This window comes from Papaver somniferum, chromosome 6, assembly GCF_003573695.1.
Source record: "Papaver somniferum cultivar HN1 chromosome 6, ASM357369v1, whole genome shotgun sequence".
Lineage (NCBI taxonomy): Eukaryota > Viridiplantae > Streptophyta > Magnoliopsida > Ranunculales > Papaveraceae > Papaver > Papaver somniferum.
This window is the reverse complement of record NC_039363.1, coordinates 78,736,285-78,807,947: the sequence shown is the minus strand read 5'-3', so window position 1 is coordinate 78,807,947 and position 71,663 is coordinate 78,736,285. Positions and strand designations below refer to the sequence as shown.

Genomic DNA, 71,663 nt, shown 5'->3' with positions numbered 1-71,663 from the left:
GACACTCAATCTTACTGTCAGGGTCCTTACCTAAGCATTTGCTCGTACATGACACCATTTGAGCAAATCGAGGATTCTGAGAATACCTTTGTACGACCGAGTTTAACTGCTTATCTCGTCGACCGGAAAATCACCATCTAATGCCTACTGCGGAACATGATTGTCCCTCACTAAGCAGGGGAATTAATATTGATGGTGGATCTTTGACAAATGTCAAAATCGTAAAATCATGATATTGCATGTTTCTGACCCGGCTTCAGTAACACATGTGACGATTCATATTTTGTGATCCATGAACCGTTTCACGATCTCTGATCGAGTTCCTCTCATATCCATGATGAATATGTTTCTCGAAAGGCCTCCCACTAGCTGAGATTTCGATGCTACACATTTCATCGTGACCTTCATGTAAAATTACATAATTGGGCGGTCCTATGAACATAATTGTTTGTCGAAGGGCTTAACGCCTTCAGGACGTCGGTGATACTCGTTGTTCCCTGACTACATAGAGAGACCCACCTTTACATAAAAGAATGATTGGGCGTTTCTCTGGACATAATTGTTTGTCGGAGGGCTTAACGCCTTCAGGACGTCGGCAACACTCGTTGTTCCCTGACTATGTAGAGAGAGCGTGTATAGATTCAGGCGGCTCTCCTACATAATTGTTTGTTGAGAGGGATAAAAGCCTTCAGGACGTCAACAACGCTGCACGTTGTTCCCTGACCATGCACCTTTCAAAACGAGTATGATGCTTCAACTATCTCATATCTCGATTCCACAATGGATTAATTCTACCATGACATTCGCCACTGAATTCCTAGAAAATAATCTATTATATCTCATTACTCCGTTCCATGAATCCCCGGCCGACTCCATGGGTTAGTAATAGATAACCAATTCATCTCATTACTCCGTTCCCTGAATTCCCCGGCTGGATTCATGGATTAATAATAGATGCACAATTCATGATTATTACTCCTTCATGAATAATTTTCCACTGAATTTCATGAATTAGTAATAATTATTCAACAATCGGGCATCTGGACTATCACCGAGTAAGCCCCAATAAAATGGTGCAAGTGTACTCAACAATGATGCACGAACGAGCACCCAAATGCACGAACGAGCATTCGAAAATATGGAAAAACGAGGAATCATACACAGAACAGGAGAGAGAAAATAATTAAAAAAAATAGAAAAGAGGCGCATAAGGACCGGGCCCACCACCCATGCCGCCGTGGCCGATCTCTTCTTTTATTTTTCTTATTTTATTTATTTATTTCATGAACTAATGAAAACTCCTTCATTCAAGCAACTTTCCTTGTTTGAGCAAAACTCACCGTTTCTCCATATTTTTACGGTTTCATGAAAAATAATAAAATAGGGAAAGTGTCGTGGGACCGGGAAACCTAGCTGGCCTGCCGTGGCCGGTCCCACACCTTGCAATCCCTTGTTTTCATAATTATTATTTCCCTCATCTCATGAAACTCCTCCGTTTGAGCAAAAATCATGGTTTCTTCATATTTTCTCAAATATTGCCCAAACCATGAAAAAACCAAAAAGTCAAATGGTCACATGACCGACTAGGCTACTCACGCCAAATAATAAAATATTATTATCTTAATATTTTCCAAATTTTGATCAAACGAGCAAAGTCCTACTTGCTCATTCGAGCAAAATCAGGAATTTCGGTCAAAGATCAAACTCTTATGAAAATCCAAGATATTGCTCTAACGCACACCAGAAAATACCAAAACTCTTAGGACTGAGACACGGACATTGTGGTGACATGGGAATGCTTCCTTGACCGACCAAGGCCGGCCCTAAGGCTTGCAAGGATCCGGTCCCACACATTCTTATAATTTTGACCTAATTTGCACAATTGCTCATATTGGGTCCAAACTCTTTCCAACCAACTTGGAATTTGCTCAATCGACCATCAGATGGTCCCACGCCACCAAGGTCCGTTCTATGCCATCTTGGCCGGTCCCTCACTTTTACAAAATTATGTTTCATCATCTAATGCTCGTACGAGCATTTATTCTAATAAATGATCAACACAATCATTTGATCATTCTTTCACCAACCGGTCAACTAAGGACTCTGGTGCGCGCTCACTCAAGCACTTGGGCACCACATGGTCGTCCATCATCCCATGTGGTTGGTCCCTCCCTCACTCATGACTTATTTTCAGCAATTCATCAATTGACGAACAATTGATTAAAAATTAGGGTTTCGAACAAACGCTCCACAAATCATCATTCTGAGCAAGTTCAAACGCTAATAATTTTATGTTGATCCAGTAATCGACGATCAGATTAATTACATAATATTTGGTAGGCTAAAAATATTTTAATTAATATTTTATTGGGTCACGTTACCAATAATTCGTCGAATTGAGCAATACTTGTTCAGTTGCTCGAATATTGATCCAACTATCAATATTCAGTACCCTAATTGAAAGACAAGAAATGCCGTCGAAAACACAACACCTTTTTTCATCGAATTGAGCAATACTTGCTCAGTTACTCGAATATGGATCCAACTATCAATATTCAGTAATTTATCAGTATTCAGTAATTCGTCGAATCGAGCAGTACTTTCTCACGAATATTGATCGAACTATCAGTAATTCGTCGAATTGGGCAGTACTTGCTCAGTTGCTCGAATTTACAACATTTGTTCAGACGAGCAATATCAACATAAGAACTGTACGTCTGACATGTTCAATCCATGAGTCACTGAGCATTCGTCACTCATGCTCAATTTAACAAAACTTAGACTCACTGACTTATAAGTCAACGACTGACTAATCAAATACAAGTCTGCTTTGCAGACTCCACGTTCGAGAGATTTCAATCACGTCACATGGGGGATATCAGTTAAGGTTTTGGTTCTTCAGCCTACAACACGTGTGTTCATCCACGATGAGAAATATGAGTAAGTCGTGTAAGCGGTTGAGGGAGTTAGCAAAGTAGTGGGTGGACGATTAACCAAGTCTCCACATGACACGGAACTGGTTTTACCACGATCTCCCACTTTTCCCAGTCTTTCACTCATAACATCGTCACACTTACTGGGATCAAGGTGTTCGCTATTCTGACAATATAAATAGGTTCTGAATCGATGACTAAAAACAATAATCGTCTACACACAAGTCCTCTCGATCAAACTTATTTACACATATTTGAAGAAATCCACAAGACATCCACCTTCATCATCATTGATCCCACACAATTCTCAGCTTCCCTCCTATAGATCAACCCATCTCCCTCTTTGTGACCGAATTGACTCTGGAACGGCCATTGACTTGGTTTAGGCCGGAGTCCTACAGATTTATCTCTCGAACTTAAAGCACTCCCGTGCAATGCATCTGTGTGAGGTTAAGCAGTTTGTTCGGTTGAGGAGTCTCGGCCTCACGTTCATTTCTTCAATTCCCTAAAACCCAGCAAATCGTTTTTCTCCATCTACAGACACACAAGCTTGAGATAGCAACGCTTGCGAGTTCGACCAAGCAATGTTCTAACAGATGTTATACTCATTTCATTGTGTTAAAGGCGTGTTATGCCGGCCATTCACATATTTATTTTAGTTTATATATTATGTTTTGTGGCTCTTTTATTTTTTTCTTTTCTTGTGTGCGAATTTAAAGTCGTTCACACAAACTGCTGAAGTGGATCATTTTTAAGAACTATTTAAGTCTGTTTACAGAAATGGACATATTTTTTGTAGACCCCCTTATTTGTCTTTGTGGATGAGATTGATGCTTATAGATGATAGGAATGCAAGACAAGATCCATAAAAATGGTATATTTGAGGCTCTGATTGCACCAGTTGCATTTTTCTTCAATTTCCAATTTTTTTTCTAAGTTATGCAAGAGATGGGTTTATTTGTAGAGATTCAAATCAAGTGAGTTATAATTACTGCATACGGATTATGCATAACTATATATGCTATAGATTCTTAAAACAAACCATTTATGTCCATTATGTGTTGAGAGTGAGCTCAAGAGTATGGATAAGAGTCTTACATGACCTTAATTAGAAGTGGTTCTTCGCACATACCAAATTCAACCTAAATTCAAAAGTAACAAAAGAAAATAAACAAGGAACCTTTTCATTTATGGAAATTCAAGGTAACAATAAGTTTAAGATCGAAAATAAGAGAATCCAAAGTAACAAGAACATACTGTAAAAGTACGATACCGAGAAATCCGACAAGAGAAAGAGAAGGATTACCGGTGTAAAAAAAATACAAGTATGAATAAGATCCGATTAAATCGGAAGAAAAATGTTTTTTCTCGGAATTAAATTCCAACCATTTAGTTTATTTTTCTTCTTTAGAAAGATGTGCTCCCGAAATAGGAGTAATTTGCTCAAATTTCTTGTAACTAGGGAAGAAACTTCCGTCGTCAAAATGATCACTGGTGAAGATTCTGCCACGGGATAAGTTGGTGATGAAGATGCCAATGAAGATTTTGTCGCCAGAGACAACAAAGATGAAGATTTCGTCGTTGGAGAGCATCATTATTGATCTCAAAACCCAACCAAATAACCAAGAACCGCCATAAAAACGACGATAAACCTCGTATATAAGTAAAAAACATAATAACAACTAAGCTAAAACTACTCACTAACCTCGAAAGCAAAAAATAGTGAAGAAGATGATTGTTGGTGATGGTTTTGTTGAAGAAGGAGTGTGAAAGAGAGGAGATAAAGGAGAGAGAGAAGTTAGTCCAAGCACTATGGTATGTTACTTCCCGTAGATATAACTTATTTGAAGCTAAGGGAAATGGGTTTCAAGGAAACCTCACTATGGTGTGCTTTTATCCCTTAGCTACATCACATGGAAACTAATGTAAATAGTGCCGAACGGATACTCAGTATCCATTTAAGTCAATGATTTAACTTGAACGAAACGGGTGCTCAGTATCCATTTCTGGAGTATAAACATCCAGAAAACGCACGGATTTCCCACTTCTCCTTCTTCACTGTATTTCTTTCTCTCTAAACCCTATCAAACTCTTTTTTCCCCTTTTGATTTTCATGGTGATTTCACACCTGGAACCAGTTATACTTCAAGACAATTTAAACAACGTCTGGGCATGAAGGAAGATTTATTTGAGAAATTGTTAGGAAAATTACTTGAAGTAGATCCAGAATGGCTCAATATCCGGGTGCAATGGGTGTTATGGAACATTCTCCACATATGAAATTAATTGCCATGATAAAATGTTTGTGCAAAAGTACAACAACTGATTGTGTCGATGACCACACTCGTATGGGTGCCACAACAATATATTATTATCTAAAAAGATTTTGCAACATAATTTGCATGACTTTTGGAGAGAGATATTTGCGCCAAACTACTTCTGAAGATGTTCAAAAGTTGATAGGTGAGAATGCCGAAAGAATATTCCAGGAATGCTATGTAGTATTAATTGTATGCAGTGGCAATGGAAGAATTGTCCGATAGCTTGGCAAGGAACTTATCAGGGTAAAGAGAAACACAGTTGTATGATGTTAGATGCGGTGGCATCATGTGATTTATGATTTTGGCATGCTTTTTTTTTGGAATGCCTGGGTCAAATAACGATTTGAATGTGTTGGTACACTCACCACTTTTTGGTAATATGATAAAGGGTGTAATGACGAGCGTCGTTTACTCAACAAAATAATAAGATATTTCCCACTAACTAAATAGTAATATAGTGGTAGTAAGGATCGTTCCCACGAGGAGTAATGCAATTGATATGTTATCTAAATCAGCGAAAATATAAAAGAAGGATAAAAAAGATAATAAGATAAATATGATGAAGAAATCCTTCGTTGTTACTAACCGTTAACTCAACATTGTACCCGTTTATCTCTTGTTAGAATCAATTGTCACCAACCATAGAATAGCAGGTACGCTTAGCTATCCTCAAAACTCCTTGTATCATCGGATACGGAAGCGCTCGACTACCGGATTCTATTCAAAAGAACCACCTTGAGGTTCGCTTACAAGATGTAATTCCGCGAACGCATTAAGATTTATGAATTTAGGTTTGATCCCAACAGTTAAACTCGGTACGCTCGGTCCACTTACTGGTGTTGTCTTTACTCGCAATTGCTCCACAGAATCCCTCCGCAAGGTCTTGCAATTTCTACTTATGTAGGAGGTAAGCGACAATTACAGATCGACTCAACTCTCTACTAGCATTAGAATGGTTAATAGACTAATCTAGTTGGCCACGCAAACCAATCTAAGAATCAATCATAAACCTTCGATATAGTAAAAACAATCCACAATGATTAACTTTAAAACTTGAAACAAACTTGTAAATAATTGAGCTTCACAATTAGAACTTTGAATTCATCCTTAACAATAAAAAGAACATAGAAAAGAGATAGTTCTCCCCCTTAGGGGGAGAAAAACGGTGAAAAGAAGATATCTCAAATTGTATCTAAGCTTCCCTATATATAGAGTTTTGTAACCTCTTCTTGAAAAAAACTAGGAAACCTAGCTAAGATAGGAAAGTGCACCTCCTCAAATTGTGTCCCGTGCATCACATCCCGTGCCAAAGGGTTGCCAAACTCGCCAAAATTCCAAATATCATTCACGTCCAAGCTCTGCTCGTGAGAAATGGTTGTAATTAGCTTACTGGCCCACGTAGTTGGTGAAGGTCCAGCCCACCTAAATTCGTTCAACTGTCAGTTCATGAAACTGACAGTATACCCTTCAGTCTTCCCACGGATGCACAATACTCCGTTAACCACAGCCAACAGTCCCAGCCATCGAAACCAAACATCACAGCGTTACCAGCACCACTTCATTCTCTGTCCAAACTCCATCGTCACAGATTTCTTCCATATAAGCACAACATCAGCTCCATCCATTGCCAAGCTCAGTCCATAGCTCTCATCATCCTTCGTCACCGACGTTATACAACCCGACCCATGGCTAGCCAGCAGCAAACCCTTTCCAGCCGTGAAAAGTCGGCACAAGACAAAACCACAACTCCATATCGTCCCCGACTGCTTCTCCTACTCATTAAATCTTCACCGTCTCGTTCTCTCTGTGGGTACTCGAGCTCCATTTACAGTGGCATCACAGCTCGAGCTCTACCTTCCCTGAACCATTACTACCAGCTTCAAACTCCATTCGCTGTCAATGTCCATGCACCATCATTGCCATGAATCAATAACAACATCTCCATCTTTCTCCTTAACTCGTTACCACTGCCATTCATTGACAAGACTCGACAAACCTGATGATACCAATCTGGCAGTGGTTCGGTTGAAGAAGAGATTTTGGTTCAGGCCTTTAAGCAAACAAATTGTGTGCATTTTGTTTTTGCTTCATAGATGAACTTGCTGTTGATTTCGAGATCAAATTCTGTCTCCTTCCCTGCGAGCATTCAAATTCCATACAAAACCCATTCATTCTAATCCATCACAGATCCTAAAACACACATCAATTCAGCCATACGATTACCACATAATCAGTGGCATCATTTCATCACTGTAACAACAACATCAATGGCAATAGCTCAACCCCAGCAACACAGTTGTTCGTCTCATCAAACTCATTCCCTGGCTGTTAACTCATACCACCAGAATCCATTATTTCAGCAGCCTCAGATCCCATTTCCTTCTACTGATTTCATATGCTCGAGCTCCTCTATCTCAGTCTTCAATCGACGGCAGCAAGCCATCCATACCGTCCATATTCACTTTCAGCATCACCACCAGTCACCATCGTCCCAGTAGTGCAGATATAACTCAATCAGTTTCTATGTTCGTGGAAAATAAAAGGAAGAAGTGATAGACGTTTTTGTGTCTGAATTGTCCTATTGCTAGTGCTTTATTTTGTATTTATTAGGGTGATTTTATGTTTGTGTAAGTGTTTTCAGAGAAACACAATTGTGTGGAAAAAGTTGGTCAAAAAGTGATATTTGGAGCCCGGAAGAAAAGTACTAAAGGCACCCTCATTTTGGATAAGGGGCACCATCAGGACACCCCTCGAGGAAGCTACTATTTGCACCCATGCTCTGGATAGGGGGCAACCTTTCCTCTTCGTTTGAATTCTGAAAATGGCAGGAAAATATTCACACTACTAACAGATTTTCAGTTCGTGATTTGGAGAGGTTATAGTGTGATTCAATGGCTAAAATTTCATTGGAAGACTTGATTGAGCGTAACAGGCGGGGTACGATTGGTGGTTTCGATTGAATTTGGCTAGATTTTCCAACAGACAAAATATGGCAGTTCGTACATCGGAAAGAGATTTTCACGAGATTACAACAAGTTAGACGTGTGATGTTCGTGTTTGGATGGCACTTGGTCTCTGCAGAAGTGTGGAGAAGTTAAATAAGGGAGATTCTTAAGTTGTAGACGCGTGAAGTTTTAAAACAGTGAATAAAATTTCTTTATCTTGCATGGGAGTATTTTTCATTGACTGCCGGATTATTTGGAGTTATGAGGGCTTATTCTCAGTCCAATTGAGTATTTAAGGGTTTATGGAGTCACAGAGTGGGATCACAGAGAGTTTGGGAGAGTTTAGAAGACCACAGTGCAAAGAAAAACCGAGTTGCAGAGCTACCATTTCTGCTGCTGCATAGCTGAAGAAAACAAAGAACATACCAACCAAGACAGTCGTTTATCAACAGTGTTAACGACACAGAGGTGTGGGTCTTAGAAGCTACAGTAACAGCGACAGTTTTCTTTTATCGTTCTCTGTAACAGTGTTTTGCAACAATTAAAAACGTTGCAAACACCCGATTTTCATCATTTTCTCTCCATTTCATCTTTGTAAACAATTTTTGAAGCAATGAACAAATATTTTGAGCGTGTTTACACAATGATGAGCTAAACCCATCCTCTGGGGCGAAGGAGGAAGTTATTTCACCAATGAAAAGTGGTAATCTCTAATTTATGCAATCATTATATGATTATTTGCCTAGATAAATAAATTGATAAAATGGTTTTTGTTAAACAATTGTCATTTCAATTGATGGAGCATGCTAGCCTACGGTTTTGATGTCCCATACTTTCGATCTACAATTGTTATTTCTAAAAAAATCAACTATTGCAATATTAAGAATCAATTTGAATGCATGATTATAATTAGAGAATATAAATCACTTTGATATTGGTAAATAGTGGATTTCATATCCCCAGTCTTCTCCATATTTTTCATATCACTTTTATTTAAGTTTGCTTTATTTTTAATCTTAAAATTAAATCTAGAATCTTTTGCTTTCACAAGTCTCAACGAACCTATTTCTATAACAACTCAATTGATAATCACATCAATTTTTGGCACCGCCGACGCGGACTTGTCTTTAGGCTAGAGCTTTTAGATTTTTTTTTTAGGTTTTTATTTGTTCTTCTTTACGCTTTTGTGTTTTTGTCTTTCCCTTACAGATTTTGGAATTTGGAGCGAAAGAAAAATTTGGCAAAGCTTTTGGTGAATACTTAAAGATTTGGAGTAAAAGCAAAGCGAAAGGAGCGAAAGAAAAGAATAAGAAAAATTAATTAAAAGAGAGAGAGAGAGACATTTTATTTTGTTTTTATTCTTTAGAGTTTTTTATTTTTATTTTTTCATTTTTTTTAGACTTTCCTTTTCTTTTGCACTATATTTTTGGACTTTGGACTGTGGACTTTGGGACTTTATTTTTTTTAAAAACCTTACGGAAGGGTAGTTTAAATATAAACTGTTTGCAGAGAAGGACGACGATTACGATATCTCCTCGGCCCCTCGGGTTCGTACATGACATAGGAGTCGTGGCCCGAGTCGACTTCAGCGGTTCATCCCCCGTCTGGAACGGGAGGTAAGTTTATATAAACACCCGCGAATCCCCTGTCAGCGGGTTTACTGTATTCCTTCGTTTGCATATATGCTGAGGAATTGAAAACGACTGCTTTAATTTCCTAGTAAAGGGCAAGGACTGGCCATACAAGATAAGGGTTCGGATTTCATCACCGTTCTCTTCTTGCCCGCCTTAGGAAAACGAAACCAAACGCGAACCTAAGCCTAAAATTTTGACTAGAACAAGACCTATTGGGTAACTAGCTTAATAGGAAAGTCGTTCGAAAAATATTGGTTACTCTTTTGAGCATACTTTGATGTTCATGATGGTTTCTGTGAGTTGAATACGCCGCCTTGTAATGCCGGTGAGGCCTTGGGTATCAAAGCTCCACGCATCTTCCCTCGTCTCTATTCAACTTATTTTAACTCGGATTGATTCCAGAGAGGTTTGTTCATATTTTAACGAGTTCCTTTTCGAAAGAATAGAAGCTGGTCTAGAAACAATCTAAGTAGAGCCATCATGCTTTTTGTTTGCTAGAAATCTTTAGGTTTGCTTTGGTGAAGTCAGCCTGCTTTGTGTTTGCTTAGAGCCTCCCTTCCTTTAGGATTCTTTTATTTGTTTTTCTAGTGTATGCCCGAGGTCATTAGAGAACGATCTTGGAAAAGAGATAATCTAGGTCGATTGATTAGTGAAAAACCTAGTAGTTCTTCTTGTGGAAGCGGGGAGCTCGAAGACTCTTCTTTTGAGAGCCCTGGTTTTGGAAACTTTAGTTTTGAGAATCTGTCTCTTCGTGAGGAAAATACCCCTAGTACTTCAGCTGTGCTAGCGATGGCAACTTTGAAAGATTACATGTTCCCAACTAGGTCCACCCGAGCCTCGTGCATTAAATTGCCAGTCACTACGGCTAATTTCGAGATAAAACCTAGTATTCTTCAGATGATCCCTATATTCTTAGGGAAAGATGATGAGAACCCTTATTTTCATATTAGGGACTTTGAAGAAATTTGTGGGACAATTAGAATAAAAGACCCTACTGATGAAGTCTTGAAACTTAAGATGTTTCCCTTTTTCTTGAGAGATAAAGCCAAGACCTGGCTGAACAACCTACCATCTGAATCCATTGAAACATGGCAGGAACTTATTACTGCTTTCTATATGAAATTCTACCCTAAGCATAAAACTGCAGCTGTTAGGCAGAAAATTAGTGCTAGTGTGCAACAAGAGGGGGAGTCTCTTTATAGGTTTTTAGAGAGATTCAATGATCTCCTATCTCAGTGTCCTCACCATGGATTTGATAAGATGAAACTCGTAGATATTATTTATGATGGTTTAGACTATTCAACCAAAGCCATGGTTGAGTCTATGTGCTCTGGTGAGTTCACTAGTAAAAGTGCTGATGATGCTTTTACCTTCTTAGGAGCTGTCGCTGAAAAATCTCAACAGTGGGAGTCTTGTGTTGAACCCCCCAAAAGACTCTTGGTCAATAGAAGTAGCACCAATGTGGTATATACAAGCTTCGGGTCAGATGTTAAGTTTGCTGCTTTGTCTAGAAGGTTAGAAACTTTGGAATTGAATCATCCTAAACATAGGTCTCTTGTTGAACCTGATGATAGGTTTAGAGCCTCTCAAGTGTCTAGTTGTGGAGTATAACCAATAACTCGTTTTGGGAAGATCAGGTTAGTGAAGAGCAAGCCCATGCTGTCTATAACAATTCTAGGTTTGAGAACCGTAAAAAGTTTGACCCATACTCAGAGACTTACAACCCTGGTTGGAGAAACCATCCTAATTTTTCTTGGTCTAAGGGTCGGAATCAAGGACAGTCAAGTAATTCTCAGCCTCCCCAAGGTTTTGGTTATGCTAAGAACTCTTCAAGTCAACCCCAGTTTCAGAATGAGAAAAAGATCTCCACCTTAGAAGAAACTCTTACTATGTTAGCAAAGAACCATGAGATGTTATCAAAGAACCACTATGATTTTCAAGAAGAAACCAGGCAGAATTTTAAGAATAATTCTCAGTCTCTTGCTAAATTAGAACTTCAAGTCGTCCAAATAGCTAAGTTTATTAGTGAAAGAGAAGATGTAAGGTTCCCTAGTCAAACTGATCCTAACCCTAAAGGAGAGAAATCGTACAATCATGTGAATTCTATAACAACCCTTAGGAGTGGAAAGAAAGTTGACAATAAGGTTGCCATGCCTTATAGTGAACATGATGTAGTTCACCCTTCTGAGCCAGAAAATGAGGAGACTGATATAGTCTCCAAAGAGACCAATGAGGGTCCTGCTAAGGCCAACTTTGTTCCCAGATCCCCGTTTCCCCAGCTGCTAGTTCCAACTAAGAGGGAGTCCAACTTTAATGATATATTGGAGGTTTTTAAGCAGGTTACTATCAACCTCCCATTGTTAGATGCGATTAAGAAGATTCCCGTTTATGCCAAGTTTCTTAAGAATATGTGTACGCGAAAACGAAAACTTAGTCTCTAGAAGAAAGGCTTCCTAGCTAGTCATGTGAGTTCTATTATCCAGAATACCACTACTCCTAAGTATAAAGACCCAGGGTCCCCTACTATTTCTTGCAAAATAGGTAAATACGTGTAGAGAAAGCTTTGCTTGACTTAGCAGCCAGTGTGAACTTACGCCCATACCATGTGTACCTTAATCTAGGACTTGGTGAGATGAAACCTACCCAGAGGACACTTCAGTTAGCTGATAGTTCCGTTAAAATTCCTCGTGGGGTGATCGAGGATGTTCTTAATAAGGTCGACAAGTTTATATATCCGGTGGATTTTGTTATCCTAGATACCCAACCTGTCCCTGACCCAGAGAACCAAATACCAGTGATTTTAGGTCGCCCGTTTTTAGCTACATCCAATGCGATCATTAATTATCGAAATGGTATTATGAATTTGTCTTTTGGTAATATGACTATTGAGCTAAACATTTTTAATATTAGTAAGCTACCCTCTGAACTAGATGATTCAAGCATAGAAGAGGTGAACATGATAGGAACATTAGTCGAGGAGTCATTACCAAACACTTTGTTAGAAGATCCATTAGAGAAATACCTAGCCCACTTTGGGATTGATTTTGATGATGACAGTGTGATTAATGAGGTGAATGCTTTGTTAGATTCAACCCCTTTCATAGAAACTAGTAATGGTTGGAAACCTAAGTTCGAACCTCTACCCGTTTCTAAATATAACCTAGTTCCTTCGTTAGAAAAGCCTCCTAAGTTGGACCTTAAACCATTACCAGATACCCTGAAGTATGTGTTTTTAGGCCCATCTGAAACTTTACCTGTGATTATAGCATCCGACTTGGATAGTGATCAGGAAAGTAGGCTAGTGACCGTCTTTCAGAATAACAAGGAAGCTTTAGGGTGGACCATAGCATACATTAAGGGTATAAGTCCTACTGATTGTATGCATCATATCTATTTAGAGAGTGACACCAAACCTTATAGGAAGATGCAACGTCGACTGAACCCTAATATGAAAGAAGTAGTTCGAACCGAGGTTCTTAAGCTGTTAGATGCAAGCATTATCTACTCCATTTCAGACAATAAGTGGGTCAGCCCCGTTCAGGTTGTTCCCAAGAAATCCGGTATTATTGTAGTCCAGAATGAGAATAATGAGTTAATCCCAACCCGGGTGACCACGGGTTGGCGTGTCTGTATTGACTATAGAAAATTGAACAAGGTCACTAGGAAGGACCACTTTACCCTTCCTTCATCGACCAAATGCTAGAGAGATTAGCTGGACGTAGCCATTATTGCTTTTTAGATGGATATTGCGGTTATAATCAGGCTGTCATATCCCCAGAAGACCAAGAGAAAACCACTTTTACCTGTCCCTTTGGTACCTTTGCGTACAGACGCATACCTTTAGGACTATGTAATGCCCCTGCGACCTTTCAGCGTTGTATGCTGAGCATATTTTCTGACATGGTAGAACGGTTCTTAGAGGTCTTTATGGATGATTTTTCAGTGTTTGGTTCGTCTTTCGATGAGTGCTTGCATCATTTGGCATTAGTTTTGACTAGGTGTAAGGAAAAGAATTTAGTGCTTAATTGGGAGAAATGTCACTTCATGGTTCGTTCAGAAATTGTTCTAGGGCATATCGTATCTTCGAAGGGTATAGAGTTAGATAGATCCAAAGTTGACCTTATTAAAACTTTACAGGTCCCAAAAACCGTAAGAGATATTAGGTCATTCTTAGGGCATGCAGGTTTTTATCGTCGATTCATTAAGGATTTTAGCTTGATTTCTAGACCTCTTTGCAATTTGCTTGCAAAAGATGTTAAGTTTGTCTTTGATGATACTTGTTTAGAGGCTTTTGAGAAGCTTAAGACTTTACTCACTACCGCACCCATAGTCCAGGCACCCAACTGGAACCTACCCTTTGAGATCATGTGTGATGCTTCAGATTATGCTATTGGTGTTGTGCTAGGTTAGCGAGAAAACAAATTACTTCATTTGATATACTATGCTAGCAAAACTCTGAATGATGCCCAGTTGAACTATACCACTACCGAGAAGGAACTGTTAGCCATTGTGTTTGCCTTAGACAAGTTTAGACCCTATCTCTTAGGTTCTAAGATCGTAATATATACTGATCATGCTGCTTTGAAATATCTTCTGTCTAAAAAGGATACGAAGCCTAGATTGATTAGGTGGATTCTTTTGTTGCAAGAGTTTTCTCCAGACATTAGAGACAAAAAGGGTGCCGAAAATGTAGTAGCAGACCACTTTTCTAGGCTAGTTGTTGATTCCCCTGATGATTCCCTTCCTATAAGGGATGGCTTCCCTGATGAACAATTGTTCTTTGTTACCCAATTAACTTGGTATGCAAATATAGTGAACTATCTTGTTACTGGTCGAATGTCCCAACATTGGGTAAACAAGATCGTTCTAGGTTTTTAGCCGAGGTGAAGCACTTCTTTTGGGATGATCCTTATTTGTTTAAGTATTTTCCAGACCAGATTATTAGGAGATGTATACCTGAGAGTGACCAGTCCAGTATTATTTCCTTTTGTCATGATCATGCTTGTGGGGGTCACTTTAGTGCTAAGAAGACTGCTGCTAAGATATTGCAGTGTGGATTATATTGGCCTTCGTTGTTTAAAGACTCCCATAGTCACTGTGTTACTTGTGAGCGTTGCCAGAAATTAGGAACCATTTACCGTAGGAACGTGATGCCCTTGAAACCGATTCTAATTTTTGAGGTCTTTGATGTGTGGGGTATTGATTTTATGGGTCAGTTTCCTAATTCTTTTGGTAACCTATACATCCTTGTCGTTGTAGACTATGTCTCTAAGTGGATTGAGTCGGTTGCGTGTAAAACCAATGACCATAAGGTTGTGGTTGAGTTCTTGAAAGATAATATACTTACACGTTTTGGTACACCGCATGTTATAATTAGTGATGGAGGGTCGCACTTTTGTAATGGAACTTTCAGGCTTTTGATGAAGAAATATGGTATTACACATAAGGTAGCTACCCCGTATTATCCACATACTAGTGGTCAAGTATAGGTTTCCAATAGGGAGATAAAACGTATATTAGAGAAAACAGTTAATCCTAATTGGAAAGACTGGTCGTATAGGCTTACTGATGCCTTATGGGCTTACCGTACTGTGTTTAAGACCCCCGTCGGAATGTCACCGTATCGACTTGTGTATGGAAAGGCATGTCACTTACCTGTTGAGTTAGAACATAGAGCATATTGGGTTGTTAAGCAGCTAAATTTTTCACTCGACAAGGCATGAGCCCATAGGAAACTCCAGCTCAATGAGTTGGAAGAAATTCGTAGAGATGCATACGATAGTGCTAAGGAGTATAAGAACAAAATGAAACTTGTGCATGATAAGAATATTTTAAGAAAGTCATTTTCTCCAGGTCAAAAAGTTCTTCTGTGTGATACCCGCTTGCATCTTTTCCCTGGGAAGTTACGTTCTCGGTGGACGGGTCCTTTTATTGCTCGCACTGTCAATCCTCATGGAGCTGTTGAGATCGAGACACCGGATGGTAGTAGTTCTTCGAATGTTAACGGTCAGAGATTGGAACCCCTTTTAGATCCCTTTCCTACAGATGATGTTTAGGAGGTCCCTCTGGAGGACCCTGTTTACCCTTGATTTACCATCGAGGCGATTGTATGTTGTATATTAGTTTTTGATCTCTCTTCACCCAAGTACTATCTTTCCGACTTCTCTCTTTACTGATTCCTCATGTTACTTTACTTTTTGGTATTGCTCTTTCATTAGAAACATTGAGGACAATGTTAGATTTAAGTTTGGGGGTGGGGAAGAAACTTTTTCTTAGCTTTTAGTTGAAATAAATAAACTCCAGAGCCTAGAAATTTATGCTTATTAAGGTTGGCACTAACCAATCTAAGTGTATGGGAACATCTTGGTTGTAGGAGTTGAGGAACCAATCTGATTAGATGGAAACATCTAAAGAGTCTATTCATAAAATCACAGAGCTCAGGTGTTAGAATTAAAAAAAACATGGTAGTTTCGCCATATCTCGTTGAATCCTAATCCCTTCTGTTTTTATTTCTTAAATGATTTGGTGGGCACACGATTCAAGTTGTTACTATTGCTAGGTGAAATAGAGTAATTGAGATACCAAAAATAAATAAATTTGAGACCAGACCATCAGACGGAATAAATTCAATAAAGTCGACCACTGGTACCCTTGTATATGCAGTTGTGTTGACCTAGACTTAGGATTATCGACCGCTGGTCCCCTTGTATATGCCAGTTGTGTTGATATTAGTCTGACCGGTATCTCAGTCCATTAAGATAGGTTCACCTTGGCAGAGGCCTTCAGACAGATATGGGAAACACCGTTCACCTTCAAAACCATATACATTTTTTCTTTATCCATCTTCTTAATCTTTCCATGTGATTGGTTGACTCCGGTTATGATGTCCAGAAACTATCTGAGTAGAGCTCTGTCACTTATTTATGAATTTTAGTATGTTGAGTGCAAACTCATGTATATCAATTGGAATTTCGCATCAGGGTACTTCCTCCTGTAGTCAATGAGAGTATGCCAACCAAGGAGATTCTTTAGTGCCTTCCAAGGTTCTGCGTAGATAGATAGGGTCTGGAGTAAAGGTTTTGTGGGTACACCTCTGGTAAACCCTCCCGAGACTATCTCTCGGTCACTAGGGCCACCTAGTGAGTTAGGATTTTATTTTTTAGATTAGTTTTGCTCGAGGACTAGCAAATAATAAGTTTGGGGGTGTTCGATAGACACATTTTTGTGTCTGAATTGTCCTCAGTATCTCTATTGCTAGTGCTTGATTTTGTACTTATTATGGTGTTTTTATGTTTGTGTAGACGTTTTTGGAGATACACTTGTGTGGAAAAAGTTGCTCAAAAAGTGCTATTTGGACCCCCGGGAGAAAATTACTAAAGGCACCCTCATTTTGGATAAGGGTCACCCTCAGGATACCCCTCAAGGAAGCTATTATTTGCACCCCTGCTCTGGATAGGGGGAAACATTTCCTCTTCGTTTGAATTCTGAAAAATGGCGGGAAAATATTCACACTACTAATAGATTTTCAGTTCGTGAATTGGAGGGGTTATAGTGTGATTCAATAGCTAAAATTTCATGGGAAGACTTGATTGAGCGTCACAGGCGTGGTATCATTGGTGGTTTCGATTGAATTTGCCTAGATTTTCCAACTGACAAAATATGGCAGTTCGTACACCGGAAGGAGATTTTCACGAGAATACAGCAAGTTAGACGTGTGCTACTCTTGTTTGGATGGCACTCGGTCTCTGCAGAAGCATGGAGAAGTTAAATAAGGTAGATTCTTAAGTTGTAGACGCGTGAAGTTTTAAAACAGGGAATAAAATTTCCGTATCTTGCATGGGAGTATTTTTCATTGACTGCCGGATTATTTGGAGTTATGAGGGCTTATTCTCAGTCCAATTGAGTATTTAAGGGCTTATGGAGTCACATAGTGGGATCACGGAGAGCTTGGGAGAGTTTAAAAGACCACAATGCAAAGAAAAATCGAGTTGCAGAGCTACCATTTCTGCTGCTGCATAACTGAAGAACACGAAGAACAGACCAACCAAGACAGTCGTTTATCAACAGTGTTAACGACACATAGGTGTGGGTCTTAGAAGCTACAGTAACAGTGTCAGTTTCCTTTTACCTCTAACAGTGTTTTGCAACAATTAAAAACGTTGCAAACACCCGATTTCATCATTTTCCCTCCATTTCATCTTTGTAAACAATTTTTGAAGCAATGAACAAATATTTTGAGGGTATTTACACAATGATGAGCTAAACCCATCCTCTGGGGCGAAGGAGGAAGCTATTTCACCAATGAAAAGTGGTAATCTCTAATTTATGCAATTATTATATGATTATTTGCCTAGATAAATAAATTGATAAAATGGTTTTTGTTAAACAATTGTCATTTCAATTGATGGAGCATGCTAGCCTAGGGTTTTGATGTCCCATACTTTCGATCTACAATTGTTATTTCTAAAAAAATCAACTATTGCAATATTAAGAATCAATTTGAATGCATGATTTGCGTGATTATAAATAAAGAATATAAATCACTTTGATATTGGTAAATAGTGGATTCCATAGCCCCAATCTTCTCCATATTTTTCATATCACTTTTATTTAAGTTTGCTATATTTTTAGTCTTAAAATTAAATTTAGAATCTTTTGCTTTCAAAAGTCTCAACGAACCTATTTCTATAACAACTCAATTGATAATCACATCAAGAAGGTAGCCCTGAATAAATTGCATGGGTTCCAATAATAAACCCGATTAGAATCAAATGGCAGCATTCCTTAGCTGCCTCCAGTAATTCCTCATGGACTTCAGTTAGTTGCTTCTTAATACCATAGTGGTTTCCCATGCAATGATAATTCTGCCTCTTTTGTGGTCAATTGGACGATTTCTTGTTCTTTTCGGGAATAAGCTCTAAAATTCCCATAAAATATAAAAGAGAGCTAATAATACACTTTTGCGAGAAAACTAGCTAAGAAAGCATAACCAATCGATACTTAGAAAGGTGTTTTTAAACACCTATCATGTAACACCTCCATGCAATTATGTCATCAATGGTCACCAATACAAGATGGGTTATTTCTTAGCCGATGGTATCTATCCAAAGTTAACTACAATTGTACATACTTTTAGTCAGACATTGGAGGTTCTAGAGATGGTAAGTGAAAAAGCGGGGGTATAACAACCACACCCAATATTAGATTGTCAATCTGTATGGAAAAATTCCAACATAATTCCGAGAGCACCAACTTAAAAGAGAGCTCAATCAAGAGATATATCAAAGAGATTTTATCTCAATTCTCAATCCAATCACCAAATAAAATAGATAGAAATCTGTAAGCCTGATTGAACAGAAATAACTTGGATGGTACCAAAGACTACGCACTAACTGTGATATTTCAATTATATAAACAAATATAATGCGGAAAAGAAATAACACAAACACCAGAAATTTTGTTAACGAGGAAACCGAAAATGCTGAAAAACCCGGGGACCTAGTCCAAAGTGAACACCACACTGTATTAATCCGCTACATACACTAGCCTATTACAAGTTAACTTCAGACTGGAATGTAGTTGAGCCCTAACTAATTCTCACAGCGATTAAGGTACAGTCGCGTTCCTTACGCCTCTAGAACCGCGCCGGATTCTGCACACTTGATTCCCTTAGATGATCTCACCCACAACTAAGAGTTTCTACGAACCAAAGTCGGAGACTTATAAACAAACCTGTCTCACACAGTTAAGTCTATTCTGATAGATAAATCTGTCTCCCACAGAAGCACCTATGAAGTTTGTTCCGTCTTATGGTAAATCAAGGTGAACCGGAACCAATTGATAATCCGGTCTTATACTCCCGAAGAGCAGCCTAGAAATATCAATCACCTCACAATAACTTAACTATATGGTAGTAGAGGAAGTTACTGGGGAATCACAAAGTCTGAGATGAAGAACTTTGTGAGTACTTTTTATATCTTACCTATCGGAGATAAATCTCGAGCAAATCTTAGAGAAGATAGTACTCAACACGATAAAACAAGTAAGATAAGAATACGCAACTACAGAGAAAACAGTTGGATCTGGTTTCACGAATCCCAAATGAAGTCTTCAAGTTGTTAACCTAATAGGGTTTTGGAAAAACCTAGGTTAAAGGATAATCGATTCTAGTTTGCAACTAGGACACAGGAAAGTACCGGGATTAGGTTTTCCAGTTGCTAGAGTTCCCTCTTATATAGTCTTTCAAATCATGGTTTTCTTTCAATCAGAGCTAAGATAACTTAGTGACAAAGCATTCAATATTCACCGTTAGATGAACTCCTGTTTAAGATTTAAGCTAAGTCTGCTTTAAAATAAAGAAATCAATCTCCACTGTTACATGATCTTAGCTTGTTACACACAAATGAAATATACCTTCATTTACATATGGGTAACCGTACCTAAACGTGCATATTGAGTTAGACCAATAACAGTTAACCGAAGTTAGCCATATGAACACTTTTGTCTTAAACATGTTCATCTAACACTTCTAGATAAAATATGATGATCAATCAATCATGAAAGATAATCAAATGAATCTAACCGTGTTTCAAATATAGTGGTTCAATTATTCACTATCTCATAGAAATATATATGAACCAATTGAAACAAAATTGGATTGATTCGTAATTGTACAAAGTGTTTATACAAGAATCAATTCATGAAAATTAATCCATGTTTTGCAAAGATTGCATTCCTTAATTCATAAATGTTTAGTTCATGAGTATGAGAATCATACTTAACCGATTTTAGAACTTAAACCACTGTGTTCGCAAACCAGGTATGCAAACAACAGCTCCGGACCTTGATCTTGTCCAACTGTTCGCAAACCAGGCATGCAAACAGCTGTCCGGGACCTAAATCAGGTAGAACCGTTCGCATACTAGGTACGTAAACAAGGTTCCCGGACCTTTACAGGTAAAATCGTTCGCATACTAGGTAGGCAAACAAGGTTCCCGGACCTGAATCAAAACAATACAGTTCGCATACTAGGTATGCATACCTTGTTGTATCCAGATATGGTTAATTGTTCTAAACACCCATTTCAATCATTGAAACATCCTTAGAAGATGACAATAGTTGTCTCACACAAATTATTAGCTTCAAGTAATTTTCTAGTGATCGAATGATCAATAAGAAACTTTCCAAGTCGATATCAAATGATTGTCTCATACAAATCATATAAGATGTTTCAAGTCAAATTTCACCTGATCATCTTTTGACTCAATATTTAGTTTCCAACAAACAAATTGTTTCCAACTAAACTCGTCAAGAATAATGATGAACATAGTTAAAGAAAAAAAACTTCCAACACATATTTCGAGAATTAGATAATAGAGATAAACTCAACTCGAAATATCAAATGTGTATAACGTAAAAGTCTATATAGTTGTACGACTTGCTTACTTTAGAAGAATGGAATAGAATAAACACATATTTCACAATACCGAGTCGGGCTCTTCTCCTACCCGTTATGGCTCGAATCCGTAGTCAATCCTATTTCTGATAGATAGGTTTTAATCTCCACATAACTTTTATTGATGAAGTTGAAAATGCGGGGATCTGACAACCACACCCAACAATTCGTTTGGCAATCTGAGAGGACTTACTCCAATATACTTTCTATAGAATCAACCAGACAGTCAGACTCAATCTAGATTAAAGTATATCAAAGAGTATAATATCTCTAACTCTTAATTCAATCCGCAATCACCAAATAGAAATCTGCGAGCCTGATTGAATATAAGAGGAGTTACTTGACGGTACCAAAGACCAATGTTCAAATGTCAATCAATATAAATCAACAACCAAAGGTTGGATATTCTAATTGATTGGTCTTAACGCACAACATGTGATCTTTCAATTATATAACAAAATATAATGCGGAAAAGAAATAACACAGACACTAGAATTTTGTTAACGAGGAAACCACAAATGCAGAAAAACCCCGGGACCTAGTCCAGATTGAACACCACACTATATTAAGCCGCTACAGACACTAGCATACTACCAATTAACTTCGGACTAGACTGTAGTTGAACCATAATCAATCTCACACTGATTCAAGGTATAGTTTCGCTCCTTATGTCTCTGATCCCAGCAGGATACTACGCACTTGATTCCCTTAGTTGATCTCACCCACAACTAAGAGTTGCTACGACCCAAAGTCGAAGACTTGATAGACAAATCTGTCTCACACAGAAAAGTATATAGGACTGAATAAATCTGTCTCCCACAGAAATACCCAAGAGTTTTTGTTCCGTATTTTAATAAATCAAGGTGAACAGAAACTAATTGATAAACCAGACTTATATTCCAGAAGAACAGCTCAGTATTATCAATCACCTCACAATAAACTTAATCGACTAGCGAAACAAGTTATTGTGGAATCACAAACGATGAGACGAAGTTTGTTTGTGATTACTTTTATATCTTGCCTATCGGAGATATAAAATCTCGAGACAATTATTTCAATTGCACTCAACACAATAGAAACAACAAGATCAGATCATGCAACTATAAAGATAATAGTTGGGTCTGGCTTCACAATCCCAATGAAGTCTTCAAGTCGTTAACCTACAGGGTCTCGAGAACAAACCTAAGGTTAAAGGAGAATCGACTCTAGTTATGCAACTAGTAACACACATGAGGTGTGGGGATTAGTTTTCCCAGTTGCTAGAGTTCTCCTTTATATAGTTTTCAAATCAGGGTTTGCAATCCAAGTTACCTTGGTAGCATAGCATTCAATAATCACTGTTAGATGAAAAACCTGATTCAACCAAGCTAATATCTTTCAACCGTTAGATCGAACTTAGCTTGTTACACACAAATGAAATGTACCCTCATTTAGGTTTATGTAACCGTACCTAACCGTTTACACCATGTTGGTTCACAAATAGTTAACCGAGGTTAGCCATATGACTACTCTCATATCAACCTTATTCATCTTAACCATAACTAGTTCAAATGACTCAAATGAAACTAGTTAAGAGTTGTTCAATCATTTAGAAAACACAATTGAAATCAAATCGGTTTGATTCACTTGAATCAATCATGAACATTATATCCACGGTTTGCAAAGATTTCATTCCTTATGATTTAAATGTTTAAGTTCATGGACTTGACCGATTTGACAAAGTAACCAGCTTAAGTATGCTTAGGGGTATGCGTACTTAAGCTTCAGCAGAAATTTTCGGTTCAAAAACTTTCGCCAGTATGCGTACGGATACGCATACTTAAGGTAACTAGTTAAGAGTTTTTCCAAAACCAAACTCAACAGAAATTCTCGGTTCGAGAACTTCCGCCAGTATGCGTACGGGTACGCATACTTAACTTGTCTCCTTCACCAATTTTGTATACACACATATGCATACTCTTGGCTTCCGGTTTACGGACTTATACACCAATGTGCGAACAAACTATATATGCTTATATCCAAAGATGGTTACATCATCAACTTTTTATTTCAATCATTGAAACATTCTTCTATAATGTCAATAGCCGTTTTCACATACTATTAGCATCGAAGCAATTTTCAAGATATTGAAATAATCATTATTGAAACCTTCCTAGTCGTACACCAAATGATTGTATCACACAAACCATGTAAGATGTTACTCGGCAATTTTCTCATGATATGAGATGAACTTGGCCGAAACGAAAGCTTACCAACACCTATTTCGAGAAATATGTAAGCGAGATATACTCAGCTCGAAATCTAAAATGTGTATAGAGAAAACTATATCGTAACACGACTTATGTCTCAATATAAGAGATAGTAGAAATAGACTTTCCAAGTGATAGATAAGTTCAAGTCTCCATATACCTTTTGTCGAATAAGTTCCACAAGCTCCCCTTAGTAGTTCTTCGATCAAGAGATGAACGTCGAGAGATTTAAGCTCAACTACACTATCTATGTCCTAGTCCGAGACATCTACAAATAGGCTAGAAATCAAGACTTATAGTTTTGATCACTAACATTGACAAACATGCTTGAGATAGAAACGCATGCGAGTTTGACCGAGCAATGCTCTAACAGAAGTTCCTCCAAGCTCTCCTCAGTAGATCTTCGTATTCAATCGATGAACGCCGTGAATTATAAAGATCAACTACACATTTTATCCTAATCCGAGACATGGCTATAAGTAGATCAAAACTGTAGTTTTGATCAACTAAACTTGATAAACAGGCTTGAGATAGCAATGCTTGCGAGTTCAACCGAGAAGTGCTCTAATAGTAAGATTCAACAAGTATCAGATGGCTAAAATAAAGAATGTCGAGCGTGTCTTTGGAGTGCTTCAAGGTAAATTTAGAAAATAGGAGCATCCTGTAAGTATTGACAACAATATGACTTGAACCTAATAATGAAATGTTTTTTAATTTTACACAACATGATTATTGAGCATGAACGTTGAAAAGCGGGGGTCAAACAACCATACCAAATATTCCGTTCAGCAATCTGTATGGACAACTCCAATACAATTCCAAGAGAATCAACTAGACTGTCAGACTCAATCAAGAAAAAGTATCCAAGAGTTATATCTCAATTTCTCAATGTAATCAGCAAATCAAACAGATAGAATCCACGAGCCTGATTATTATGAGAAACAACTTGAATGGTACCAAAGACCAATATTCAAGTATCAATCAATTTCAATCAACAACCAAGGGTTGGATTTACCAATTGCTTGAACTATGCACAACCTGTGATATTTCAATTATATAAACAAATATAATGCAGAAAAGAAATAACACAGACACCAAAATTTTTGTTAACGAGGAAATCAAAAATGCATAAAAACCTCGGGACCTAGTCCAGATTGAACACTACGCTGTATTAATCCGCTACATACAATAGCCTACTACAAGATTAACTTCGGACAGGAATGTATTTAATCCCTAACCAATCTCAGACTGATCGAGGTACAGTCGCGTTCCTTATGCCTCTGAATCCCAGCAGGACTCTACGCACTTGATTCCCTTAGCTGATCTCACCCACAACTAAGAGTTGCTACAACCCAAAGTCGAAGACTTATAAACAAGTCTGTCTCCCACAGAAATGTCTATTCTGATAGATATATCTGTCTCCCACAAAAATACCTATGAAGTTTTGTTCCGTCTTATGATAAATCAAGGTGCACAGAAACCAATTGATAATCCGGTATTATATTCCCGAAGAACATCCTAGAAATATCAATCACCTCATAATAAATTAACTATATGGTAGTAGAACAAGTTATTGTGGAATCACAAAGAATGAGACAAAGAGCTTTGTGATTACTTTTTATATCTTACCTATTAGAGATAAATCTCTAGTCAATCTTAGAGAAGATAGTACTAAATACGATAGAACAAGTAAGATCAGAACATGCAACTACAGAGAAAATATATGGATCTGGCTTCAGAATCCCAATGAAGTCTGTAAGTCATTAACCTAAATGGTTTTAGGAAAAACTAGGTTAATGAACCGATTATAGTACGCAACTAGTATCACAAATGAGGTGTGGGGATTAGGTTTCCCAGTTTCTAGAGTTCTCCTTTATATATCTTTCAAATCAGGGTTTGCTTAGTTAGTTAGAAATAAATCATTCGTTATTCACCGTTAGATGAAATCCTGGTTTAAAATGCAAGCTAAGTTTTGCTTGAAACCAAAGCAATATCTCTCCATCGTTAGATGAACTTAGATTGTCACACACAAATGAAATATACTTCATTTAGATATGGGTGACCGTACCTAAACGTGTATTCTTAGTTGGTTCAATAGTAGTCAACCAAGGTTAGCTATATGAACACTTTTGTTTAATACACATTCATCTAACACATCTAGATAAACTATGATCAAATATAATCAAAGGATCTAATGGTGTTATTCATAGAGTTGTTCAATTTTTCATTATCTTATAGTAAAATACATGAACGAATCGAACCAAAATCGGATTCATTCGGAAGAATCAATTCATGAACATTTAAGCCACGGTTGCAAAGATTGCATTCCTTATTATATAGATGTATTTGTTCATTGGTATGAAATCATACTTTACCGATTTAATATCTTGAACCACTAAAGTTTGCAAACGGGTATGCAAACTTAAGTTCTTTGGACATTGGTCACAAGCTAACAGTTTACAAACGGGTACGCAAACTTTAGCTCTTGACCGAACTCAGTTAAAACCATTTGCGAACGGGTACGCAAACTTGGTTCCCGGACTTCAACAGTTAAATCAGTTTGTGAACGGGTATGCAAACTCAAGTACCCTGACTTAAATAGTTGGATAAGTTTGCGAACGGGTATGCAAACTTCCGGTCCTGAATTCCGTCAAAACAGTTTGTACACTAAGTACACAAACCGTAATGTATCCAGACTTGGGTTTTAGCTCTTCACTCCCATTTATATCATTGAAATATTCTTCGAAGACGACAATGGATGTTTCACACACACCATTAGTTAATAAGCAATTTTCAAGTGATCGAATGATAAATACGAAACTTTCCATGTCGACATCAAATGATTGTCTCACATAAATCATGTAAGATGTTTCAAGGCAATTTCCACATGATCATATTTTGACATAAAGTCAAGAATAATGATGAATATAGCTAAGACAGAAAGCCATCAACATGTATTTCGAGAAATAGATAAGCGAGTTATACTCAACTCGAAATATCAAGTGTGTATGATACGAAAGACTATGTCGTATACGACTTTTGTCTTAATAGGAGATAAGTAAGAATAGAATATACTTCTGAGGATAGATAAGTTTTAGTCTCCACATACCTTTTGTTGATGAAGTTCCTTCGAGTTCTTCAGTAGATCGTCTTCAGTCGTAAGCGTTGTGAAGTCTAAAGCTCAACTATACACTCTATCCTAGTATGGAACTCATATAGGTAGACTATAAATCCGGACTATAGTTTTTATCAACTAAACATGACAAACAAGCTTTAGATAGCAACGCTTGCGAGTTCGACCGAGAAATGATCTAACAAACGTCGGGATAGGGATTGAGGTAGAGTTGTTCCTATTCTGATTCCATAGCCTACAGATAATACTCTTGTTTTTATGTCAAGTCTAAAAAACCTTGAAATGCACCTTAAACTAAGAACTGATCTTATGACGCAAATTGTTGTGCGTCCTCATAGAGGAGACCAAGCATAACCGGGATCCCATGCAGTAGACTCATCTAGTTTAGAGGGTTCAGATGTAGAATACGTGGTACTTCCATCATCAGGTGGAGAATATGAAGATAAAGACTTAGACGAAGAAGTTTAGCCTGGTCAAAACGAGGATGGTGCATTTGATTATTATAGAGAATACAATGACCAAATTCCAAATGACTTAGAGCATGCAGGTGAACATGCTTTGACGACGGATATGAACATGATGGAGATGATGATGAGGATGATGATGGTAATGGGGATGACAAAGATGATGAGTACGAGGACGAAGATGAGGATGATGAATGATATTTTTCATTTATGGTTGTTGCACTTTAAGACCTAAAAGTTTGAATCCTACAGGTAGAAGTTTGAATGAACGTTAATTTTTTTTCGCTTTCAATTATGTTGTGCAATATATGTGTTTTAATTTGATGGGCATGTGGTTTATAATTATGACATGTTAGTTGCTTATTTCAGTCTAGTTATACAGTAGTTGCAGTCGCATGGTCAATTCACTTAGTCTACTTATACAGTAGTTGCAGTCCTATGGTCACTTCTCTCAGTCTACTTATACAGTACTTGCATTTGTATGGTCACCTCACTCAGTCTAGTGATACAGCAGTTGCAGTCGTACGGTCACTTCTCCCAATCTCTAGTTACAATATACGCATTTGTGTTACAATCGAAACAGTAAAGTATTTATCCTGTAAAAATAGATCACACATAGTTCGACCATGAACACATCAGTTCGACCAACTTTCTTCTCTATCTACGATTATAAACACTCCCCTTGTCCTAATTGTTATTTACAAAACAACACCTTCCTTTTAAAATTATGGTGGATAATACTCTGGAAGAAGATGACGTGATTATTAGTTTATGGGTCGATGTTTTTCTAGAGAATGATGATGGGAGTTTAAGTAAGAAATACCACAAACATTTGGGACCAGATGCTATAAAAGTTTATTAGAACTACCGGGAACCCAAACCAACGAACGATTAGTTATCTTCAGGAAAGATTGTGCATAATCATTTCAGATGTGAGAGATTATGTATCGCTGCGAAAAGTATTATACCTCTTCAGGCCACCTTGCACTCCCATAATCGTAAGTAAGTGAATTATTAAATAGTTGATTTGTAAGTTGATATTGTTTTCTTTTGTTGTAGGAGGAGGAGACTAAAAGAACTTATAAAAAAAATGTTTGGGGAGAAAATTACAGTTTTATAACTGCTACTTTTATCACTGCTACTTTTATAGCTGCTACTTATTGTTGAAAAACAACTTCTTTGAGTATAATCTGGAACCCACACAAGATGTTGATTCTGAAGGTTCGGATGAAGAGTAAATAAGTAAGATAATAATAGGTTTTGTGGGTATATCTCTCTGTAAAAACTCACGAGACAGAACTCGTCCATTAGGGTTGCCTAATGGTTTAAAAAGGCTTGTCGTACATGCTCAATGTAATCGTTATTTTTACGAAAGTGAATTAACAAGTATACATTATTAATAAAGCACATTACATCAGTTTAATCAAATTCAAACTCTTAAAATGAAAACAACAATACCTATTAATTATTGAAATAACATATTACATCAGTTCATATTCAAACTCACCCATCAAACTTAAACATAACAACACTTAATCAGTTCATTCCACCAAATTACATCCAGGACATTTCCAAAATCGCTTTCCATATGTTTTCTTTGCTACAGACCGATGCCTCTTTTGGTAATCTAGGTGCAGCTGTCTTTGGTGTTGTAATTAGAGATCATTAAATCAGGTACTTGGTTCAATCATTGGAGGGTTGGGGACTTCCACTAACTATATTGCTGAGGTATATGCAGTAGTTAATGCAACTGAATTGGCAGGTGCTTGGAATTTGCAGAAGATTATCATAAATTCTGACTCTAAAACAGTGTTGAACAAATTTGCTAGAAATCAGATACCCTAGTTCATAAGAACAAGATGCATGAATGCAATTAAAAATCTCACTATAATCATATTTTCACATTGTTTTAGAGAAGCCAATTTCTCTGCAAACTGTGCTGCCAAAAATGGAACTAAACTATAAGGAGGAGAAAGGCATATATACATTGGAAGACCTACTTGGTTGAAAAGAATTGAAATGCCTGGATTGACCTATTACAAAGTTAGTTAAGTTGTCTCTTTTTCTGTTAAGTTTAGGTGTGTCAATTTATGCTAGTATAGCCAGATCTTAATTTTGTTTGATTTTCCCTTCCTTATTGTAATTCTCATTTTAAATCAATAAAATTATATGATTCAGCAAAAAAAAAAAAAAAATCAGACCGATGCATTTCCATAAAAAAGTTGCAACCAGGGGTTTTTCATTCAATCCCTTGTTTGTATTCAAACTCCAAATTCTCTTTAAGCTTGAAGCTTTTGCAGAGTTTATCAACTTCTTTTTGTTTCATTGCATCCTCCAATAATTGTGCATCTTAAGGACAGTTAGGATATTCACATTCCAAGTACCTAATTTTCTCTGGTAATGACTCAATTACCTTCTCGATGCCGGTGCAACCTCGTTGTAGGCATTTTGAATACATCAAGGGGCATTCCATCAGACTATGGTTATCCATGAAACATAATGGACAAACCTCTTTTGCTTCTGCACAAACTATTTGTTTTCCTTTGCTGGACGAACTGTTTGATTACATGGTTTAGAGGGTCGGTTGAGAGTGATTTTATTTTTTTATGTTTAGAAAAAATGATTTACGTTAGTATAGTTTTATAACAAAATATCCAGTCGTTGGGCGCGAGCTCCAATAAATGTAGCCGTTGGGCCTAAGTTCCAAAAATAGATCAGTGAGCCACAAACGTAGAGTATATACCCACACGACCCATTTGGAAGACACACTCACGAAAAATATTATATCCTAAAGAACACTTCGATTTTTCTAAAAGATGGATCAATCGTATGTGAATCCTGCAGAGTTTACAATAGAGGAATATTTATCTCTATATCGAAACTTGGTTTTATTCTTTCCGGTTAGGGGGCACGAATGCAGGAAAAATGGTATTCCCAGTCTGGAAATGCGGGGGTCTAACAACCACACCCAACAATTCGTTTGGCAATCTGAGAGGACTTAATCAAATATACTTTCTAGAGAATCAACTAGACAGTCAGACTCAATCTAAGGTAAAGTATATCAAAGAGATTAATATCTCTAACTCTTAATTCAATCCGTAATCAACAAATAGAAATCTGCAAGCCTGATTGAATATAAGAAGAGTTAACCTGTGATATTTCAATTATATAACAAAGTATAATGCGGAAAATAAATAACACAGACACCAGAATTTTGTTAACGAGGAAACTGCAAATGCATAAAAACCCCGGGACCTAGTCCAGATTGAACACCACACTATATTAAGCCACTAAAGACTCTAGCCTACTACCAATTAACTTCGTACTGGACTGTAGTTGAACACTAATCAATCTCAATCTGATTCAAGGTACAGTTGCTTTCCTTATGTCTCTGATCCTAGCAGGATACTACGCACTTGATTCCCTTAGTTGATCTCACCCACAACCAAGAGTTGCTACGACCCAAAGTCGAAAACTTGATAAACAAATCCGTCTCACAAAAAAAAGTCTATAGATTGAATAAATATGTCTCCCACAGAAATACCCAAGAGTTTTGTTCCGTCTTTTGATAAATCAAGGTGAACATGAACCAATTGATAACCCGGTCTTATATTACCGAAGAACAACCTAGTATTATCAATCACCTCACAATAATATTAATCGAATAGCGAAACAAGATATCGTAGAATCACAAACGATTAGACAAAGATGTTTGTGATTACTTTTATCTTGCCTATCGGAGAAATTAATCTCGAGTCAATTATTTCAGTTGTACTTAATACGATAGAATCGGGTAAGTTCAGAACACGCAACTACAAATAAAATAGTTGGGTCTGGCTTCACAATCCCAATGAAGTCTTTGAAGTCGTTATCCTACAAGGTCTCGATAGAAACCTAAGGTTAAAGGAGAATCGACTCTAGTTTATGCAACTAGTAACACACAAGAGGTGTGAGGATTAGGTTTACTTGTTGCTAGAGTTCTCCTTTATATAGTTTTCAAATAAAGGTTTGCAATCTAAGTTACCTTGGTAACAAAGCATTCAAATAGATGAAAACCTGATTAGATTCAAGCTAATATTTTTCAACCGTTAGATCGAACTTAGCTTGTTATACACAAATGAAATGTACCTTCATTTAGGTTTAAGTAACCTTACCTAAAAGTGTACACCATGTTGGCTCAACCGTAGTTAACCGAGGTTAGCTATATGAACACTCTCATATCAATTCATCTTAACCATAACTAGTTCAAATGACTCAAATAAAACTAGTTAAAGAGTTGTTCAATTGCTATATTATCATAGAATTATACAAGAACGCAATTGAAACAAAACCGGTTTGATACACTCGAATCAATACATGAACATTATAGCCACGGTTTGCAAAGATTTCATTCCTTATTTTATAAATGTTTAAGTTCATGTACACAAAAAGTAACCACCTAAGTATACGTACGGGTATGCGTACTTAAGTAATCGGATTTGAGTTTGTTTTGGTTTTCAAACTCAGAAGAAATTCACGGACGTGAACTTTCCGTTAGTATGTTTGCGGGTATGCATACTTTGGTAACTGGTTGAGTTGGTTTTTGATTTCCAAACTCAGCAAAAATTCACGGACGTGAACTTCCTCCAGTATGCGTACGGGTACACATACTTAGCCAGTCTCCATCAACCATTTAGTAGACACATGTATACATTTGGTTCCCGTTTTTGGACTTATACACAAATGTGTGAACACACTATCTATAATACAAAACAGAATGGATTTTTGAGCTTGGACAGTCGGATAACATTTCAAGAGACAAACGTTGCATCCGACCATCCCTGTCTCATCCCAGCGAAAGACATCCAACGGTCGTCGTTTCTGTAACCCTTCTCATTATGAATCCAAATTTATTAATCTTTAATTATTGCATCACCTCTTAACTCAATATTTCAAAGAAACATTAAATGAAATCATAATATATCATATATGCATTAATTGGATTTAGTGGTGGCATGATGAACCTAATGGGAATTGAGATTTATTTATTTATTTTTATTCATAACTCATAAGTGAGATATGCATACACATTATTACTTAAATTATCGTGTTCGTTTTTGGATAATGTATATGAATAATTTTACAATGTATATAGACATTATGTTCGCTTAAAAAAAATAGAAAACTATCTTGCAAAGGAAGATGATTTAACGTCCGGACAAAAGAAAATTACACCAGTCAGATATCATATTAAAGCAGTGCCGTTACGACACGGGCTATCTCTAGATACTTATTAGAACTCCATGTTAACCCTATGTTGTGCCGTAACGGCACGGGTTATTTCTAGTATGCTTATATCCAAAGATGGTTACATGATTCTAAGCTCTTTATTTCAATCATTGAAACATTCTTAGAGGATGACAATAGTCGTTTTCACACACTATTAGCATCAAAGCAATTTTCAAGATATTGAAATAACCATTATCGAAACATTCCAAGTCTACACCAAATGATTGTATCACATAAACCATGTAAGATGTTACTCGGAAATTTTCACATGACAAAAGATGAACTTAGTCGAAGTGAAAGCTTGTCGACACATATTTCGAGAAATATGTAAGCGAGTTAAACTCAGCTCGAAATCTCAAATGTGTATACAGAAAACTATATCGTAATACGACTTATGTCTCAATATAGGAGATAGAGTAGAAATAGACTTTCCAAGTGATAGATGAGTTCAAGTCTCCACATACCTTTTGTCGATGAAGTTACACAAGCTCCCCTTAGTAGTTCTTCGTCTTCAAATGATGAAATCCGTGAAAACTAAGCTCAACTACACAATATATGTCCTAGTCCAAGACATCTATAAATAGGATAGAAATCAAGACTTATAGTTTTGATCACTAACATTGCCAAACATGCTTGATATAGCAACGCATGAGAGTTCGACCGAGAAATGATTTAACACAGTCAATCTCATTGGCATATCATTCTTGAGTATTTCTTCTCAGAAACAGGAAAACTGAACAATCATAATACAATTGGATTGTTCCTTTGATATGCAACAATAGCCGATGCAGTTGACGAATTCACTGCTTTAACATTTAATATCAATCGATATCGACTCAGGGGTGAAAACAATGAAGAGGTAATATCAACATCTCTCCGAGAATGGAGAAGATAGAAATGAACTGATTTTCGTTACGAACCTCATTTCAATATCATTAAGGTGATGCAAAGAGTCAACCCATTTGCAAATAGAAATCGTCCACGACGTTATGATGTTAGAGCAGGGCATTATACTACTTAATGAAGGTGTTGCATAAAAAAACCTCATTTGAAAATTTCATTCAAAAAAAATGTTTTGACAACACACAATAGTCGGATGAGCGGTTGTAATTTCAAGTTATTAATGAACACTTTTGTTAACATCTCTCTAATAACATTTACATCAACGGTGACCAACATAATACAACACCAGTGCTGGTGTTAGTTCAAAATAAAAGAGATGTTGGTGTTAATTCCAAAAAGAGAGTCGTTAGTGTCAATTTCTAAAAATAGAGCCTTTGTTAACTCGATATATAAACCTTTCATTAATTCAAGCAACAAAAACATTAATTTAACTAAACAACAATTTTAATTAATACCACAAATACAAGAACTAAAAACTAAAACAACACTTTTTATTAAAATTAGACTGACTCGAAATAAAAAACTAAACTCAATTAAGGGATAACTATTAGAGGTGGATAACTTCATCATCTTCTGAATCTTCAATCCTGATTGCATTCATCATCTTCAAAATATCCTTTTGCTTACGTCGATAATATTTTCGCTCGTAAGGAGCTAACTTACTTAGATCCATATCCATAATTGCATTATCTTGATCTAATTTCATTTGATAATTCTGTTGTCCGTGCATTTGATAAATCGCTTGTTGGTGCATTTGATAATTCTGTTGCTGATGCATTTCATAACTTTGTTGTTAGTTAGACGTCCAAACTGCTCGGAGATGACCTTCTTGTTCCGCTTTGATAGCTTCATTCCTCGATCGTGTTTCCTTAACGTACTATAAATATTTGCACTATGCTGATCTTGTCTTCTTCCATCTTAATCGAAGAACTTCTCCCATCGCCTTCCCCGAATATACATTGCTCGCGATCCTTCTTCAGCCTAGCTTCCCATTTGAATTTTTTAGTTCCGACAGGCCTATCCGGATACTTGTAATTCCAACGAGTCTGTTTATTAGGCATTACTTCTACCTCATCTTTGACTGGTACAAAGTTATGATGGCTATCAAGCATGGCACTATTTTTTGCGGCAATACGCTGAGTTTCAACAATCCATAACAAGCATCAAACTTGAGTGATTGGCCTCGTGTACAAAATATTATGTTAAAAAAAAAGTTAATTACCAAACATCACTAAACGGAAGAAAATTAATAAAATGGTAGAACTTATCAAATCTTCATGTGAAGCACCGCTTGTAGTTTGCCCATATATAATGTTAAGTATTCACACAAATTCTCTGCAATCTTTTTTAGTAGTTTTCATCTTTGTTTTTAAGGAACTGGGATCCCTTTCATTAGGATTGTCGTTCCGATCGACGAAAATTTCATGAATACTTTCTAGAAAAGAGATGTTTTTTATTTTGCACCAATAATCTCATCACAACTCACATAAATGTATGCAATGGTAAGATCAATTTCTTCTTTTTGAACAAAATTATCAACCACTTTGAATCAAATTAAAATATAAGAACTTGAGTATTAGAAGGTTAAGAAAATATCAAATAAGTATAGTAGAAGAGAGATAAAAAATCAAATAAACTTTATTGATTTGGACAAGTTTGAATTGAGAATTAGAGTTACCTTATATAGACATTTTTCTCAAATTTTGAAAAAAATAAATGTTGGGATCCAACGACGGAGAAAATAGAGCCGTTGAGAATGACGGATGGTTAGGATCGGGTGTGAGCTAAGTGTAAACGATACAAGGTCAAATAGATAAAATTTAGGAAAGGGGAACTTAGTTTCTGTGTAAAATGTCACGGATAGTGAGTATCCGTTTCAACTGCCAAACGAATACTCAGTTTCCGTAAAGCAAAAAATTATACGTATAAACTCATGTGATTTCCCTTCTCTACAACCCGGATCATATGTGATACACTTTTAAATGTAGCTAAGGTATATCGCTACACTTAAGCTACACGGAAGACCATAATGGTTGGATTTCGGTGCAGTTAAGCTATAGCGAAGGAAAAAGGGAAATGTATAAAATAGTCATAGAATTAGCACCTGATTTGAAAAATATTCCTAATATTACAATCCATTAACAAAAGAGTCACACTTCCGTTAAAAGGGGTGTTAACTAGATGGGACCTACCGGGTCAGAGTTAAAATCAGGCGGCCATTTACCCTAATGTCCCTAACCGGACCATATTTCATCAGATACCGTAGATCGAGTTAGTATCGATCTAGAGAATAACCTTTGCGGCCAGGATTCATTACATGTTGCACCCTACATCTAGCGATTGACGGAACTCTAGGAAATACACATGGATAGAATTAGTCAAATAAGAAAAACTTAGAGTTTTCATTTTTCGACTCCATCTTCTTCTCTGCCTTATCTCTCTCTAAACTCTCTTTGAAAAAATGGCGATGCTCTGATACTTGAGAGAAGAAGAAATATTCCGAGTGGTTTTCATCGCAAACATACCCTAATAGCCGACTGTAGTTCTTGTGTATGATTTTGATCCATATGTAGTGATATTTTCTGAAGATTTTCAAGCAGAGAAGGTGACTGGTTGTTCAATCTGGTGTTTTCTTAAAAGATATCGTCACAATGTACGCGACATCATGAGGTTGGTAATCAAAACATGTTTCAGTCAATTTCATATTAGATTTCAGAAACCCTAATTTTTTCGATTTTGGGGATTTTCTTCATAAACCCTAAAAACTGAAAATTGGGTATTTTCATTGCCTTTTTCGTAAACCCTAATTACAATCAATTGGGTATTTCATCTGTTTCTTATTTGTGTATTGAATTTTGTTATGTCTCTGTGCAGGAAATATGTGAAGAACCCAGTAAGAAGTTTTGGGGTTGAAGAAACTGATACAAATAAGGTTAGACTCTTTGATAATGTAAGTGTATATTCTGGTGGATTGACTGGTTTTAGTGATGTTGTTCATGATGCATACCAGTTACCACCTATTAAGAAGGTGAATTTGACTTGGTTCAGTGAGACAGACCCATTCTATATTGGTAATGATGATGAATTTTTTGAAATGTGGGATAAAGGAGTAGTTGAAGTTGATGGGTATATTCATCTGTACATGAATGTTACAAATATGAGGGTTCCTCTTAGTGATGAATTCCCTTCCAGATCTTGTTTGTCAGTTTCAAAGAGTCTTTATTCAACACCTGAGAAAGTGAAGAGTACATCAAGGTTACACATTGAAAGAGGTGCAACACCAGTGAATCTTGACCCAGCTACTTTTTTAACGCCTAAGAAGAGGATCTTGTATAGTGAATCTCCTGAGCTATTAAGGAGAAATCCTAGACTGTTGAAGAAGTCTATTGGTGCAGTAATAGGAATTTTGGGTAATGTCAGTGGTAAGAAGTTATTTTTTAATGTGGATGATGATGAGGTTGTGGATGCTGAAATATCAGATGAAGTAAGACAGTTAGCGTTGGAGTATGAAAACATACAACTGGAAAATAATGAACCATATGTCTGTCATCCCATTGATGATTGTAGAAGTCCAGTGGCTGATGATGCAGAGTTGGGTATTGCAGTGTATACTGATTTTGTGAACAACTACTTTGATGGAATGGACTATTTTGATTTCCTATATCCACAACTATATAGAAAAAAGGGAAATGCAGGTAATGTTTCTATCTCACTAGGTTGATTGTCTGTATCTCTTTATCTGCATTTTAACTTATCTTTATTTTGTTGTAGATGAAGCATCAAATGATAATAATTGTGGTGTTACTGAGGAGTATGACCCTAAAGGAAAAGCACCAATAGTTGATGTACCATCTGATGCTGACATTAGTGATACTTCTAGTGGCTCTGATTCTGAAGATGATGAAGGGATTTTATCAGTTCAAGTGCTTGCAGAGGATGATGGTAATGAAACGGTATGGGTCAATCAGTATGAGAAAGTTTGGGGGGAACATGTAGAAGCTGCTGAAAAGACTAACTGAATTTGATGATCACACTGATAATACTGAGCAATTTGTGGATGTTGATACCATGTTTGTGGGGATAGAGTTTATGGATAGCCAAGACTTTAAGAGGCACTTAAGGGAATATGCAATGAAGGAAAAGTTCCAGTACAGGTTGAAGCCTAATGATAAGGAAAGGATTAAAGTAAATTGTAAGTATAACAAGTCTCAGGGTTGTGAGTTTTTTATATATGCAAGTGTTAGATGTCATGAACCTACCTTCATAGTTAGAAAGTTCAACCTGGAGCATACATGTGTGACTTAAGGTTTAACAAGAAATAGGACAACAAATGTAGAATTTGTAGCTCAGTTTTTGTATGATAAGTTGAAGAATGGAGACCCAATGCCAAATCCTTTCAGTTTACAAGACCAATTGCACACTACTCATAATACCAGTGTTCCATATCATGTGGCTTGGAGATCTAGAACAAAGATACTAGAAAGAGTAAATGGCAGTTATGAAGAGTCTTACAGACTGGTTCCAACATTTTGTGATATGGTAGATAAAACCAACCCTGGGTCTATGACAAACTATACATATAGAAGGTGAGTTCCATTTTTTTGACACTTTTGTAACTGTGAAATTGAACATCAATGTATATAGTTAGGTGTTTATATGTTTCATGTTTTATTGCAGTGTTGATGGCTGCTCTGAGTCTATGAAAATTGCCTTTGCAGCACCACTGAAAGCATTTCATGCTGGTTGTAGAAATGTGGTTGGGCTTGATGCTTGTCACTTGACTGGAAAGCATGGTGGGTGTCTGATGGCTGCAACTGCTTTGGATGCAGAGAATAGGGTACTGCCATTGGCTATAATGGTTACTATAAATGAAGTTGGTGAAAACTAGCACCTGTTTTTGAAATGGTTGAATCCCCATATAATCAATCACCCTATAGGAAAGCTTACTTTCATCTCAGACATACAGAAAGGGTTGTTAGAAAGCATTTCTGAATTATTTCCAGATCATAACCAAAAATACTGTTTCAGGTAAGATTGGTTGAGTTTGTTTGTTATATGTTAACATGGTTTCAGTGGTTTTATTGTTTTTTATATGTTTGCAGACATATGTATGCAAATTTCAAGAAATACCACAAAGGTACAAAGCTACATGAACTAGTATGCAATGTTGCACTATGTTACAAGGAAAGACATTGGAAAGTAAGTCCTTCAACAACATTATGATATTTGAGATTCCTAGAATTTTTCCTTGGTTAATTCATAATGTTACTCTTATGACTAGGTCAACATGGATGAGCTTGCAAAGTTGTCTACAGCAGGAACAACATACATGATGAGGGAACTTCCAAAACAGTGGTCTGGGGCATTCTATGACCAATCCACAAGCTCTGAGCACACCAACATCAACTTCTGTGAGTCCTTCAACAACATGATTGGCCAATGAGAGACAATCTCATTTGTACTCTTGGAATGATGTATGGTCAACTACTTATGGGTATGTTTTATAAAAGAAAAGCTGAGGCTGATAAGTTGGAACTTGGACAGTTGGTGCCTAGTGTTTTGAAGTTGATCAAGAAGATGCAGAAATGCACAGGTCACTTGAGAGTTAATGGAGAAGTTTATGGCAGGTTATATGAGGTGAAGAACATTGAAACCAATATTCTATTTCAAGTTGATATTGTTGACAAAACTTGCAGTTGCATTCAGTGGCAACTTAGAGGAATTCCTTGCCTACATGGTGTATGTGTACTGATGGACATGAGAATTAATTGGGATGAGTGAGTTTTCTTCCCTACTTTGTTTATGTTTTTTCATATATAATGGCTCTGTTTCATATTGAATGGATCTGTTTCATATTGAATGGGTCCTTTATTATTGATTCAGGCAACATTAATGATTTTGTGTGTTTTTTGGTGGCAGTTATTGCAACAGCTGCCATCTGGTTGATGCCATGAGAGCTACTTATGCTCCTGAGATGGGTTTATTGCTAGGCAGAGAAGAATGGGATGAGGTAATTAACAACTTTACCCTTACTGCACATGTCCTTATATGTAATTTACCTTTTTGTTTTTGGAATCTTTCACTTTATGGAAAATATTTCTTTATTAATCAGGGTTTCCTTCTCTTCCCTTTCTCTTATCTCTTTCTCTTCTTTTCTCTTATTTCTTTCTCTTTCTCTCTTGTTTCATTGTGCAGCCAGAAGACAGTTTCAAAATGAGACCTCCTATTGACATCAGAAAACCAGGAAGACCATGTAAGAAGAGAAAGAGAGCTTATGATGAAGGTCACACAGAGAATAAGGTTAGAAGTTGTACAAGATGCAAGACAATTGGGCACAACAAGAGAACATGTGCTGGTGCACCTGTTAGATCTAATCCATAAGGAAAGAGGCAGAGAACCATGGTTCAAGGAGGATATCACTCCACTTCTTATCCATATCCAACTGAACATAGTACCAGTAGGAGAGGTAGTATATCTACAAGAGGAACAAGAGGAACAAGAGGGAGAGGAGCTGCTTCATCTTCATCTGCTGTTGCTGCATCATCTTCTCAACCTACACATGTTGTTGCTGCATCATCATCAAACACAACAGGTGGTATAGGATCCAGAGGAGGTAGAGGTTCAAGAGGTGGTAGATGAAGGTATGGCAGAGGACTGCAGGTGCATCAAACACTGTCACAGAGTATTGCAGGTGTTGGTGATCTGACTCAAACACTTTCTCAGACTTTCACTGTTCCAAAACCTAAAGGAAAGAAGGTTACTGTTCCTGCTACTCAATAAGTAATGTTGTATGTTCTAGAGTATGGTTTTTTGTTTTTGTTTTTAAGACTACTTTTGTTACTGCATCAGTTTGCAGCAGTTGGTTAGTTATCTTTTGGATGGTGAACTCAGTTTTGTTACGATCTTAATGTTAATATGCTATGTTATGTTATTTTGATGGTGTCAGACTCATGAAATGTTCTTTTTATTGTAATTGTATCTCATTACATTTGTAGATCTTCTATTTGCTTGAATAATTCTGCCATTTTCAGGGATGTCTGTTTTACATTGGATTTTGCTGCTTTGAAGACAGCATCAGACATCCATTGAAAATCAAGACAGTTGGAGCATTTGAGGTAAGCAATGTTATAGTTGTGTACATTCTGGCAAAAGAAAAGCATTGCAGTTCCCTTACACTTCTTCTTCTTGCAGGGTCGGTTCTTCCATGGACAATTGTGGTGCATATGGCTATTCTCACCACAAGCAAAGCAGGAATGTGGAGTTGGAAGTTGAACTTTCATGGATCTTTTTTGGTTTGTGGCATCTGCAAACCACTCAAAGTACGAGCATATTGAGCATCTCAAGAACTTCTCAGCAACATGATCTTTAGTTTGATCTTTCAACGACTTTCTTACTCCATTGCAAGGTACGTTTTTACACCTTGAATATATCCATGGACAGTCAATAGGATCATGCATTCCAATCTCACATAAACAACAAATGATGTTGATGCTGCTTGATCCATCAACCACTCTACTGCTGCTTGCATCATTTGAATTGCTGCATATTTTACTTTTTCCTCCACCCATTTTTGGTTTGAACATGTTATGTTTTGGTTGTTGGAATTGAATGATGGGTATGAATGTGTGCAGGGTATATAAAGAACTGTAAAAGATGACCGTTGGGAACGATCTGATTTTCTGCCACGTCATCGTCTGCCACGTGATCGATCTGCCAGACACGTCATCAAGTGGTTAATCCCAGTTAAATATGTTGAGTTAGGATAGAGGGCATTTTGGAAACATTTAACATCGTTTTTTTCTTGAAAAACCGTTATGTCGCCCAAACCATGACTGTTTTGTAGATGATTAGCAAAAGTACGATGAATTTGTGACTGAATTAGAAAAAGTATGACCATTTTGTAAATGGCCCAAGGAAAAACCCTGCCTTAACATTTAGTTGTCTTAAATCTGAATGAGTTCGATACTACCAATCTGAACTATCTGAATGGGTGCGTCTTACTCCCTCCGCCCCAAATTAGATGAGCTAGTTGTAGTTTGCACAATTTTTAAGGCAAGGAGGAAAGGGGAGTATGTTTAAGTATTTTTTTTACAAATATACCCTTATGGATAATAACTAGTAAAATTTAGAAATGATTTATCTCTTAAACTATACCACGGTTTTTCGTAAATTTTATACCGTTGAAAAGCATTTTAAAACACCTACTTAACGAATATAAATATGGATATCAAATTATGCATATTTCTTATATTAACAATAATCAATTAAAATAGTAGTTTTAGAAATATCCCCTTGATTAGAGAGATGACTCATCTATTTTGGGACAAAATTTAAAACCAACTATCTCATCTAATTTGGGACGAATGGAGTAATATCAATTTGGGAACTCAAAAAACACCGATTTCCAAACTCGTTTTAGTTGTCCAGAATCGGTTTGGACTGGAGCGTCACCCAGTCTCATGTTGGTCTGAGTCGTAGTTTTCCTAAGCACAAGGGATAGGTGATTATATCAGCCCGACTTAGCAATGAACGTTTCTGATAAAGAACAGAACTTTTTCATACGGTGCTGAAAGGAGCAAGTGACAATGGCTCAGATTCTTAACCTACGGTCTCCACTTCAAACCCTAAACGCTTCTTCCTTAAAAACATCATCACCATCATCCTGGTCACCATGTTCATCTCAATTAAGATTCTCAACATCTTATAGTCGAAATCAAACCAATAAATGGACATCCCTTCAACAAAAACTCAATTACAGAAGCAGATTTTCTTGTTTCTTCTCATCAAACAATCGCAAAGAGGTTACTTCCTTACCTTTTTTTTTTCTTATCATGTTTGTTAGCAACCATAATTTAGGTTTTGCTGTTTTGTTTGATTTTGTGAAAATTGGGTTGTAGTAGGGTTTCAAAGTGATGGAAAATTGAGTAAAGGTGAAAAGTTATCGATACTTGATGCAAAATTTAGTTTCAGTGTACAATAGCTAATTGGGTTATAGTTCTGAAAATCATTGAGGAATATGTTAGGTTAACTCATTTTCCAAAGACGCCATTATCAGTATTTACCTTGAGTATGGTATTGGAAAGGGATTATCATTATTTATTGAAATGCTTACAAATGACAATATTGATTAAATATTGTTGATTGTTTTCACTACAAAAGATAGAGCTATATCTTCTTAATTGATCTTAGTTTGAACTGCGATTTGTCAGTTTTATATCCAGTAAGCATGGTAGGTGCCTACTATTGTTCTCTACCTCTGATACAGGTCTCTGATGGTTTTTGCGAGTTCCAATTCTGTGTTATTAACATTAAAGCAAGATTGTTACAGAAAGATTTCCAATCCCCTACTAGTGTCTTCTTAGCAAAATTTACCTTATTGTAGCCATCAAGCCAACGTCCTATTGAAGGGTTCTATTTTTCCTACATTGTGGGCGAACAGTTGTGAAGAAATGTTACTTTCTTTAGTTCCAATCGTCTACCGTATACACTTTAGAGGAAGCCGTCAGACTTTGGCTGAATGTTTGGTATATACATATGAGGCGTAATGGTTTTCCTTTAATTTCTTACATGTATATGCCTTAAGGAGTTCATCAGTTTGTAAAGAGATTATAGTGAACTTACTGTGAGATTTATCTTACAAAGTGAGAATCTGAGCAAATATACCACATAAAACAGAATCATAAGGGTCACCTCGAACATTATATTGCTGAACATGATACAACAGACAGGAGATATGGCAGCAGTGTGAAATGTGTCTAATGCGAGCAAAAATGATTATAGAGATAGATTGCATATAGCTTGTCAGAAAATCTCGTATATCCCAAACATTTGCAGGTGTTCTAGTATGTTTTTGTACTGTTTGATATGTGCAGTATTATGTAATTGAGCAGTTGACAGACTGAAGCTCGAAGCCGCAAGCAGTTTATGAATCTATAATTCTTAATCTAAGCTACTTGTTCTGCGGTACAGAAACTGAGTTAGCCATCCTTTCAGGAATAAATGAATAAGAAGTGGCCTATATCCATGTGAATTTGCAGTTGCTATATGTTATACGTTTTTTCATAAGTTAAGGCCGACAGTTTCTCCTCTATAAATACTTTACCTTATTCAATTTTCTCCCTGCAGGACCAAGCTCGGAAAGCTTTAGAAGGTGCTCTTGGAGGAAAGAAGATGGAGTTTGAGAAATGGAACAAGGAAATACAGAAAAGGGAGGAGAGCGGCGGTGGGGATGATGGCGGTGGTGGAGGTGGTTGGTTTGGATTTGGTGGGTCAAATGACGATCATTTCTGGCAGGAGGCGCAACAAGCTAGCCTTGCAATTTTGGGTATAATTTTGATGGTAAGTTTTATCACCTCCTTGGTTGAACTATGTTAGTTTCTTCTACTGTATTGAGCTATATATCCACTTCTCTTTGTATATGCAGTATCTTGTGATAGCAAAGGGAGAAGTGATGCTTGCTGTTGTATTCAACCCATTGCTTTATGCTTTGAGGGGAACGCGAAATGGATTCACATATATAACCTCACGTGTTTTGGGAAAGATATATCGTGGCAGTTCTGTTGATACTTCTGATGATGTGCCTAAGGAGAACGTCTATACACAGTTGTCTGCTAAAGAAAGTGTGATTGGGAAATGGGGAAGTGACTGAGATCTTTTCTCTCTGCTGCAAACAACACTTCTATTCTATAAATTGATGTATTAGAATATAGTGTTAGAGTTCGATAAATATTAGAGCAGATTAATTTTGGTAATATTTTATATTTTGCACGAACTTGGTAAAAACTCTTATCATATGTTATATAAAGTTCAGTTTTCGGTGTTATGATGTACAAATTGATTTGGCTTCTATTTTTCTAGTCGAACTCAACTAACAGTCTTCATAGAAAAAAAAGAACCCAACTAACAGTGTCTGATTGCTAGTTTTCCTCCTCCGAGTCCACTGTGGCTCAAGCTTGCCTTTTGTTCTATATTGCCTATGTCATTATTGCTACTAATTACTTTGCTTATTTGCAACTCAAACATAATCATGTTGTTGGATTTTTTCAAGAACAGGAACAGGCTGATCATCATCTACTTCACCATAACCAAAATCCTGATGAGAGTTTCTTACTATTTGTTGATGGCCACAAGTCTGGCAACCTTAGGCTATATTATGTGGAATAGTCTAGAAATAATAACACTGATGAGCCTGTTTCACCAATATATAACATAAGTTTATTTTAAAGTTCATAACCGTAAACTTGTGAGGACTCTTCCTGATTTTGACAGAAGGCATTCATTTGTTGATTCATGCAATGGTTTGATTTATTACTCAAACAATGATTATGTTTGATTTATTACTCAAACAATGATTATAATTGGGGTAACACTCGTGTACATTTCTTAAGTATGATAATGTCCTGACTGGATACGGTTACGATTTGTTCAACCAGTTAATGCAAAGTCTGTAGAATCTACTACCACTAATGTTCTCCGGACAACGTTAATTCAGTGAATCCCAAAGACATGAGCAAATGCCTGAACAAAAATATGCAATTGCTATGAGAGCCTGTAGTATTACAGGGATGTGTTTGCTTGGCTCGGCACAGACTTGCACTGTGTGATACTTAAAATAAGCAAGCTAGAGGCGAGCCAAAAGAAGTGTGTTTGGTTAACGCCGGTTAGGCTCTCGCTTCAATTGATCAAAAGGCGTGGAGTGACCCATTGCATTGATCCATCATGTTTCATGATCTATTTTAGATCCAAAATCAGCTAAAGAACTGGTCAAAGGAAAATTTTAGTTTCTGTTTTTGTTGGAAAATGAGATGTAAAGGTCCTAGAATCTTGGTCTGCTGAGTGGAGGGAAGGAAAGCCACATTGCAGCACAATTGTTTTGAGTTTGCAACCTTCAACTTTTCTCTCCACACCTTTCATTTGTTCTCTCTCAAAAACTTCAGGATCACCACATGACCGTTTCCTCTCAATTCTCTCCCTATCAAATCTATCTCCGTCTTGTCTCCACCCATTAACATTTACACAAAATTTTAAAATTGTGTTAAGAAAACCGGTTTCTCTTTTCTTTCTTTTTTTCCCTTTAGTTTTCAATTCATTTTGAAGCTTGTGTTTTGTCTTGTTAGTTGGTTTCTTGATTATTGCTTTTGTTTCCTTGGGTAGAGAGGTTTGTGCTACTTTTGTGGGATTCTTTGATAAAATTGTCTCTTTAACTTTTTTCTAGACATTGTTTTATTATTTATTTGGTGATTATTTTTCGTTTTTCCTTTCTAGGATTCTGTCATTATGTTAATTTGCTGAAGGGTGTTGCCTTTAGGTTTGGCTATTAGTTGTTGATGTCTTTGTGAGTTTGGGTTCGTTGAAGGCAAATTTAAGAGATGGGATTGGATAAAGATAAAGATGGTGAAGAGGAAGTTCATAAAACAGAAGAAGAAGAAGAACTTAATAGACAAACGAGTCAGGCTTCATTGGATGTAACAACAGATCAAGAGGATGATGAAGAAGATGATGAAGAGCGAACAATCGAGTTGGGTCCTCAGCGCACCCTCAAAGAACAACTTGAAAAGGATAAGGAAGATGAGAGTCTAAGGAGGTGGAAAGAGCAGCTTCTTGGGAGTGTGGACTTGAATTCTGTTGGAGGTATTCAATTTCTTTTTCTCAATACTAAAGAAATTATTTGGGGTCATATGTCAAGGTCATTGAATGATACTCCCTATTGAGACCACATTTAGTGATCTTGATTTTTGGTTGGTGCATTGTCACTTGTTGTTGGTTACATTATTTGATGATTTTATGTATTATTTTACATTGTGTTTGTGGTTTTCTCTTGTCATAGAAACGTTGGACCCAGATGTGAAGATTTTGAGTCTTTCAATCAATTCCCCTGGTAGAGATGCGATTGTTCTTCCAATTCCTGAGGAAGGAAACCCCAAGGGATTATGGTTTACTTTGAAAGAAAATAGCCGTTACAGCCTTGAGTTCTCTTTTAAAGTCAGCAATAACATTGTATCTGGCCTGAAATATACCAACACAGTATGGAAAACTGCTGTCAAGGGTAAGCTCTGCCACTTCTCTAATTGCCTCCCTATCATACGGTAACACTCCGTAAATATTGTTATAGATTGTTCCCTGTCTTCAATATTATTAACAGATATCGTACACGAAAAGAAGGTACTCAATTCGAATTTAGACCTATTGTTTCCACACTCTAGAGAATGATTGGAAGTGCTACATTTGGGTTTTGGATTCATGTAATTCTTTTTTGCAAGTTGATAACAAAGGCAGGTCATGTAATAAAAGAATTAACTGATCAAAAGGAATCACTAAATTACAATGACAGAAGGCAAAAAAAAGAAAAGAAAAACGACATACCCGGACCAGATGGTATTTATTAGTTTTCTGAATGGTTTAGATCCATGGTCATATGTTGTGGGGAGGATGTTCTGTACTATTTCATTTGCTGTATGACATCTCAATTTCGTTCAGGTGGTTGGCATTTGTCCACCTTAAACTTGTGCATATCTGTGTAAGCTAAGATCGAGTCATTTTATTCACTCAAGTGTCTTTTCTTAATTTTCAGTGGACAGCACAAAAGAGATGCTTGGGACTTTCAGTCCGCAGGAAGAGCCTTATAAACATGAAATGCCTGAAGAAACCACACCTTCGGGTATATTTGCTAGGGGACAATATTCAGCAAAAACAAAGGTATATAATTCTCAGCCGGAACCACTTCTACTTTCAACTTAACCCATAGTTATCTAATACACTGATGCATAGGCAAATAATCAGTTCATGTAAGGTATGTTGATTTTCTTGAAGGGACCCAATATACTTAACATTTAGTCACTAAGATAAGTCGCCTTCGTACGCACATTACCCATATTCGTATACGCTGAAGAATTGTTTGCTCAGGGTTGAAATTCTCTAAGAATCATTAATCATTCTCAGAAGTTTATTGTTTTGGGATTAACAAGGATCCGGTATACTTGCTGCAGTTTTTGGATGATGATAACAAGTGCTACTTAGAGATCGACTACACTTTTGATATTCGTAAAGACTGGGCATCTAGATGAAACAAGAGCCACAAGAATTGTTTGTCCTTGCCAGTATCTCAAGGTTATGATCTCTCGTTCAATACGTCAACCCTAAATATTTCTTCTATACTACAAACCTGCTTGCACTCTAATATGTAGTAAAATAGATGCATACACATCTTTCTAATAAGAACAAGCTTAGCTTGTCTAGGTTATTCATGTGCTTCTTGTCTACCCTGCAATGCCTTCATATTCAATCAATTCCGTTTTCGTCGAAGTCTAAATCTTTTCTTTTCTGTGAAGCTTTATATTGATATATGTATGAATGAGACCCATATTATGTGTAGCAGACTTGTAAAATTTGAAAGCAGAAGCAATACAGTGGGAAATGAATGTCTTTCTGTTAGTCTTAACTTTTTTCTTCTATTCTGCTTTTTCTAACTTGATTACTCCTCATGATGAAACAACTAGTTAAAGATATCTCCTTTTCTCCTTTTCTGAGGTCTTGTTCTTTTCTTCTTGTTGGAATACAACGCGTCTCTTCCTTTTCTTTACTTTTTCTTTTACTCCCATACCTTGCACATTATTCAGATTCCAGACCACGGGATATTTTGAGATGGTAAAACCTGTTTTATCCCATACCTGCACTAGGTTATTAGTGTGCAGGCCAATCATAACTAACATCTTGTTTGTTTGCAGCTGACTCGGCGTCTGGATCTGAGTCAACCTCTGACTCGGGCCGAGTCAGTAGTCAGACCGTTTGTTTTGCATTTTGAGTCAGATCTGACTCGACCTATGACTCAGACATAACCCCTGATTCGGACCCATTTGAGTCAGGTAACAAAATACCCCTGACTCACGGGACCAAACCACTGACTCACATTTTTTTGAGTCAGATCTGACTCAAAACAAACATATCGAGTCAGATTCAGATGAGTCAGGTGATTTCACTCAGATCCAGACGACTCAAATGAGTCAGGAGTAAACAAACATAATGTAAGACTCCATTAGTTCAGAACTCTCAGTCCTACACCCACAATTGAATTTTCACTTATATATTGCTTCACAACAGGATAAAAATGTCCCGAGACATTTTGGTTATTAACTCTGTCTCTGAAAATTTGAATCAAAAGCAAATTGCAAGCCTTGAAATACACACAAGTGTTGCATTTCTTTGCAGTTTATGGCTAAAATTTACATAATTTAAGACAGACTAAGATGAGGCCGAGTCTAAGAAACTCATCTCCACCAAATTTGACTATACTAGTTGATCATCCGTGCTATGCACGGGCCAGTGTTTGGCTTATGATGTTTTAAAATTCAATAAGCTTATGATCCTGAAAATTAATAAAACATCCAATAAACTAATAAAAACACAATGTAATAAAAGAAAACAAATTAAAAAGTTATGTCTTTCCGAATGTTTCTAGTTTTGATATTTATTTAATTTCTGGAGTTTATGCTTTCCTTTTTTTGCTTTTTAATGTATTTTATTTTTGAATTTTCTGGTCCATTAAATCATTATATGCATGTACTTCATCAGCAAAAGCGTCATAGAGATCGCGATACGTGATAATATTCTCAAAAGATTCTCGTTTGCCCATTTGATTTTTATAAGCTCCCCAGTTTCGATGATGTCCTTCGATATTTTTGGTATATCGTTGAGGTTAAATAGATGTAGTAATTTTTTCAAAAACTTAATAACTTTTTCTGGTTTTCTTTCTTTGCATAAAACTAAAAATACTTTAAATAAAATTAATCACTAAATAAAGAATAATTAGAACTAAAATAACATAGAAAAATCAGAATCAAATACTCTCTCTGTCTTTTTTAATTTATCTGTCTTCTATTCTGTTTTGCTCTGTCCTTTTTATCTATTCGTTCTTTTTATAGACATATTTTCTCATTAAACTAATCATTTTTAATATAAACTTAATCCTAAATTTTAAATTGTATCTCAATATATAGATAAATAAATCTATTTAAGATGTTTCTTATCAACTTTCATTCATTTTTAAATAAAAAAATATTAACTATCAGATTCTTTATAAAGCTTTTTATCTATCTCCATTCCCTTTATAAATAAAAATATTTGCGGCTATATTTTCTAAATAAAAATATTTATGGCTATAGGACTCTTTTAAACATTCCCCAGAATAATAAAATTACCTGATACATTTCTTTTTTTCAGTAATAATATAACATTTAATATGGTTGGTCACGAGATTCTCATCGGTCTCTTTAATAACTTGACTTAGTCAAATAAGACCGTTAATAAAAGACATAAGAAATACAAAATAGAAATTACTAACATTCAAAGATCCACATAAGTTATTAATTAATTCAGAAAACATACTTACACAATGTTGTAACCCACTTGTATTTTTGATGGAGCAAATCATGTTGAACCGGAAACACTTTCATTTGTTCATGTACTTTGACTTATGTAGAAACTATAATTACTTCCCTGGCGCAAGACCGTCTTACTCTTCTAGGATGTCCTATGCGAACTTGAAATTTGGGATTTTTTATGGGTCACCAAATCATTGTAAGAGTTAAAATTTTAGATTATAGGAAAATAGATTTTGTATGTTTAACGCGATAACTTGAATTAGGTTATGGCCGTAACAAAAATTTCAGCTCTTTTGGTTAGATTTTGGGTTCTAAGCCGAAATTTTGGCATAAACTACCGCCCAAACTGGTTGTTGTTTTCAAAAGCTAAGATTTTAAGTAACTTTTGTAGCTATTAGAAACCATTTGCTAACAACTATAAGTGTTACAAATTATCTGTAATGCAACTAAGTGATACATAACACTTTACTCATTATATGTTACACATTAACTACTATTAGAAGAATCTTTTTTTATTTTGACCCCTTAAAATTTTGGGCCCTAGGTGACCGCCTTGCCCCTAAGACGGCCCTGCCCTGGCGATTTCCACTAAAATGGATTACAGAGTCTCTCCAAATCATCACCGTCTTTTCGAATAAAAATGTATCCGCGTTCACAAATCTCAGACATATAGTATACGCCAAGCAATAGTGGAGCGAGGAATTATTGTTCCTTAGTGGGGGAGAGGGAGTTGATTAACCAAACCAAGGCCAGTTTTTCAATAAGCTTGTTTTATGACTGTATCAAGTTCATGTCTTCCGTATAACGATCTCATAGGATGAAACTTATACATGCAATTTATAAAATAATATCTGATCTTTTTCAATTTTTAGTTTGGAATTTTTGTTCAGGTTTCATCATAAAGTTGGGCGCTCACATTTCCTTTAAAAACAACATTATCCGAGTATCTTAGTCACCCAAGTTATGTACACCATTGAAAAACAACATTATCCATGCATCTTATATGTTAAATGCAGTTCATTATATGGTTAATCATTTATAATCCAAACCGACGCATTTTTAGTATTTGATGTCACTGTCACAGTGGAATAATCTAAGTACAATACGTGCTTCTCTATAAGTCTTGCAGAGGGCTACTGATGAGTGCTAAAAAGTGCATATTTTTATATATTTTTCTTGGCATTTAACTCATCTTTTGTGCATTAATTCTACATTTTATCCCATATTCTGTATTTTCATTGTTTTCAAGAATAAATATTTTTCTTACTTAATCTTGCATTTTTAGGTAATAAGTGAAGTTCGGATGAGTCGCGGAGCGAAAAGAGCAGAAAAGTAGTGAAAAGCCGGGAAGAATTACGCAAGGAAGCCGCAAAGAATGGAGCACACGTCCAAAAAGCTAGGAATGGGCTCAAGAAGGAAGAATTGTTCTTAAAGAAGATATGGGCTTGGCATACCCAAGGCCCAAAACCCTTACCCAAACCCATTTTCTATATCCATAACCGCCTCCATTCTCAGCCGTTAGATGGGACTACGTCGAAATCCTACGGTCGCTCCTTCGTAGATCATCAAAATCTGAAGTCTCTGCAAAACACCACAGCGCTTAAATTCCAAGCCTTCAGATTAGATTGTAGTTGAATCCAACGATCGCTTCTTTGCCTGCGCATCAAACCTCGATACTTTCGCTTAACACTACAACACCTAACTCCATCTGGTGTCGTTAATTTTGTTGTATTGTATAATCCAACGGTCGCTTCAGGATCCAATTCATCTCACCGTCAGATTGATCTTTCATCTCCATATCCCACGGTCGAGATTCGCCAAACATCGAACTCGATGATCCCGCTACACACCATAGCGACCGAACCCTATGACCTAACCAAACATCCCCTTCTTCCCATAACAATCGACCTTCACCTTCTTCCTCTCCACCATACCCTGTGCAGAACCACCACCATCACCCTTCCACTGCCATCGCCACCACCTACTCCATAGCCACCTAAACACCACCACCAACTCCACTATAATCATTCCCCCCATCTTCTAGCCATCTATCCTACCAATTTCTTTTCTTTTCTTTCTCAGAAAACCCTAGGAAAGAAATTGGTACAATAGCTAGGGCTAGAGAAGAAATCAGAGGCATGGAGAGGAGCAGGAGACTAAGGAGAAGAATGGGTCGAAGTCAGTAGCGTGTAATCGCATCAATTTGGGTAAGAATTTACCAAACCCTAGTTCTGTCAATTTGGGGGTTTTTACATAAATCCTAATTAGGTTGAGATAGAGCATGGAGAAGATAAAGTGGGTGATATAGGGTAGGTAATTGAACCTAACTGTGATTTTCTGTCACATTAGGTAGAACCCTAATGTCTACTGTTTTGGGAATTTTTGGGTGAAAAGGGTGCAAACCCTAATTATGTAATTGGGTATAAAAAGGGGACTGTGGGTGTGATGTAAAGGCTTATGCCTGGATTAGCCAGTGTGTCACCCAAGAGCACTGGAATAGCCAGTGTCTCAAGGGTTAGTGTTTAATTTGCAACTATCTTTATGTTTATTCCATTACTCTTATTTAGTTTCAATTCAGTTCATGTTTTTGTTTTATGTCTTCTGTGTTTGTTTATGTTCAGTTCAATGCTCTGTTTAGTAATTGTTTTGTTTTTGTTGCTGTTATGTGAGCTCACATGTGTATGTGTATAGCTAGGCTGAGATGATGCCTTAAGTCACTGTTAGTGGTGGAATGCTAGGTTATAATTCATGTAAATTGAGTTGATTGAGTAATGGAGGAATTTAGTGCTCAACTGTGCTTGTGATTGATTGTGCTGTCAAAAGACAGTCAATGCTAGGAGTAAACAGTTGAGCAAGCTTCTTCTCCTTCCATTCCATTTATGTATACCCTGGAACATAGGCAGGCTTGAACCTTCACCTAGCTCCATTAGGGACAGGGATTTAACATAGAATTACACTATCTGGCTAGGTCACAAGGTGGATTCATAACCTAGTTGTGTTGTTTCTCTGTTTTGTATCTGTAATTTCTCATCTTCATTGCCCTTGGCTTAGGCCTTGGTTCCATTGTTTTTGTTTAGTTTCATTGTTCTGTCACCTGTTTTGTGTTTTGTATTTGTATCTGTTTTCTTGTGTTTTTTGTTTTATCATCCATTGTCTCATTATTTCACTACCATCTTCATTGCCATTGTAAATTTTCATCCTTTTGCCCTGTGTTGCTTCCATGTATATACCATTGTCACTTTTTCTTTGTACATGTCATTGTAAATGCCATCCTTGGTCCTGTGTGATTTAGTGCCCTGTCTGCCTAGAGCCTGCTTTACCTTGTCTGCCTGAACAGCTCCTGCTCTCCCTTTCCCTGCTGAGCACCTGCCCTTTGCACTGCTGCTGCTGCAACTGAGCTTGGCTCAGCTAAGACCAAAGTTTAGTTCAAGGCCCAGCCACAGTTCAGGTTAAGGCCTAAGGCCCAGTTCACTGTTACCAAGCTCAGTTCACTACACTAAGCCCAAGCCCAAATTCAAAACCAAAGTCTAGTGCACTACAAAACCAACTGAGCCCAAGCTCAGTTCATTTCATTAAGACAACACCCCAATTCATTCCAAGAGTATTCAAAGGCCCAAAGCACAATCATAACCCATTGGTTACCAAAATCCATTGGTACCCAAAGCCCAACAATAGCAATTTTAGAGCCCAAAATAGCTAGAAACTACAAAACACCCCCAGTCTCTGTGGATCGACCCGTACTTGCACGAGCTACAACTGACGACCGTGCACTTGCGGTATTACTGTAGGCCCGTTTTCATTTCGCTTCAATTTTATACGCTTTCCCGGGCACACCAAGTTTTTGGCGCCGCTGCCGGGGATTGGTGCTGTGTTTTTCTTGTAGTTTTATTAGCTATTTTTGCATTTCACTGCATAGCATTTGCATCTGCATCTGCTTCACTTCATTTGCTGTTGGACCTGCTGTTCTGAACCAGTTTTTCCTCTGTTGGGACGCCACCAAGGAAAAGAACCAAAGACCAACTGGGTTTTTGCAACAATATCAGAGCAGCTGGGCTGTGCTTAAAAGGTAACCCATTTAAGAGAACCCGAATTGTGGGCTTCCAATTTTTAATTGTGGGCTTGTAATATTAAAGCCAATTTTTGGGCTTTTTATTTTCTGTTGGGTTTGTAATTAATTTTTGTGGGCTTGTTTGTTTAATTTGTGGGCTTGTTTAAATTCTTTCATTGGACTTGTATTTTGGACTCTGGGTTTAAACCCAGCTGAGCTTGTAACCGATTGTGGGCTTGTTTCCACTCAAGAGTGGACCTCGAAACCAAAGTTTTAAAACAAACGTCGGGCCTTAACCAACTGGGCCAAATTAAACTTTCAAAATTATAACTTAGTGTTTCGTGGGCCGCAGCCTTCCTCCCATTCCATTAGAGGACCAACAGTGGGCTTGCTCCCAAATTCAAAAAAAACCAAATTTTATTTTCTTTTAAAATAAATAAATAAATAAATAAATATTTTCTCTCCCATTCAAAAACCAAAAATTTCTCCCATAAAAACCAAAGTTTTCCAAATGTTTCCCTAAAAACCAAAATTTTTCTTTTTCCCATCAAAACCAAATGTCTCCCGACAAAACCAAATTTTTCCCAAAAAGTCCAATCCCATTAAAAACCAAATTTTCTTGTAGATAATGTGTTAGTTCAATTTCCTTTTGTATATATTTTGTGCTCATCCATTGTGACTCCGAATATGTTGGAGTTTTGCCTTGGATAACGGAGTTTTAATTCTGCTTTCGCCGAAATCGGGTATTCTCTCTCCTTTTACTCTACTCAGCATGTCCCTTTCCATATGTTGCATTTTAATTCTTTCCATATTTTTAAACATTGAGGACAATGTTTAGTTTAGGTTTGGGGTATAGAGTAGATACCATGATAATATGCCATAATTGAAAACAAGAACTCCCTCTTTTTGAAAAAATTTGAAAAATTCCAAAAAAAATTAGAAAAATGATAAAAACATAAAAATGGAGCTCATTTACCTTGAAATGTTGACTCTTGTGCAAATATGTAATTATTAAGAGTCTTAGTCTAGATATTTAGGCACCCTGATTCTAGCACAATTCACATAGTGATAAGAAATTTGCACGCGCACGATCTACCAATATATGTATAGCCTCGATCTTCAAGGTGTTTGATAGGAAGTCACGATTGCCAATCACTTTAGAATACTGAACGAAACTTGACTAGCTTGTTCTTTGGTTGGTTGGGATAGAAGGTGGAGGTTACATTAAGAAAAACAACCATCGAATTTAACTGGGTGCATCAAAAAGGGCTACCTCTTGCAAAGTGTCATGTAATCTTTTGTTTCCTTTTGTATATGTATCAAAAGTGTTTCTATGTAAAAAAAAAAAAAAAAATCAAGTATTTTTCAATTCCATCCTCTCTTGTTCCAAAAATAAAAGAGAGTGGTCAATGTAAATAAGAGTCATGTAAAGAGTCATCTTTTGTGTTTTATTGTAATAAGCAAGGAAGGGTGTATGCCATTGATGTACAACGCGAGTAATTGTGAAATACCTCCAACTCATTCACAATTCTCGTAAAGTCCGGACAGCTAGCTAGATTTCGACCTTGGTTCTTAGCCTGAGAAACTATCTCTTGGTGATTAGTAGTCATAACTTCAGATCTTTCTTTACACATGTGTAGATACACTTTACACTCTTATCACATGTCATTTTTTTGTTATCAGTGCTAGGATTGTGCCTTTGATAGCTAGATTGACATCTCCATTTTGCTGTGAGCTTAAACTGTTTTGCACATGTCACATTTGATGGAATCTGAGCTTATATTTTGACCTAGAACTTTGTAGGTACGTTCTAAGCAAACCTTCACGAGACTTCAACTCGTCCACTAGGGACACTTAGTGGTTTAAAAGGCTTAGTGCATACGCTAAATGCATTCGAGAGACCAGCGACAGTGGTATAGTTAGGATTTCCTTAGTTTTGTTTTACTTGAGGACAAGTAAAATTCAGGTTTGGGGGTATTTGATGAGTGCTAAAAAGTGCATATTTCTATATATTTTTCTTGGCATTTAACTCATCTTTTGTGCATTAATTCTACATTTTATCCCATATTCTGTATTTTCATTGTTTTCAAGAATAAATATTTTTCTTACTTAATTTTGCATTTTTAGGTAATAAATAAAGATTGGATGAGTTGCGGAGCAAAAAGAGCAGAAAAGTAGTGAAAAGCCAGGAGGAATTACGCAAGGAAGCCGCGAAGAGTGATGTGCGGAAGACCAAAAAGCTAGGAATGGGCTCAAGAAGGAAGAGTTGTTCTTAAAGAAGATATGGGCTTGGCATACCCAAGGCCCAAAATCCTCACCCAAACCCATTTTCTATATCCAAGCCCGTCTCGGATTTCAGCCGTCAGATCGAAGCATTTCAGCATCCTACGGTCGCTCCTATGCCTGTGCATCAAATCCCGATGATTCCGCTCAACACTACAACACCTAACCTAATCTCGCACCGTAGACTTCGTTGTATTTTACATCCTACGGTCGATACAAGCTGCTTCTTTCTTAGCCGTCCGATCCACCTACCATCTCCATATCCAGCGGTTTCAGCTCGCGGTACACCCATCTTGATACACCTGCTCAACACCTTAGCCATCGAACCCTATACCCATCGCCAAACATCCCCTTCCCCTTCTTCCATCGACCTCTCCTCCTCCATACCCTCTGCAGAAACACCCATACCGCCACCATCACCTCCACCTGCTACTTCCATACCTGCCACAGCCACCAAACGTCGCCATATCTACCACCATCACCTACCCTCCCTTTTTCCCCCTCTCTCTAGCCCCTTATTTCACTGATTTCTCACCATTCCTTTCTCTGAAACCCTAGGTGAGAAATCAGTAAAATAAGTGAGTCTATAGACGAATTCGAAGCGTGCAGGAAGGCTAGAAGGAGATGTAGCAACGTGGGTCGAAGTCAGAAACAACTTTCATCATGATTGGTGAGATGAATTTAAAACCCTAGTTTTACTGTTTTTGGGGGAAATTTAGGGATTTGGTTTGTAAACCCTAATTGGGTGTCCTGGGTATAAATAGGGGATATGTATTATGTGTAGAAGGTGTTCTTGGACTAGCCAAGTAACCACCCAATTTGGGTTAGGTTCATTTTTAATTTTCAATTTCAATTTCAAGATCAATTTTAACTGTTCAATTTTAGGGTTTTTATAATTTAATGTTCTTATTTTTAATTCTGTTTTGATACTAATGTTTAATTTTTGTATGATAATTTCCTGTTTTGATGTTTAATTTCAATGTGTGTGCTGTTTCATGTTTTGTTAATGATTTAATCTTTCACTGTTTTAGTCCCTGTTAGTGTTAGTTTATCATGTTAGGTTAATGTTGTTCACTGTTAATGTTTGGACTAGCCTGCATCCAGAACTTTCAAGTTCTGTTAATTTTCATGTTTCAGTTCAATTTCAGTTAAGTTCAAATTTTGTTAATGTCTGTGCAATATCCTGTTAGTGTTTCTGTTAAATGTTCATTGTTAATTTCAGTTATGTTCATGTTAGTTGTGTTAGTATCCTGTTAGTTCAATGTTGTTAAGGTTCTGTTAGACTCTAGAATATCTTGTTAAATGTTCCTGTTATGTTTACACTTGCTGTTAGTTTGATGGAATGCTAGGCTAGGTATCTGTGAAGCATTGGTGTGATTGTGCAATGGAAGAAATCAGTGCTCATAGCAAGCTGATTATCTTGCCATTCTTGTTGTATGCTTAGGTTGCACTGTGATTGAGCATTGGGAGAAACTAGTGCTCATAGCAAGCTAGTTTTCTTCCCATTCTATTTGTTTGCCTTAGCTTTGCCTTAGCCTTGCTCTGTCAGCTTCACCACATCCCTGCCCTTGGCCTTAGGCCTTGGTTTGTTTTATCATTTTTCTTTGATGTCTAGTATTTGCTTTGTTTAGTTCTTGCATTGTTCTCTGCTTGTTTTTTCTTTACTGTCTTCACTGTTTTGTTCACTGCCATCTTTTCTTTCTTTCACTGCATTGCACTGCTGCTTTGCATTGTTTGCTTCCCCTGCTGCTACTCCTTTTTCTGTTAACTGCTTTTCCTTCTTCTTGGCCTTGTGCTGCTGTGCACTGCTTGTGCAGCTGCTGCTGCAACCCTGTTGCTGCCCCCTCTTTCTGCTGCAGCTGCTGTTGCTGTTGGCCTTGCTGTGCAGCTCTTGCTCCTGCTGCTGCTACTACCTGCTGTGCAGCACTTGTGCTGCTGCCTTCCTTTTCCTGCTGCCACTCCACTTCTCCTGCCAAGCCAAATCCAGTTCCTGCAGCTGCTGTGCAGACTTGCTACTCCTGCAGCCAAGCAAAAGGCCAATCCAACTGAGCCCAAAGCTCAGCTCATTCCAAAAAGACTAAGGCCCAGTCCACAGTTACCAAGCCCAGGTTTGAACCAAAAGTTGAAGCCCAGCTCATTAAAAATCAAAGCCCAATTCAACCAACTTGTGGGCTTAATCCATAAGCCTAAACTCAAAAGCCCAAGACCAAACCAACTGAGTCCAAGGCTCAGTTCAATTCAAAGGCCCAAGGCCTAAAGTATTTCATTGTTAAAAACCAAACCCATTAAGCCCAACACTTCCAAAGGGTATTCTAAGCCCAAAGCAAATCTAGGAACCCAATTAGCTAAAACACTTCCAAAACACACCCGATCTCTGTGGATCGACCCGTACTTGCACGAGCTACAACCGACGACCGTGCACTTGCGGTATTACTGTAGGCCCCCGTTTTTATTGCGCTTAATTTTATACATATCTCCGGGCCCACCAAGTTTTTGGCCGGGGATAATTTTTAGGACCTTTTAGAAGCCTACCAAGTTTTTGGCGCCGCTGCCGGGGATTGGTGCTGTGTTTTATCTGTGTTTTTCTTAGCTATTTTTGCATTTCACTGCATAGCATTTGCATCTGCATCTGCTTCACTTCATTTGCTGTTGGACCTGCTGTTCTGAACCTGTTTTTCCTCTGCTGGGACGCCACCAAGGAAAAGAACCAAAGCCCAACTGTGTTTTTGCAACAATATCAGAGCAGCTGGGCTGTGCTTAAAAGGTAACCCATTTAAGAGAACCCGAATTGTGGGCTTCCAATTTTTAATTGTGGGCTTGTAATATTAAAGCCAATTTTTGGGCTTTTTATTTTCTGTTGGGTTTGTAATTAATTTTTGTGGGCTTGTTTGTTTAATTTGTGGGCTTGTTTAAATTCTTTCATTGGACTTGTATTTTTGACTCTGGGTTTAAACCCAGCTGAGCTTGTAACCGATTGTGGGCTTGTTTCCACTCAAGAGTGGACCTCGAAACCAAAGTTTTAAAACAAACATCGGGCCTTAACCAACTGGGCCAAATTAAACTTTCAAAATTAAAACTTAGTGTTTCGTGGGCCGCAGCCTTCCTCCCATTCCATTAGAGGACCAACAGTGGGCTTGCTCCCAATTTCAAAAACCAAAAATTTCTCCCATAAAAACCAAAGTTTTCCAAATGTTTCCCTAAAAACCAAAATTTTTCTTTTTCCCATCAAAACCAAATGTCTCCCGACAAAACCAAATTTTTCCCAAAAAGTCCAATCCCATTAAAAACCAAATTTTCTTGTAGATAATGTGTTAGTTAAATTTCCTTTTGTATATATTTTGTGCTCATCCATTGTGACTCCGAATATGTTGGAGTTTTGCCTTGGATAACGGAGTTTTAATTCTGCTTTCGCCGAAATCGGGTATTCTCTCTCCTTTTACTCTATTCAGCATGTCCCTTTCCATATGTTGCATTTTAATTCTTTCCATATTTTTTAAACATTGAGGACAATGTTTAGTTTAGGTTTGGGGGTATAGAGTAGATACCACGATAATATGCTATAATTGAAATCAAACTCCATCTTTTTGAAAAAATTGAAAAATTCCAAAAAAAATAAAAAATGATAAAAAAACATAAAAATGGAGCTAATTTACCTTAAAAATGTTGACTCTTGTGCAAATATGTAATTATTAGGAGTCTTAGTCTAGATATTTAGGCACCCTGATTCTAACACAATTCACATAGTGATAAGAAATTTGCACGCGCACGATCTACCAATACATGTATGGCCTCGATCTTCAAGGTGTTTGATAGGAAGTTACGATTGCCAATCACTTTAGAATACTGAACGAAACTTGACTAGCTTGTTCTTTGGTTGGTTGGGATAGAAGGTGGAGGTTACATTAAGAAAGACAACCATCGAATTTAACTGGGTGCATCAAAAAGGGCTACCTCTTGCAAAGTGTCATGTAATCTTTTGTTTCCTTTTGTATATGTATCAAAAGTGTTTCCTTTTCACAAAAAAAAAAAAAAAAAAAAAAATCAAGTATTTATCAATTCCATCCTCTCTTATTCCAAAAATAAAAAGAGAGTAATCAATGTAAATAAGAGTCATGTAAAGAGTCATTTTGTTGTTTCATTGTAATAAGCAAGGAGGGTGTATGCCGTTGATGTACAACGCGAGTAATTGTGAAATACCTCCAACTCATTCACAATTCTCGTAAAGTCCGGACAGCTAGCTAGATTTCGACCTTGGTTCTTAGCCTGAGAAACTATCTCTTGGTGATTAGTAGTCATAACTTCAGATCTTTCTTTACACATGTGTAGATACACTTTACACTCTTATCACATGTCTTTTTTTGTTATCAGTGCTAGGATTGTGCCTTTGATAGCTAGATTGACATCTCCATTTTGCTGTGAGCTTAAACTATCTTGCACATGTCACATTTGATGGAATCTGAGCTTATATTTTGACCTAGAACTTTGTAGGTATGTTCTAAGCAAACCTTCACGAGACTTAACTCGTCCACTAGGGACACTTAGTGGTTTAAAAGGCTTAGTGCATACGCTAAATGCATTCGAGAGACCAGCGACAGTGGTATAGTTAGGATTTCCTTAGTTTTGTTTTACTTGAGGACAAGTAAAATTCAGGTTTGGGGGTATTTGATGAGTGCTAAAAAGTGCATATTTTTATATATTTTTCTTGGCATTTAACTCATCTTTTGTGCATTAATTCTACATTTTATCCCATATTCTGTATTTTTATTGTTTTCAAGAATAAATATTTTTCTTACTTAATCTTGCATTTTTAGGTAATAAATGAAGTTCGGATGAGTCGCGGAGCGAAAAGAGCAGAAAAGTAGTGAAAAGCCGGGAATAATTACGCAAGGAAGCCGCAAAGAATGGAGCACACGTCCAAAAAGCTAGGAATTGGCTCAAGAAGGAAGAATTGTTCTTAAAGAAGATATGGGCTTGGCATACCCAAGGCCCAAAACCCTTACCCAAACCCATTTTCTATATCCATAACCGCCTCCATTCTCAACCGTTAGATGGGACTACATCGAAATCCTACGATCGCTCCTTCGTAGATCATCAAAATCTGAAGTCTCTGCAAAACACCACAGCGCTTAAATTCCAAGCCTTCATATTAGATTGTAATTGAATCCAACGATCGCTTCTTTGCATGCGCATCAAACCTCAATACTTCCGCTTAACACTACAACACCTAACTCCATCTGGTGTCGTTAATTTTGTTGTATTGTATAATCCAACGGTCGCTTCAGGATCCACTTCATCTCACCGTCAGATTGATCTTTCATCTCCATATCCCACGGTCGAGATTCGCCAAACATCGAACTCGATGATCCCGCTACACACCATAGCGACCGAACCCTATGACCTAACCAAACATCCCCTTCTTCCCATAACAATCGACCTTCACCTTCTTCCTCTCCACCATACCCTGTGCAGAACCACCACCATCACCCTGCCACTGCCATCGCCACCACCTACTCCATAGCCACCTAAACACCACCACCAACTCCACTATAATCATTCCCCCCATCTTCTAGCCATCTATCCTACCAATTTCTTTTCTTTTATTTCTTAGAAAACCCTAGGAAAGAAATTGGTACAATAGCTAGGGCTAGAGAAGAAATTAGAGGCATGGAGAGGAGCAGGAGACTAAGGAGAAGAATGGGTCGAAGTCAGTAGCGTGTAATCGCATCAATTTGGGTAAGAATTTACCAAACCCTAGTTCTGTCAATTTGGGGTTTTTACATAAATCCTAATTAGGTTGAGATAGAGCATGGAGAAGATAAAGTGGGTGATATAGGGTAGGTAATTGAACCTAACTGTGATTTTCTGTCACATTAGGTAGAACCCTAATGTCTACTGTTTTGGAAATTTTTGGGTGAAAAGGGTGTAAACCCTAATTATGTAATTGGGTATAAAAAGGGGACTGTGGGTGTGATGTAAAGGCTTATGCCTGGATTAGCCAGTGTGTCACCCAAGAGCACTGGAATAGCCAGTGTCTCAAGGGTTAGTGTTTAATTTGCAACTATCTTTATGTTTATTCCATTACTCTTATTTAGTTTCAATTCAGTTCATGTTTTTGTTTTATGTCTTCTGTGTTTGTTTATGTTCAGTTCAATGCTCTGTTTAGTAATTGTTTTGTTTTTGTTGCTGTTATGTGAGCTCACATGTGTATGTGTATAGCTAGGCTGAGATGATGCCTTAAGTCACTGTTAGTGGTGGAATGCTAGGTTATAATTCATGTAAATTGAGTTGATTGAGTAATGGAGGAATTTAGTGCTCAACTGTGCTTGTGATTGATTGTGCTGTCAAAAGACAGTCAATGCTAGGAGTAAACAGTTGAGCAAGCTTCTTCTCCTTCCATTCCATTTATGCATACCCTGGAACATAGGCAGGCTTGAACCTTCACCTAGCTCCATTAGGGACAGGGATTTAACATAGAATTACACTATCTGGCTAGGTCACAAGGTGGATTCATAACCTAGTTGTGTTGTTTCTCTGTTTTGTATCTGTAATTTCTCATCTCCATTGCCCTTGGCTTAGGCCTTGGTTCCATTGTTTTTGTTTAGTTTCATTGTTCTGTCACCTGTTTTGTGTTTTGTATTTGTATCTGTTTTTTTGTGTTTTTTGTTTTATCATCCATTGTCTCATTATTTCACTACCATCTTCATTGCCATTGTAAATTTGCATCCTTTTGCCCTGTGTTGCTTCCATGTATATACCATTGTCACTTTTTCTTTGTACATGTCATTGTAAATGCCATCCTTGGTCCTGTGTGATTTAGTGCCCTGTCTGCCTAGAGCCTGCTTTACCTTGTCTGCCTGAACAGCTCCTGCTCTCCCTTTCCCTGCTGAGCACCTGCCCTTTGCACTGCTGCTGCTGCAACTGAGCTTGGCTCAGCTAAGACCAAAGTTTAGTTCAAGGCCCAGCCACAGTTCAGGTTAAGGCCTAAGGCCCAGTTCACTGTTACCAAGCTCAGTTCACTACACTAAGCCCAAGCCCAAATTCAAAACCAAAGCCTAGTGCACTACAAAACCAACTGAGCCCAAGCTCAGTTCATTTCATTAAGACAACACCCCAATTCATTCCAAGAGTATTCAAAGGCCCAAAGCACAATCATAACCCATTGGTACCCAAAGCCCAACAATAGCAATTTTAGAGCCCAAAATAGCTAGAAACTACAAAACACCCCCAGTCTCTGTGGATCGACCCGTACTTGCACGAGCTACAACTGACGACCGTGCACTTGCGGTATTACTGTAGGCCCGTTTTCATTTCGCTTCAATTTTATACGCTTTCCCGGGCCCACCAGCTACGCGGTCCTTCGAAAATGTTCAGCATACGAAAATACCTTTCTACTGCATGCAGCATGATGAGCATTATACAGTTCTTTTTTTTTTGATAAGCTAGATGCAGCTAGCACACTGAGGATTCAAGTTCCTGAACAACCAAGTCTACCAAATTCATTTTTTTTTCTTCTTATCATCCATTTTGTTGTTTTCTTCTACTCTATTGTGTCAGGTTATTGCCCCAAATGAATTTTGTTGGAAAGCCTGCGTAAGTCAGTTCTCTAATCAGCTCCCAAATGAAAATTCCCTTCTGCATCAACTACATATTTCAAGGACAAATGACTATCCCTAATAAGTGTTCGTCCCTTGACTATCCTTGCAATCTAAAATCATGATACTCACGCGTGCCTGACGCTTCATCGTGGCATCGTTGAGATATAAGTTTTGTGTATTTAATTTAGGAATTACAGACAAACTCAACCTGTACCCAAATCAAATATTTGGTATCTCTTCACATGATTGCATCTCTATTCATGCTACGATTTACCCTTGCTTCTTCTGGATCCATCCTTGGCGATCTCGGAACTACTCCTATAATTGTATTCCTCCTTCGGACGCCAAAAATGCATTTAAAACAATAATCTAATATCTCATGCAAGTTGAACAATAATACACATATATATGTACATACATCTCATCGAGACGTATTCCACGTGTTCTCTTATTTTTCCTCTCTAATATCACACCCTACGTCGCAAACGATTTAGTCTTGCTTGTAACGGAGTTACCGGCTCCAACAGCCTCACTTGTTTAATTGATTTCCTGCATTAATTATTTCATTAACAAAAAATAAAATTTTGTACCCATGAAACTCAAGAATGCCAAAGCATGCATCGGAATCGTAAATATGTGTATGCCAAACGTATATTCGGTTGATGTCGCTAACTAAATGAAAATTTTAGTTTGTTTTCCGCCACAATTTTCGCAATTATTTATGAACTTTTTAGGATTGTTCCAAGGTACTGTGAGTTGCAATTTCAGGTTGATATCTTGTTGAAGCTTGTGTATACCCCAACAGTAGTCTTGATTGGAAACTTTCCCACCATCTAATATATTTCAGGTAACATATCTCTTAATACAATTGGAAATATGTGTTAGGAACCGTATCTAGTAATCAGTCCTAGCACCAACATTATATTTGGATTTTCTTTAACATCCTAAAATTTTTTAACGAAAAGACGCGACTCTGGGTAGGATATCAACAGACAGATTATTGTAAGAACCCACAATATCAATAGGGAACCACCCACTAATTCGTAACTCTGAGTTATCCTTAACTTGTAACTCAATTTTATCTTATCTGTTGGATGTGCTGTATGAAAAAATGTTATTCCTAAAGTAGGTTCTTGTAGTTTGGAATCGCTCTAGTTTGAACAATTATTGACGCCGCTAACCACACCGATGCATAAGGCCCTTTTGCATGTCAAAGAAACATTCCGTTAGAGAGACTTTTTATTATTAAAGTACCTGGAATCAGTTTTTTACAAAACCAAAACTCCATTGGATGCTGAAGTGTAAAAAATCTGATCAATTGCATATCCACCATCCCGTTTGTCACTTTCCTTGCACGACTTACGGTTAATACGGATGTCCCGTTGGGCAGGCGGAGGAGGACTAAGATTTGTTGGAGTAAGCAGGAGAAGTAAGTTTTGTTTTCGAGGAAGAGAAGTATCAGGTATGTTTGGGGACATTATAGCTCTTTTTTAGGGATAAGACGTTTGGATGTTACCTTCTTCTCCCCAATTAAGTCCTCAAGAGTATCATACAATATAATATTAGAGTGATGATACACACCAAATGTGTGTACCACGATCTGCACCGCAAACAAATCCAAAGGATGTTAGGGCAGCCCTAGGGGGATTTGCAGGGATTGGGGTCAAAAGTGGGGCCCTTTTTTTTTGCTCTCTCACACGGTGCAGCCGCGGGATTTCCTCCACGGTACACCAATCATTTTCGATAATATTAAGTCTGTACCATTGTTATATATGCCATATCACCTATAATATTTCGTCTTCAAATCGATTGGGATTCGACTGCAACCCTTACAACTATTGGTATTTGATATGAATGCAGATAAGCCAAGAACTCATAATGCAGTCGACAAACATGAAAGAGTTTATATCAGTGAACTGACTAAAGCCTAAGACAAACCATAGAAACTCAACCTATAATGTAACCGTGATGAACTCCTACGCCATATCACTTATTAGACCCCTTTGTCGAACCCTTGGATGCCACCCATACAAATTCAGGGTCTTCGTAAACACAAAGAACCTAAATTAACCTTTACGTAAAAGAAACGATTTAGTCGAACCAAACCAACTACATGAAAACACGCATTTGTTATCTACTTGAAAGTCAAAATTTCCTTCATCTAATATAACCCAAAAAAGTTTTCACAAATCTATCTATTTCCAACATTCTCCTTCTATTTCTTGATCTTAAAAACCTTCTTGACAATCTCCTGCTCCTAAACCAAGAAAACACATATATCCTATAAATAACAAAGAAATTTTTAGTTAACAACATTCATTCAATTTACCGCAAATCTGCAATGGTCTCACATATGACAATCTTCTTGACATATATTGTTGATTTAAAAATATTCAAATTGATTACGTTTCTCATATGATCATAAAACCTAAAAAAAAAATAGTGTGATGGTATATGTGACAGCTTAATCTAAGCTAGCCTAAGCGATTATTCCCTTTATGAAGTACAGTTAGCATTTCTTGCAAGAATGTATTTGCGATTTTAAGGTGCAACATCGATTGCATATAATTAAGTAGATTCAAAGATTCAAAAGAGATATAACAAATCCTTGCGGAAATTTATCATGATTCCCATAACTACTTTCGAGCTTCCCATGAAAAGCATGAGCATACCTGCAAAACTAATGCATATTAGTAATCAACCAACAATAAGAAAAAGAAAAAACACGACCAATACCGTAGATGAAAATATTTTAAGCGTACTTGCAAAATAAAAACAAAAACTACAATCAATATTTAAGAACAAAAATGCAATGTGCAATATTTTGTCCAATTTTAAGGTGCAACGTCAAACTTGCAAACAGAAAAGAGCTCACGTTATCACCCACGATGCCAAATTTCAGAATCAACTTATATTGAATATCACAATATTTAATCAACTTGCATATAAGAAGATTCAAAAATTCCAAAGAGATATACCAAATCCTTTACCTCTCGTTGAAATTGATCAGGATTCCCATAAACACTTTCGAGTTTCCCATGAAACACTTTTGGACGTACCTGGAAAACAAAAAACAAACGCAAATCATTGATCAACAAATAATGATAAAAAAAAAAAACTCGAACAATACCGTAGAAGAAAAAGCGACGTGCAAATAATGTCTTGTCCTATTCTTGAGTGCTTTATATAGAGCAAAGCGTGCAAAATTCATTAACTTAGTTTTGGAAATAAGATAATAAATTTCTTATAGTTTTTAGTATATTTTTGGATAGCAGAATATTTTTCGATAACTATGTTATTTATTGCAATATTTTGTCTAATTAATCCCTTATTTAACGATCCAAAAAATATATTTTGTACAAAAAATGTTAAATATCTATTTTCACGTCCAGGAATATAATTAATATTTTTTATTTTATTTTTTGTGTTTGCTTTTGCACACAATTGAGATATATTGAGAATTTTCTATACATTTAAGAATGTGAATCTTTTTCTTATGGAATGAAAAATAATACTCCCTCTGTTTCAAAAAGACCGTCCTCTATTCTATTTCCGTCAGTTTCAAAATTGTGTCCAGCTTTTGTTTATAGGCGTATTTTTTCAATGAACTCTCTATTATATCCTTTAATTTTTTATATTCATAAATGCATATTAATGAGATCTAATCTAAAATATTAAAAAAAATTGTACAATTAAGGAAACAAATATATCCTTCATTCCTTTTAAAAGACAATATATATGGCTCTAAGAATTAAATTCCCTAAAGAGTTTACACTCCATATATTCGATATCTTTTGATTTTCCTTTTTTATTTCCTATTTACAATCCTCTTAACAATTTTAGGAAGTTTTTAATACTTGCATTTTTATTAACGTAAAATAAGTAAATAGTTAAGGTTAGTCAAGTAAAGTATTGAGGTCTCCTTAATATTTTGACAAAGTCAAACCGTACTATCTCTTTGAAGCGGAGGGAGTATTGAAACTCATTCATGATTTTGTATCTCATTCATCCTTGAATTGCTTCGATCACATATCATAAAAGTGAAGCAGCAGGGACAAAATCATAGGCGCAAAATCATAAAAGGGAAAAAATCATAGGAACGGTAGCAATAAAGATATGAAACAAAGATAACCATAGAAAAAGATGCTCATTATCTCACCTATACACTCGTACGAAAGTAAAAGTCCAGATTTAATTTTATTGTCTCAATATTGACTATGAGGAACGATTACGATCAACTGCAAAACAAAACCAAATATAAATTAAAAGGAACAAAAATATTAAACAATAAAAGGAATAAAGGAATGAAAAAAACTACGGTTGCGTAATAGAAGATGTTTAAGAAAAAACTGTGAACTATGAAAGATAAAAGTTCATCGCTTCATCCTTCGCTGCGAGGATATATCACCATCATCTGCAAAAAAAAATCAATTTCCAAAATAAAAAACCAAAAAACAATAAAATTATAGGAGAAGAAAAAAACAATAGGGTAAATGATAAGAGTTTACCTTTGTGCGAGTGCTTTATATAGAATTCGACCAAGCCCGGAAATTCCATAAATATAAGACGATTTATTGGAAATAATATCAATTTATGGTAGCCATATTTATCTTCTGAAGAAGGCAAAAACTAAATCTTGGAAATAATATCGATTGATATTCGTAAATTTCTTACCACAATCTAGTTGGAAAAAAACTGCATCATGCATTAATGAGGGGAAAAAAATGAATTGGGAAAAGAAAAATAGAATAAGTCATGCTACTGTTGAAGGCAGCAAATGCAGGAAACAAACAAAAAAATTAAGAATTGAGAAAAGAAAAATAAAGTAAGTCATGCTACTGCTGAAGGCAGTAAATGATGAACCCAAAATTTAGAAAAAGCAAGAATTTTGATTGCCAGTGTAAGAATAAACAGAAAGTTGATCTGGTTTGAGGTACACATATTATTCGCCACAAATTCTTTATCCCATGAAAAACTAAAAATGCTCAAAACACAGATTCTAAGAAACAAAATATCAAACTCATCACCTCATCTTTACACGACATCATTGAATGCTGATTTATCGCCACTAAAGCAAAGAGATTCACAACCAACATCTGCAAATCAAAAACCAAACATCATCAAAAAGATCTGATTTTCATTTTTATTATTAACAATAATAAAAAAATGAATAATAAAAAAGCAAGAAGAAAAAACCTTAGTGGAAAAAAACTCACCACATGATCCCAACCTTGCAGAGCACTTTATATAGATAGCATGAGCATGAAATTTCCAGGAAAACAAAACCTCAAAATAGGTAAAAAAAATATTTAGTTTAAGGAATAAAATCGTGATAGGTATCAAAATGTCTTTAAATTTGGACATATATATTATATCCATATCACCATAATCAGTGGTTGGAAAAATATTAGTATACAAAATCGGGGGCATATCAATACATAATAAAATTAACAGTTCACCTTATTTAATCTTTCTTTTTTTAATTTATTTTATATCTATTTTGTTTTAATTATGATATAAACAAAATTAAAAAAAAGCAACGTGTAAATGACGTTAACTAATTCAAAAATATTGCTCGTTTTTTTATGATTGTTTTGTATGAGCTTGGCCCGTTATTTTTTTTGGTTGTTTGCTCGATTAATTATATGCTAATCAATATTTGTTCCTATTATTTTGTGTCAAATTCTAGCGATTGCGCAATTTTTTTTGTTGTCAAACAGGATTAACAATAAAGTTATTTGCAAGAGAGACACATTCTCTGATCGAAAGGTTAGTATCCACAATCAATTTAATCATTTTTTTAAATTTCTCATTACCGGAAGTGTCATCGGGAATAATTGATTTTAATTGATAGAACGAAATTGTAATTAGGAAAAGAGAAATTCGAAGAATTGTAACAGGACATTGGATATATTTTTCATAATTTTTTTTTTTAATTTATTAATGTTATAATTGATGATGTGATTGATTGCGTGATTATTTTCATGATTGATGCATGATTAATTTATTTTTTGGGTGAAATCGTGAATTCATGACTTAATTATTTTTGTTAATATTTTATCTTTTGAGATAACTTCTATTGGCAACAAAATATTTGTTTCCAAAAAAAATTCGTGGAATCTTTTTGCACTTTTTCTTATGGTACACGTCAAATAAACTTCCATTTTAAAAATTCGGTGGGGCCAGAATCAACCAGAAGCTCCGATTAACCACGTCGCTCGAAACAAGTCTGTTTTTATATAAAGAATTGGTGGAAAACTGTGTTTACTAGATGTTATTCGGGAATATTTGGAATTAGAAAAAAATATAGAACTACTACGGATTCGGATACAAGACAATGTTATCACTCTTACAAAATGGGAAAATTGTTATAAGTCTGAAGCCGTATTACATGTACTCGTAATTGAACTGGACATAATCTCGGTGACAGGTGTTATGACATTGCATAAAGCTGAGATACCCAACCGTGCATTAGTTTGATTAAAAGCTTTACAGCTAAATAAGTTTTGCTTACTTGCAATTTTAAATTCAATATCTCATGATCAAATGGTTGTTTAGTTATATGGATCTTTGTATAGTTGTATAGGCCCCACATGAAAGTGTCGGTTCATGTTGTTTTGTAAAACAAGATCATTAGTGGTTCCGGCGTCTAGTGGGAGAAACAGGTAATCTTGCAAATTAGTAAGAACCAACTAAAAACAAATACTAAATCAGAAAATGTTTTACCAACAAAAAAAACAAATAATAAATCAGAAAATTTTACATGTGATTGTGCCAATCACAATCCTCATTTTCTCCTGTTATTTAATCTTCTGTGATGCATTTCTCATTAAAAGTCTGGATTGGATCTGACATTGATACTAAATAAATCTTCAATGGTAGACTTTCTCTTCTAGTTTTTGTGTTAGAAATGAAAATAAACTGTCACAGACGATCACAGCTGATGCACTACCTCTATTGAATGAGCAAACTGAACCACTAAATGTATGCAACAAATGTGTATCACTCAACCCTGCCAATTAGCACGACATGAAAATTGATCCATCACTCATGTGTGCCCATGATTTGGTTTTGCTGATCTTCCATGTCCAATGAACTAAAAATGAGAATTAAAAATCATCATTACAGTTGCTGTCCAGTGTCTATCATGTGAGATGTTTAATGTTTCTGAATCTTACTTTACAGTCTATATTATCTACAGTCCACATTAGTCAGTCAAACACCGAAAAACCAAATTTTCTTTTCCTTCTGTACAAAAAGAATTTCTGTTAATGCTACAGTAATACAGTTTGTTTTCTTGGTTTTAATTTAAAGCAGAATATATGTTAACGAAAAATTAATTGCTCTAATATTATGATTTTCTAAGTAGTTGAGTTATACATTACATTACACCAATCAGAGACCATATTAGGAATAACTTACAGGGGTTAGTCCTCGAGTGATTTCGGGGGTTGAGTGTATTTTAAATCTCAGGGATTTTGAGAGAGTTTGAGAGAGTGTAGGGAATTTGAGAGAGTTTTGTGTTTTTGAGTTCAGGGAGTTTGGGGGAGTGTAGGGAGTTTGAGAGAGTTTATTAGAGGGAGTTTGGGGGAGTTTGGGGGAGTTTGAGAGAGTTCACTCCTAACTCATTCTCTTTTAAGAAACAATAAACCCTTATTTGCAAATAAGATTGATTTAAACAAATCCTGGTATTGACCAAATCTAGTCTTCAACCATCTATGTTTTCCTTTATAGTTCTCAAAAGATTTGTCACAACCACGTGCTTGGTTAAGTTTTGGAAGTATCTCCTCTTCCACTATTCTCTTAGTAAAACATCTACTAGTGTCTTTCTTCTTCTCAAGTGTAGCTTCTACCAACAGTTCCAATAATTTCTCAGTCTCTCGAGTTGTCCATTGTTTGTAATTCGTAGTCACTTCCGTTTCCGGTTCCGTATTCTTATTCTTCCTAACATTCTTTTTCTTCTTGTTGTTTTCAGCAGGTTGGCTGGATTTTTCCATTTTATGGTGTGACATGTTAGCTACATTAGTACTTAGACTAATACTAGAACTTAACAAAG

At 36.7% G+C, this 71,663-nt stretch overlaps 5 protein-coding genes and 2 long non-coding RNA genes across 8 annotated transcripts; 6 read left to right on the top strand and 1 right to left on the bottom strand.

Moving 5' to 3' along the window:
- Window positions 1-35,746: 35,746 nt before the first annotated feature.
- Window positions 35,747-40,094, top strand: LOC113285786. Its single transcript, XM_026534551.1, has 8 exons — window positions 35,747-35,975; window positions 36,180-37,000; window positions 37,077-37,891; window positions 37,983-38,333; window positions 38,408-38,504; window positions 38,587-39,082; window positions 39,225-39,315; window positions 39,501-40,094. The coding sequence occupies exons 1-3, from the start codon at window positions 35,971-35,973 to the stop codon at window positions 37,322-37,324; spliced, it is 1,074 nt and encodes a 357-aa protein (XP_026390336.1). The 5' UTR covers window positions 35,747-35,970; the 3' UTR covers window positions 37,325-37,891; window positions 37,983-38,333; window positions 38,408-38,504; window positions 38,587-39,082; window positions 39,225-39,315; window positions 39,501-40,094.
- Window positions 37,395-38,748, top strand: LOC113290963. Its single transcript, XM_026540546.1, has 6 exons — window positions 37,395-37,497; window positions 37,612-37,891; window positions 37,983-38,182; window positions 38,243-38,333; window positions 38,408-38,504; window positions 38,587-38,748. The coding sequence occupies exons 1-6, from the start codon at window positions 37,395-37,397 to the stop codon at window positions 38,746-38,748; spliced, it is 933 nt and encodes a 310-aa protein (XP_026396331.1).
- On the top strand, window positions 38,778-39,686 carry LOC113290962. The gene is made up of 3 exons (XM_026540544.1): window positions 38,778-39,082; window positions 39,225-39,315; window positions 39,501-39,686. The coding sequence occupies exons 1-3, from the start codon at window positions 38,778-38,780 to the stop codon at window positions 39,684-39,686; spliced, it is 582 nt and encodes a 193-aa protein (XP_026396329.1).
- A 264-nt stretch (window positions 40,095-40,358) lies between the features above and the next one.
- On the top strand, window positions 40,359-41,224 carry LOC113285785. The gene is made up of 3 exons (XR_003328940.1): window positions 40,359-40,420; window positions 40,497-40,710; window positions 40,937-41,224. It is a non-coding gene; the product is annotated as an uncharacterized LOC113285785 (long non-coding RNA).
- A 595-nt stretch (window positions 41,225-41,819) lies between these two features.
- Window positions 41,820-44,178, top strand: LOC113288084. The gene is made up of 3 exons (XM_026537027.1): window positions 41,820-42,106; window positions 43,431-43,643; window positions 43,729-44,178. Exons 1-3 carry the CDS (start codon window positions 41,891-41,893, stop codon window positions 43,951-43,953), a joined length of 654 nt encoding a protein of 217 aa, XP_026392812.1. The 5' UTR covers window positions 41,820-41,890; the 3' UTR covers window positions 43,954-44,178.
- A 1,125-nt stretch (window positions 44,179-45,303) lies between these two features.
- Window positions 45,304-47,755, top strand: LOC113288083 (rho GDP-dissociation inhibitor 1-like). Its single transcript, XM_026537026.1, has 5 exons — window positions 45,304-45,462; window positions 45,570-45,935; window positions 46,132-46,350; window positions 46,876-47,000; window positions 47,291-47,755. The coding sequence occupies exons 2-5, from the start codon at window positions 45,674-45,676 to the stop codon at window positions 47,366-47,368; spliced, it is 684 nt and encodes a 227-aa protein (XP_026392811.1). The 5' UTR covers window positions 45,304-45,462; window positions 45,570-45,673; the 3' UTR covers window positions 47,369-47,755.
- An 18,214-nt stretch (window positions 47,756-65,969) lies between these two features.
- On the bottom strand, window positions 65,970-68,847 carry LOC113285784. Of its 2 annotated transcripts, XR_003328939.1 has the most exons (5): window positions 68,824-68,847; window positions 68,116-68,703; window positions 67,767-68,021; window positions 66,598-66,666; window positions 65,970-66,279 (listed from the first exon to the last, which is right to left on the bottom strand). It is a non-coding gene; the product is annotated as an uncharacterized LOC113285784 (long non-coding RNA). The 2 variants fall into 2 exon arrangements; XR_003328938.1 differs by lacking the exon at window positions 68,824-68,847 and having other exon boundaries at window positions 68,116-68,797.
- Between the last annotated feature and the right edge of the window lie 2,816 nt (window positions 68,848-71,663).

What these genes read in the sequence shown, in the direction of transcription:
- LOC113285786 (XM_026534551.1), top strand. An exon ending in TAGAAAAAAGGGAAATGCAG is followed by an intron (nt 37,001 to 37,076) that starts GTAATGTTTCTA and finishes ATTTTGTTGTAG; the next exon opens with ATGAAGCATCAAATGATAAT.
- LOC113288083 (XM_026537026.1), top strand. Translation starts at nt 45,674, where the DNA reads ATGGGATTGGATAAAGATAAAGATGGTGAAGAGGAAGTTCATAAAACA. An exon ending in GGACTTGAATTCTGTTGGAG is followed by an intron (nt 45,936 to 46,131) that starts GTATTCAATTTC and finishes CTCTTGTCATAG; the next exon opens with AAACGTTGGACCCAGATGTG. An exon ending in AATATTCAGCAAAAACAAAG is followed by an intron (nt 47,001 to 47,290) that starts GTATATAATTCT and finishes TACTTGCTGCAG; the next exon opens with TTTTTGGATGATGATAACAA.
- LOC113290963 (XM_026540546.1), top strand. Translation starts at nt 37,395, where the DNA reads ATGGATAGCCAAGACTTTAAGAGGCACTTAAGGGAATATGCAATGAAG. An exon ending in GGAAAGGATTAAAGTAAATT is followed by an intron (nt 37,498 to 37,611) that starts GTAAGTATAACA and finishes GTGTGACTTAAG; the next exon opens with GTTTAACAAGAAATAGGACA. An exon ending in GGTTACTATAAATGAAGTTG is followed by an intron (nt 38,183 to 38,242) that starts GTGAAAACTAGC and finishes ATCACCCTATAG; the next exon opens with GAAAGCTTACTTTCATCTCA.
- LOC113288084 (XM_026537027.1), top strand. Translation starts at nt 41,891, where the DNA reads ATGGCTCAGATTCTTAACCTACGGTCTCCACTTCAAACCCTAAACGCT. An exon ending in CATCAAACAATCGCAAAGAG is followed by an intron (nt 42,107 to 43,430) that starts GTTACTTCCTTA and finishes TTCTCCCTGCAG; the next exon opens with GACCAAGCTCGGAAAGCTTT. An exon ending in TTTTGGGTATAATTTTGATG is followed by an intron (nt 43,644 to 43,728) that starts GTAAGTTTTATC and finishes TTGTATATGCAG; the next exon opens with TATCTTGTGATAGCAAAGGG.
- LOC113290962 (XM_026540544.1), top strand. Translation starts at nt 38,778, where the DNA reads ATGTATGGTCAACTACTTATGGGTATGTTTTATAAAAGAAAAGCTGAG. An exon ending in ATGAGAATTAATTGGGATGA is followed by an intron (nt 39,083 to 39,224) that starts GTGAGTTTTCTT and finishes TTTTGGTGGCAG; the next exon opens with TTATTGCAACAGCTGCCATC. An exon ending in GCAGAGAAGAATGGGATGAG is followed by an intron (nt 39,316 to 39,500) that starts GTAATTAACAAC and finishes TTCATTGTGCAG; the next exon opens with CCAGAAGACAGTTTCAAAAT.